Raw genomic sequence first — 70,583 nt, 5'->3', positions numbered from 1 at the left:
GCAAGTTAGTAAATAATATACCACGCTGCTAGGTCCACGTTTGTGAGGATGACTAATGAAAAAGAGCAAATGGTATGTCAACAGATACCATTGTAATCCTATAAATCGTGGATTCGGGAATCTGTTGTCTGATGGGCGACAGCTTTTTCTTCAGCGCTCCATTCGGCTCCATCTATTTTCATTCGCCATTTCATTTGACGTCTGAAATAGAGACCCGTCTTCTCTCCTCAATGGCGTGGAGCCTCCGGAGGGTCACATGGGTCAAAGGGTTTGACCCCATCACTTCGGCTGCACCGTCCCCATGGAGAACATTTTTCCCGGGATAAGTCACAGAGCCTGGGGTCAGCACTGACCCCATCGCCAATGTCCCCAGTGCTGCAGGGATTGCGATCTGGTGCGACGGGCTGAGAGCTAATTGAACTTTCGGGGTCCTCGGTGTCTCGCGGTGCCCTCCGAGGGAAGGCAGGGGAATGTGCTCATTTAGCTGAGAGCAGATAGCGAGGCCTGAGATGTGAATTCCTTTACCCCCCCCCATCAGTTTTATGATGTAAAATGTCACTGACGTTGTCACAGCCAATGAGCTCTGGGCTCGAAACTCCCCCAGCAGCAGCTGGGCAGGTGTCTCTCCGCGCCCCTGAATGTACACTCCTTTCTTGTGTGTTTGCTGAAGGAAATGTCAACCTCACCTTCATGAAAACGAATGAATTATTAATAGGGGCAGATTTAAAGGAAGGCGTGTGTCAGCGGGCACACGGAAATAGACAGGAGTGAGAACAGCACGGGATCAGATGGTCAGTGCAGTCCCTTCTGCAGGTCATACGCTGTAACACCACAAATTTAATTGTATAAATTACAACCAGGGGGCTGCGAGCCCCAGTACATTTCCCCCGAGCTCTCTGCCACTCCTGTCAAAAATAAAATGTCGCTGCGCTGTTAAAACACAAAGGAAATTCTGCCCATTTGTTTAAGTGCCTTTCTGAGGATGTTACGGACAGCCTTATTAGAGAGCGACTTCTCTGCCATGAAGTCAGTTCATATTAAGCTTGATGTCATTTCCTTCTCTCTTTCCTGCTAATGTGTGTGTGTGTGTGTGTGTGTGTGTGTGTGTGTGTGTGTGTTTTGTGACAGACAGCCTAAATTTTTTGGTAATCACTCCATCTGCCTGTCGTGATTTTTTGGACCATGTAACGTTGCCTCTCAGCCAAAGCCTCTGCCAAAGGCAGTTTGGATCGACTTACGTGGACGGCTTGGCTGGACACACGCTCCGAAGCAAGTGGGCAGAGACCAGAGGGCGGAGCTTAATCGCACTGTCCACGAGCTCTGGGCCCTGTGGTGTGAACAGGTGACCTTTGGGGCTCCGTGTGGCTCAAGGTGATGCCACATCTGTCGGCGTGTGCAGTTCCAGCACCATGGCGGCTGCTCGCGGGGTCCGGAAGGCACTGACCCCGACACCGGCTGTGCCGGAACCGGCTGACAGGTGGTAGCTGTGGGGGCGCGGGACTCTGGGGCCCAGTGCTGTCCAAGCAGACTGAGACCTGGCAGAACCTCAGCTTTCCCGTCCAATGGGAGAGAGTCCTGGCAGAACCTCGGCTTCCCCATCCAATGGGAAAGAGACCTGGCAGAACCTCAGCTTCCCTGTCCAATGGGAGAGAGACCTGGCAGAGCCTCAGCAACTCTGCCCAGTAGGAAAGAGACCTGGCTGAGCCTCAGCGTCTGCGTCCAATGGAAAGAGACCTGGCTGAGCCTCAGAGTATGCGTCCAATGGAAAGAGACCTGGCTGAGCCTCAGAGTATGCGTCCAATGGAAAGAGACCTGGCAGAGCCTTGACATCTCTGTCCAATGGGAGGGAGACCTGGCAGGGCCTTAGCGTCCCCATCCAATGGTAAATAGACCAAGCGGCACCTATAGTTTCTGCTGCTGGTTTCAATAATCCTGAGTTAGACCCAGTCGTAACGTTCTATGCCTGCAAAATCGTCTATAAAAGGGTTAATCAAAGATCCTCGTGGCCAGCTAGGTGGGAGACAGGGCAGCACGGAGATGAGCGGTAGGGGGTTGGTGGTGTGGGGGGAGAGGCTGTCATTTTTAGCAAGACAGTGCAGTTCTCATGAAGACAGTGACCGCAAGCGCGACAGAGCCGCAGATCAGCCTGTAAGCGAACTATAAAGGCATCTGCATCCTGAGTACGTTCGTGGGGTGGTAATCTGCTAGCGAGACAAACCCCGAGGGGGGAGGGTGGGCTGGCGGGGGGGTGTCTCCATACAGGGTGTCTCCACGCTGTGGTTCCCGCTCAGTCCTTCTTTCGCTCTTTCCCTCCAAGACGGCCAGGCGAGCCTGACGCAACTGTGCGAGAGCCACACTCCCGTCCCGCAGCAAGACCTCGCTGCTGATGTCATCGCAGCAGGCTGCCTTCGCCCCGGCATGGCACAGCCGGCCGGAATCTCGGGCCCAATTAACCCCGTCTGTGAAAGCGTGACAAAGGAGGTCGATACCAGCCATACTGACGCCGTCCGTGTGCCTCCCCTGGTTCCGGATTGCAAATCTGACACAGATTTCAGCATTCCTACAGAAACGGTCGTGGTCATGACCGGATGCCGGAATAAACATTGTCACAGGTGTGAGGAGTAAATGTTGATAAATTACCACCATTAATGCTGGCCGGAGACGAATGTGATGAGTGCTGCCTCTGAGAGTGAGTGAGTGAGTGAGTGAGTGAGTGAGTGAGTGAGTGAGTGACTAACTGAATGAATGAGTGAGTAACTGACTGAGTGAGTGAGTGCGCATGTGTCTCTGCAGCCTGCCTCTCACCCCCCACGTGTCAGTTGTCTGGGAGCTTCTATTTTAAAGCAGTCAGTGCAGACACAGGATGTGTTGCGCGTTTTTTTGCCCCTGAGCTATAAACAGTGGCAGGTGTTAACAGGAAAGCGGTGACCAGAGCAAGGCAGGGCTGCTGCTTTTTACTCGTACAGCCACACGGCAAGTAAGCACACAGGGAGAAATAAAACCGGCTCTGTGAAACCTTACTTTCTAGATTAAGGTCACAGGAAGACGCAGGCCTCGATGCATGCGTCGCATTTTTTCTCGGGTGGCTTGGCATGTCTTAAGATGATCTGGGCGCCCAGGGTCCAAGGCACTTGCTTAACCCCCCCCTTCACATTTGTGGTGACGCCCTCTGGCTGCACAGAGCCACACAGGATCAAGGGGGGGCCTCATTCAGATGACGCCCGCAGAGCGAGCGTGTGTGTGGCGGTGAGTTGCTGCTTCCCGGAGATGCGAGCAGGCGCTGGTGAAGCATGGGTGGTGGTGGGGAGGGCCGGGGGGGGGGGGCGGGGATGGTGCAGTAGGCGGGTCTGCAAAACCGCACGGCTGCCAGGCAGTCGGAAAGAGAGCAGATCGAGCACGTGTGGCTGGGAGAGGGGCGGCTGGAGCGGCCCACAGCCACCACCGCTGCCACCACCGCCAGTGCGCCACGTTGTCGGGTCTGCACTGCCTGCTGCCTTCCTGTGACCCGCCGGGCCGTGAGAGAAGCGCTGGCTCCTGTTCCCACGCACGGCATCCGTCGGACCAACGCCGCATCAAGCCTCGAGTCCGAAGGTGGATTTGGGTAGGCTCTTCAGAGTCCAAAAAAGACACCTGCTGCGATTTGCGATTGGACAGGTCCTACAGTGGGGGCCGGGGATGGGCATCCTGGCCCGGCCTACTCTGGTCCTGCTCATCCTATCAAACGCCAAGAGCCATCACACAGCCTGCTCTAACCCCAACATCAGCCAGAGGGCGCTCCCGTACCTGCCGTTTAGTTCCAGTGTAAAATCAAGACCTGTGGGCCTCATAAGTAAAGCTCTTCAAAAAGCGTGCAGAAACATGTGACCTGCTTCCTCTTGCATTATATACCACAACACAAAAACTACGATTATATTATTTTACTCCAGACCCTAATTTGAGTAAGTACGGAAGGACATGAATTAAATATCTGCAGGCGCTGAGCAGAGAGTCTGTAGGGCCATAGGCGCCCTGGTCTGGATCAAAGGTCTCTCTCATACACAGAGTAGGATATTTACATAAAGCCCATACGCTGTTTTAACGCCCAGAAATCAGGAATGCAGGGCTTTGAATGCAGGGCTCTGCTGGTAGCAAACAGGCAAGAGCAGCAGGTGAACTGTCTATGAAATCCATCCACAAAAATGATGCACCCAGCCCTAACCCTACAAGTGACTGGCTGTCATACACGTGCGATTGCACCATCCCACTGAGTTGCACGCAGATTTGTCCTTATTGCACATTTACCCCAGAAACAACTTGCCAAAAATAGTACATGCCACACACCAAGCATACACTAATATGTAATTATGTTGAAATGATATTGAAATCAGAACATATTTTTCTATACATGCCATTGCAGTAAGTAAAAGTCTGTATTTTTTTATCGGAATAAATAGTGTAATTGACTTAATTTACACAAATTAAATGGTTTTCATTTTAAATTAATTCTTTAGATTGTGTTGATATTCTTTTCTTGCTCAGTAGTATCGGTAATTTGTTACGGCTCGTATTTAAGACTGAATTACAATGTACGTTTAATTTATTTAACACTATACTGACTGAAGATTAACAGGCCGATGCAAAATGATTTTTAATCTCACGATTACACACACTGAGCTCGGGAAACGGCCTAGCTCACCTTCCAGTGGGGTTTATTTTTATTTAAATGAAGAGCACAGAGCACTCTTTGAACATGCTGTCATCCAGAAGAAGGAGCGCGCACACACACACACACACACACACACACAGCTACATTTCCATTTCAGAATGGAAAGATCTCCTGACAGAATAAAACATAAATATTTAACACTTGAAAAAGAAACTGACACGAACAGTTTTTATTTAAGCAAAACCTTACAAAGTTGAACCAAGACAGACATTATGCTCCATAAAAGGTCAGGATGCAATGACATGTACAAACACTGAGATAAATGTAAATATATTACAAATATATATAATCTATAAATATGTACAATACATATTTATAAATAAGATATATAAATAAGATGTGACTTATCATAGACCACAAAGTCTGTGTTGGTTTACTTAAATAGAAACTATTAATGTCATTAAATATTAATTGATAGAAGTCATTCTCAACATTGTAGGATATACAGCATTAAAATGAAATTTAGATTACTGTGTGATACAACTGGCTTTTGGCTCATGTGTTTAAATTGCCCACAACGTCTTGAAACTGGCATGTTTCAATATCGCGGGGTCCTCCACGCCTTCAGAGCAGCTGGGAATGGTGAGAGGCTGGCCCCAATTAAATCCCCCACAGGCCGCCCCCATCCATCTTCAGCAGCCCAACAGGACCACGCGGGAGTCAGAAATGAGGATATAATGGGAGAGAGACTGGCATCGGAGCTGAAGCATGACACTACGGGTAGGACTGTCCCAGAGAAAGAGGGGGAGAAAGAGAGTCAATAGTGAGGGAGGGAGACAGTCAGAGAGAGGGGAATGGGAGAGAGAGGGAGAGGGGGAATAGGAGAGAGAAAGAGGGGGAATAGGAGAAAGGGGGAATAGGAGAGAGAGAGACGTAAAGAGTGAGAGAGAGGTAAAAAGTCAGAGAGAGGGGAGTGGGAGAGTCAGAGAGAGGGGGAAAATGAGAGAGAGAGGGGAATGGGAGAGAGAGGGAGGGGAGAGTAGGAGAGAGAGGGAGAGGGGGAATAGGAGAAAGGGGGAATAGGAGAGAGAGAGACGTAAAGAGTGAGAGAGAGGTAAAAAGTCAGAGAGAGGGGAGTGGGAGAGTCAGAGAGAGGGGGAAAATGAGAGAGAGAGGGGAATGGGAGAGAGAGGGAGGGGAGAGTAGGAGAGAGAGGGAGAGGGGGAATAGGAGAGAGAGACGTAAAGAGTGAGAGAGAGGTAAAAAGTCAGAGAGAGGGGAGTGGGAGAGAGAGGGAGGGGAGAATAGGAGAGAGAGGGAATGGGGGAATAGGAGAAAGGGGGAATAGGAGAGAGAGAGACGTAAAGAGTGAGGTAAAAAGTCAGAGAGAGGGGAGTGGGACAATCAGAGAGAGGGGAGTGGGACAATCAGAGAGAGGGGGAATAGGAGAGAGAGAGGGGAATGGGAGAAAGGGGGAATAGGAGAGAGAGAGACGTAAAGAGTGAGTGAGAGGTAAAAAGTCAGAGAGGGGGGAGTGAGAGAGAGAGGGGGAATAGGAGAGAGAGAGAGAGAGAGAGAGGGGAACAGGAGAAAGGGGGAATAGGAGAGAGAGACGTAAAGAGTGAGAGAGAGGTAAAAAGTCAGAGAGAGGGGAGTGGGACAATCAGAGAGAGGGGGAATAGGAGAGAGAGAGGGGAATAGGAGAAAGGGGGAATAGGAGAGAGAGACGTAAAGAGTGAGGGAGAGGTAAAAAGTCAGAGAGAGGGGAGTGGGAGAGAGAGGGGGGAAAGGAGAGAGAGGGAGACGTAAAGAGTGAGAGAGAGGTAAAAAGTCAGAGAGAGGGGAGTGGGAGAGAGAGTGAGAGAGAGGTAAAGAGTCAGAAGGAAAGGGAAGGAGAGGAAAGATAGAAAGAGAGTCAGGGAGATGGGGAATAGGAGAGAGAGAGGGAGGGAGAGACTCACACATGGGGATATAAAGAGAAAGACATGGGAAGATAGAGAGAGAGAGAAAGAGGGAGGAAGAGGGAGGAAGGAACAGACAGCAGTATGGCCACCCCCACCAGACAAAGCGCTGCCTTCCTGCTCAGCTGCTCTCCATGGGCCTGTTTCATCTGACCTGGCCACTGCGAAATGCATTAAGGGAGGACAAGGAAGGCCTCAGTGAAAAGAATAACACCCATAGCCCACAAAGAGGGTGGGGGGGGCGTCTCTGCTTCACTAAGTCCTACATTCGAATTCCATACCCTCCCTTAGCACCCCGCTAGCGCTACGTGGGGTTAGCTTGTTGCCCCGGCATGTCCTTGGTGTTTTATAGCACTGGAGTATAAAAAGACCACAATGCACTTGGAGGTGCCACCCCGCTCAGCAGACACAAGCGGATGGAGGAAACGCAAGGAGTTAAATCACTCCAGGGTCTCGCATAAAACACCGGGCTGCTCCAGCGGGAGCCTGGGGCTGCAGAGAGATTGATGTTGTTTTGTTTCGGGTGAACCTCGGCGATTAAGGAGCTCCTGTCGGTGTGGAGCGACAGGCGAGGTCCGTGTGCGATGTTAGCGTGCCGCAATGAGCCTCTTAAAGGCATCCAGGCATTTCCTTGGTGCCATTTCTCTGTCCCCAGACGGAGGCCTGTGAGGCCGAGCAGCTTCTCTCACCCTGGGACGTTCGGCATGGAATCTCCCAACCTATTGTTATTGTATCTGGATTTTCCCAAATGCAGAGAGGGATCCAGGGATTGTTGGGGGATGAGGTCAGGAGAGCACGGTGGGGGTGGGGTGAAGGTAGTGGGGGGCCTGCACCTTTTAAGGAGGCTGACGGGGGTGGATGAGGGAACTTGGTTAAGGGGACGGATTCGGGGGTGGGGCTTGGTGTTTAATGATGGTGTTTAATGCGGGTACAACAGGCTGGTTTCCTCCGTCTGTTGCCGACGGAGACGGCGTGACATCATCTACCTCGAGCCGCTTTGTTTCTCTGCCTTCCTGAGCACTGGATGCTCTACGCTTCTGTCACAGTGCTGTGGCCCATATTGATGGGCAGTTAAGTCTCACGCAGAGTCTGAGATGCAGTTTGGCGGCAACGTGGATGGTGCTTTGCCTCAGTTCTCGGCTACTTTTGGTGTTTCCCCCTGTTCTTGAGTTTAGAGCTATAATGGAGCACAGACACACACACACACACAGACACACACACACAGACACACACACACACACACACACAGACACACACACACAGACACACACACACACACACAGACACACACACACACACACGCAGACACACGCACACACACACACACAGACACACACACACACACACAGACACACACACACACCGCAGACACACACACGCAGATACACACACACACGCAGACACACACACACACACATGCAGACACACACACACAGACACACACACACATGCAGACGCACACACACACAGACACACACACACGCAGGCACACACACACACACACATGCAGACACACACACACACGCAGACACACACACACACACGCAGACACACACACACATGCAGACATACACACGCAGACACACACACACGCAGACACACACACACACAGACACACACACACACGCAGACACACACACACACAGACACACACACACACACGCAGACACACACACACACACACACACACACAGACACACACACAGACACAGACACACACACAGATTAGATATCTATATCCTTGTGGGGACTCGCCATTCATTTTTGTGGGCAAAACCCTAGTCCCAAATATGACAACCTCAACCCCTACGCAGCCGTAACCATAACCAAACAAAATACAAGAGTTTTGGCATGTTCATTTGGTCCCCCCAATGTAATATATACAGGCCCACAAACACACACACACACGCACCACTGGAGGGCAGCACTCCCATAGGCTTCCCTGTAAGGCTCCTCTATAGGCCAGCCAACATGCATTGCCACCATGGTTCATCCTGGTCACAAACAGAGTGGCTGCCACAAGACACACGTGGGGACGCCCAGCAGTGCCCAGACAGCTCAAACGAAGCCCCTTAGACAACATGGGTGGGCGACAATGGCGAGCAAGAGGACCAGGGAGCCTCAGAGCAGCTAGTGCCCCAATGCTGAGGTTCACAATGAGGCAATGATAGTGCCCAGGGCAGAGCGTGAGTGAGTGCTGTGGGCGGTGGTGATGGGGGGGTGTGGGGGGGGAGCCAGCTGACAGCTATTGAACTTTATGTCCATTGAGCGAAGCGACAAGCACAAGTCAGAGGTGGAAGGATTAGGGGGACAGGAGAGAAAGGGGCAGGGGGGGGGGGGGGGTGAGAGCAGGGCTCCGGGCCCCTTCTGCTGGTAATGAGGGTTTTTTTATTTCTTTCTGCGCCTCACAAAAGCCCTGGAACCGAACTGCTGCTGTGGAGATACAGCAGTGGGGGGAATGTCTGGGGGTGCAGAGCCAGGCTCCCGGACAAAGGCAGGCCGCAGAGCCCCCCCCCCCCCCCCCCCCAGCCGGCAAAGCGTCCGTAAGCCCAGGCTCACGCTGTAAGATTACAAAGAAAAGAACCTGACTCTAACGAGACAACCTCAGCTCGCCACCCCACACTCTAAACGCGCTACAGCCGATCTGGTTCTTTTCTGTAGGACGCATTAATAGAATCGTAATTATTTCAAGCAGCCAAAGTGCCCGCCTTTCCCCAGTAGATCTTGTCATGCACGTCGCAAGCCAGCCGAATTTCATTTAAGGAACCAGATCTGCTACAGTCACCGGTTTCAAATGAAACTTTTGATTTTGTTTGCGAAATGAAACGCTATGAAATCCCAGAAATGTAAATGAGGAAATCATCTTGCTTTTAAACAAAGGAACCCAGAAGTAATACGGTCAAATCCAACTTTGAGAGGGAAAAATATGCTGGTAATACGAAAGACAAGATAAGAAGCACATTAGGGTGATTATTTCCCTGTATAGCAACAATCCTGATGGATGGCCTACATTATGTTTACCTCAGGATGCAGGTTCTACCTGGTCTAGTCCAAAAAGAGATGCCTCAGCATGAGAACAGTGAAACGATTAGTTTAAAGCGAGAGAGATGTCGATGCTCAGACGAGTCAGCGCTGCTCACGGCGTAGTCACGGTAACGGAGGAAATACTATCCTCAGACGTCGCAAGACGAAAGCTGCAGTCGGCAGGATTGAACACGCACCTTAGTAAATGTGACCTTAATCAAGGATCCCTGTAGAACCCGAGTCCTGCCAGTGTTTGCGTGTTTGCGCCTTCAGAGACAATGCGGACGACTTTCACAGGAAGTCCCGACGTGAGTCAAGTCCTTTTTAATCAGTGGGAAAAATTTATTTGACTTTTTTTTACTCAATATTCTGGACCTGCCTCGCACCAGAAGAGCCTAAGTACTCTATAAATATTTCAGGACGTTCATTGAAGGCTTCCCGTGGCCGGATGAAATGCATTTTTTTGATTCCACTTTCCGTAGGCGATTGACAGAGGCATCAAAAGCAGCGTTTACAGAAAGTTGGAGTAAATTTATCATGAATTTGATGTCAGGGGGTTATCCTTCATTCCGGACTGACACCCCACCCCCACACGCACACACACACACACTCACCCACACACACATGCACACACACACACACACACTCACCCACACGCACACACACATACACACACGCATGCACGCACACACACACGCACACACCCCCCACACACACTCCCACACGCACACACACACACGCACACTCCTACATGCACACACGCACACACCCCCCACACACACTCCCACACGCACACACACACACACGCACACTCCTACATGCACACACGCACACACCCCCCACACACACTCCCCACACGCACACGCACACTCCCACATGCACACACGCACACACCCCACACACACACTCCCAACCGCACACCCCACACATACACACATACATGCACAGCCCCACACGCACACACACACAATGATTCTTGCCAGCCTTCCCACTCGCCGTCTGTGGTTAGACCCCTTCATGTCAATCTCTTGTCCTTATTAGCAGGGGGTGGAGAATGGCTCAGGACTGTGATTGGAAGGTTGCAGGTTCAAATCCCAGGAAAGGCAGAGTGATTTTAAGACTGAGCAAGGCCCTTAACACCAGGGATTGCTGAGCCTGCTCTCTCAAAAATATACATTGCTTTGGATAAAAGCGTCAAAGGTGAAAATTACACCTGGTTGAGGGTTGGAACCTTCATCTCTGCTGGATGACAGAAAGCATCGCAACCTACAGCACCTGAGTCTCCCTGCTGCCTACAGCCGTGCATCTATTGCAGAACGCCCCGTCAAACTGCAACGCACCGCATGGGGTCACGTGGTTCACGGCGTGTTATCGGTTGAATGGAAATGCCCTGGGGCTGCAAGTGGGGGGGGTTGCGGCAGCATCAGCGCTTACAAAGGACGTAGGCACTGATCGAAGGTAACACTTTACACTTTAATGTTTTTATCGATCAGTGTTCCGTTATTCCCCTAACATGGCAAAGCACAGCACTGATAAACACGTAAATACATGCAGGACCACCAGCTGATCTTTCAGATGCAGTTCTTGCAGTTCACATGAAAGCCGGGTAGCCACTAGCCACAGAGGACATTCTCCACTCGTCTCGGAAGAAAATGTACGATTAATCCTTGACCCCTTGGCCTCCAAAGTAGGTCCATCCCGACTAAATTTAAAGTATTTGAACTACTTGGTTACAATGGCTGTCTTTTCTTATGAAAAGGGGAACTGAAATATCTTGCTCGCAATTTGTTTAAAATCTAATTATAGCAAAGTCATTCAAAGGCTATTTAAAAAAAACTTTTTAAACACAATAGTGTACTTCTGGAGAATGCTTAGAGGCTGCCAGCTCAAGAAGGCCTTAAGTGATTGATTGCACCGTTCTTCCTCAAGTCTTATTTCTCCCAAGTCCTCTGTCTCATGTGATTATCATGCCCCCTGCTGGCAGCATAGTGAACCTGCAGAAAAATATGCTTGCCCCCCACATTTCTGGCACATGCTTACAAACACGTAGCAGCAACGGTTCAGTGGTTGTTTGTTTCTCCGTTTTCCTTTAACGTAAAATCTCTGTGTTTATCTGATGCCTGTCATTTACCAAAACAGTACACAAGTGAACTTTCGTTGTTTTGTGTTGATCTTAAAACTGTCACAGGCCCGCAGTGCAGTATATCTCTAGAACACCATGTACAATGAAAAAGCTATAATTTCAGCTAAGCTGACTGGGTGACACTCCCCACGTGGCACAGCATCTCTCACTGCAGATACTTGCAGATACCTGCACAGCCTGTAGGGGGTGCTGGTACTGCAGTCAACTGATGCTTTTTGACTAAGCTAATGCAAACCTCACTCCTTGAAATGAAACTCAACCACCAACTCTGAATTATCCTCTTCAGAGTCATAGGATCATATTTTTAGGCTTAGCTGTGTGATGTCGTCCCCGTTAATTCTTGGCACAAGACACAGTTAACACAGTATCCTCCTGCAAAGACCATCTTGTCGTTATACAAACAATATATCTACACAGTTAAGCCTCAGCTGCTGAAATGAGCAAGACTCCATTAGCAGGCTGGTGGCTACTTGCTTCTGAATGTTAAATGTTCTCATGAACCTACTCGTCTGAAGCAGGAGAAGATGATGTTCACCGGACTCAAGCCACATAAAGCAGGATGAAAAGTAGACTCCCTCGCGTGGAAAAGATGTGTCTTAATCAAAATGAAGCTTTGGTGACTATGGCACTGGGATGGAGTTCTGGTCCCACTGTGGGAGAACTCTGTGACCCCCCCCCATCCGATGGGAGTAGCCGGCTCAGGCCTGGCCCCCTGGGAAAGCCAAGTTGATGGATACGCTCCTCCAAGCACGAGGCCCCTGTAATCCTCCCAACCCCCCAGCAATTAGTGCTGATTAGAGACTATTTGCAGGTGAGCTGGAGGCACCGGTCAGACCCCCCCCTGCCCAGTCCCCTGGGGGGCGGGGGAGGGGTGTAATGCCTCCAAAATGTTCTTTATCTCCGCAGGTTCGTCCATTTGGCCATTGCAATGTAGGATAAATGGGGTGGATGGGGAAAGTCGCACATGTCAAATCCATGGCAATGGGCCACGACCCAAAGCTTCTCCATCGAGAACTAAATCTGGCCTTCAAAACATGTCAGCTTCTCACGGAAACCTGAGGTCCTGGACAACAAGGGGGAATTTGGAGATCTGGAGTGACCTCAACATGGAGTGGCTACTACTTCAGATGGGGAGGAGTCGGTTGGTTTGGATGCCAGCTGGACAGATGCCCTGAGGCAGACCTAGGACGTGCTGCTCCGGAATCATCTGGGGATCATCCAGGGCTAGCTGGAGCTTGAGGCCATCGACAGCAAGGGAAGCATCACCCACTTGTCATGCTGCTCACCGGGATAATCGTCATGGAGATGATGATGATGATGAAGATGATGATGAAGGTGATGGTGAAGATGATGGTGAAGACGATGATGAGTATTACTACAAACTGAACATCTTTTCTCTAGGTACTCTCAAAGTCCAAAGACAGTGGAATTGATTACTCTAAATTATGTATGAGTGTGTGTCCTGGCAGCCCGTACAGGGTGTCCCCTGCCTTTGCGCTAAGCTGTCTGAGATAGGCTCCGCCCCCCCACCCCCGTAGATGTTGTGCCGGATAAGCAGTGAGCAAAATATTATGAAGCCTGTTTTCCAATATAGATACTATATACAGACTTAATAGGATCCAATTCTGCCTCCAGAACCATGATCGATGAGTCGTGCATTCAGAGATGATACCACTGTTGTACTGGGCTGTTTTTTATTCCACACCATTTCCCGTAAACTAGGCACTGAAGATCTCAAAGAGGGGGGCTGCTTCTGAGATGTTGGAACCACAACGTCTGGGGGTGGGGGGGGTGGGGGGCTGTTTCTGAGATACTGGCACCAACAATCAAGCTTGTTTGTTTGATTTCGATAAACTCAGATCTAACCTCCCGTCTCTTTCTTTCTTTCTAACGTGGCGAAACCCGCTCACCGTAAGATACCTGCTATTGCTTCGCGCCGCACGAATACGGCCGATGATGTAACATTAAATGTACAGTCGAAAAATATAGCCCTCAGCGAGAAATCGACACCATTTGCTTTGCCAGACATCAAATATAATTCTGCCTTTTTTAAATCGATGTATTGACTTGCATTCAATTATCAGTAGGATTTTTTTGTGAACCCCCGACCCTGTCTGTGTGCTGCGTCTATTTAGTCGCATGACTGCCTCTCGGCTGGAGTTGCCTTCTGCTTTAGCAACAAAGTGGCCACTGGGTGTTTTTTCAGCATTAAAGGGAAGCTTTGCTGTCGTATATTTATATCGGGATCAAGGTTTTTTCCTGTCACAGGCACTAGAGATGAAAGGAAGCATCTCCCTCACTGCAGTGTGTGTGTGTGTGTGTGTGTGGGGGGGGGGGGGGCAAAGGCTAAACTAAACAGAAATGCGGTCACATGACCAGGAAATCCATGCCCCGTGTGAGCTGTGGCCCAGGAATCCCCCGGAACAGCCTAGCCTGGCGCGCCCCCTCCCCTAGGCGGTGTTCAGGGGGAGGGGGAGGCTAAGAACCAGCCCCACACCATTGTCTGAGTTCCCGTCACGAGCTCGGACACAATGGAGGCAGATGGAGTGCTGACTGCTGATGTCCCCGTTCAGAGACCCACGGAGGGTCTGGGAAGGGCCCCCTAAAGGGCCCCCCAATCTCAGCAGTGAATTAGGGGCCACTGTCGCTGTATTATTTTGTTTTGTTGCACATTATTTTTGTGCACCATTGGTGGCTTCCCTTGCAAAACTGAAGGTTAACGTTATAAATAATATAAGATCAGTCTCTGGTCTTTTTACTTGTATGTATGCTACACTGTTTCTTCATCTGAGTTAGCATGCTGGTAACACATACTTAGTATGCCCTTGTCTTGTCTTTCTATTGGTTTTTGTGTTACCATGCAACCAATAGGTGACTCTCTGGGCCAATCAAAATGAAGAAGACCAGCAATACATGAATGTGTTAGCAACCACAAAAACAAGCCCATTCACAGATGTTTTATTGTCTCTCTCTTCTTTAACTTAAATGGCTAGAAAACTAACGAGCAGGAAGAAGAGCACTGCCATTGTCATACTGCAGTATCTTTAATTGAACTTTACATTTTGTTTTTCTAGCATGTTACCATAAGGTAATAAAAAAAACACTGCATGCGAGTCTATGAAGCCAAGCAGATGTGATTCAAGGGATTCCATGGGCCCTCCACCCCCCCCCCCCCCCCCCAACAGTAACATTTATTACCTTTTTTTACTGTGAAGTGTATATTTATAATACCAACAAAGATCACTTAATAAACACAAGATCTTTATTTTCACTAAAAATAGAATACACAAATAGGGCAGGTTTGTCTTTGCAATGAACTGTGCAATGGGGCTCCCTAGGGGGCCCCCTCCCAGCTCGGAGCCCCAGGCCATTGCCTGCCCCCCCTGTCCTGTCACTGCACCTCTGAGGCCAGGCACCCCAGCGTGCAGGGTTGGGGATTAGATTCTGACTACCAGTGCCTTTGAATAACCACAGCGCATCCCAAAGCATGTCCTGATAATACCCAAGGTGAGATTTCAGGGCTAAATGGAGGGGCTGGTTTAAAACACAAAGGAACCAAGAACGAAGCTGCGACGTGTCTCTCGAGACGATTCCCAGCAGGGCTGTTAGGCACTACGGGTGCCTGGCTCTTATCTGCCTACGCTGTCAGGACACTATCGGCAGTGGCTGAAGGCTTCCAGTGATCACCTTTATAGGAATGTGCTGTGATACACTGTGCTCCAGATGGACGAAAGTGGGAGGAGCCAGCAACCGATGGGACCAATGGCGTCGTGTCAATTAATTTAGGTAGGCATGTGCCTACCAAATCCATCCATCCATCCGTTATTGTAACCGCTTAGTCCCCACTGGGGGTCGCGGGGAGCATCGTCCTGGGAGCATCGGACGCAGGCAGGAACCACGCACCAACACACCACAGAGTGCACACACTCACACTCACGTTCACACCACTACAGGGCCAATCAGCCTACCCTGCACGCTTTTGGAGTGTGGGGGGAAACCAGAGCTGCCTACTCAAAATTTTATAAAAGAGTATCATATAAATTAATTATTCGGTCAACCAATAACTTGCCTAAACTGACTGTGAATAACAGGTTGTTAAACTTGCAGTCAGCGGGGTCTGGCCAATGAGCGAGCTGGCATCTCTTAATCCCCTCCCCCGAGCGTCGTCATTCCCGTCGTCTTCCGACATAACGCTACACGTCGTTAATGAGTTGCTACGTCGTGACAGTCACCATTCACATCTCTGCAGCAAACAAGGTTAGCAGTACGTTTGAATGTATAATACTTACATAAAGTTTCTAAAACAATATCTGTGTATGTCTTGTGTGAGGTTTTGAAATGGCACCTACTCACAAATTTGGTTCGAACAAAGCCCCTGGAAGGGACAAATGTTCTGACGGACCCAATTAGGAGCCATGTGCTGGTGTGCTGTGTATAACCATGCAAGCGCCACAAAAACACAGTAACGTGGACGCTGCCTCTTTAAAAACCAACCGATTATTGCTGATACTTAAACCTGTATACACGATATAGGAGTGCTGTCCCAAGCCACCTTGGCCCCTGGGCCTGAGAGAAGTAGACATCAGCTTGGAAGTGGAGTGTTGTATATTTTTCCAGTTCCCAGAAGAACATAAAAATAATTTACAAAAAAGAGGAGGCCATTCGGCCCATCAAGCTTGTTTGGGGAGAACTTAACTAATAGCTCAGGATGAGTTGAACATTTAACAAGTTAGCCTGTGATGGGAGAGTAAATAATCCAGTTGCCACTACTTTCTATGTCTATCTATGTTGTATATCTCAGGGCGTTTTCAAAAACGTTAATTTTCATCCAGTGTTTCATCAAGCGGGAGCACAATCTTTCAACTTTAGTGAGCCGTAAACTATACTTCAGGCGGCAGGTGCAGCCTGCAGTAACACCGACAGCCCACTTGGCGGCGATGTAACGTAACAAACCTTGAAAGTTCATATCAAATACAAGGTACATTTTATTAAATACAAAAATATATTTTAGCGTGGCCGAGATAACGTTTTGGCCGCTGTTGTCATTAACGTTAGTTAAGGATGGTCGAAAAGCACTAATCGTCAAAAACGGTCTTTCTTTCAGGCGGGTTACTTTCTTGTAAGGAAAACAGTATCTCATTTCGGAGTGTGATATTATCACTCTAAACCGGGGTGACATAGCAATCAGTTACATACAACCCCACGTCTCCCTTTCCAGACGCTCCACTATTCAACACTGTGATATAGACCATCTTAAAAGCTGTGAGTGTCTGCTATTTTAACTGATCGACTGGGAAATGCAATTAAAACACAGTTCGCACGCTGTACACCGCGCCGATCTCGCATAAGGCACATGCTGACATGAGGAGCTTTTTAGGGGGCTCGGAGCCCCACTTTGAGTACCGCACCGAAGCGCCCCGTCGGGATCGCGTCCTCTGGCGCAGCGGAGGACCCACTACTCTGCACCCCACCGTCCCATCCAGTCCCGTCCCGTCCCGTCCCATCCCAGGCTGAATCGGGGCAGCCCTCTCCCGGCGGATCGGTGATGTCATTGCAAACTTCACCACCCGCTCCCCCATCCACAGGCGGCGGGTTCAGCTCGTTTTTTCGTGCCGTTCTGCCGAAGATTACAACCCTGGACTGGAGTCGGACGGATCTAGGAATACCGAGAGTGCTGCTTAGATCAACTTTTCTCTTTTTGCGGATAGATTGGCGACTCCCCTTATTTTTGGTGTCGGAGAGGGCGACGGGCGACCAGAGACAGTGAAAAGGGAGTGAAAATGAATCGGAGTTTTATTAAATCGCAGTCCTTGCGGTACTTGGACTGTAATGCGGTGGAAGTTAAAAGCAAGGTAAGTTTATCATGAGTAGCGGCTTATATTGAGTGATCCGGCATTCAGATGTTTTGTACTGCTATTTCAACTTTGTCATCTGCTATTTTAGTTTGTTGGTGGGGCGACCGTGTAGAGGTTTTCAGATGTCGCTCATAGCATGCTAGCAGAGGCAGCTTTAAAAAGCGGACTAATGAGATCAAAACGCAGCATAAGTGAAAAGTACGGATAGGAACCACGTTTACCGCAGTGAAAACTAACGAACGTGCTCATACGATTGCGGGAATTCTGGATATTTTTAAGGGAGTAAACTTTATGAGAATCCCATTGCATGCGTAGTGTAAAAGTGTGAGGAACGATTAAACTTGTGATTTTTTTTTTTTTTGGAAAGTGGAGATGCGTTGACGCAGAGCAAAAGCCCCGTGTGCATTTTCTGCGGAATGCATGAATTTGGGGTGAGTCGCGCGCCAGCTTGGGAAAACTCAAGATCCATCTCTGCCGCTAATGTTTTTCCTGAACTCCCACGATTTTCCTGAAAAACTGGAAATGCACCAGACGTGCAGGGCTCCGGCTGAAACATGCGGTGTATGCTAGCCATCCTCGCAATACATTATTCGTCACAGAAAAAACAGTTACGCGACAATTGTTTTACTCTGGTTTATTCAGTTCAGGGGATGTAAAATTACCCTCCCAGTGGGGAAATCTGCCCTCTCCCAATCTGTCGCCCATGAACAACAAAGCGATATAGCCAACGACGACGGACATATCTTATCCTGTCCTCTAAAAGACTTCATTTACAAAGCAAAAGCGTTACGTTTGGACCCATCAGATGCATGCGTTGGACGTGCAATAGGCGACATTTTAGTAGCTTCCCCATGTAACAGCACCGTCGCTTCATTGCAGTCTTGCTTGCTGGTTTTGCTGTAAAACGGTGTATTTGGGGTAGAGCTGAGTATCGGATGAACAGCCCGGTGTTTGGCGGGGTGACATGCCTGGGTCGCAGTTCCCTCTGGGTGAATATATGCAGCCATAATTTAACTGACAGCCCGGTCTCCGTTGTCGGGCTTTTGAGGGACCTTTCAGAAGTTACTTTGTAACTATTATAAAGGAGCTCATGGAAGAACAAGCAGATGTAAACTTTTTCTGATTTAGTGTTCTAAAGTGAGCCTATTTGGCTCTTAGTTCAGATTTTTTTTACAGATATCTATAAAGCTGTACTTTCTGTATTTCTCCAAGAAGCCTGTCTCTACTGGATCCACATTACTCTCTCTCTCTACACTATTCAAATTCAGGGTTTGAAGCCATAACTGAAGACTGCGAAAAAGTTTCAAATAAGATAACGTTGAATCAAGGTGCCACCTGAAGTGCTACTGTTTTGTCTGTTGTGATTTGGTTTAGTGACCGGCCACATGGATGTGCCTGCCTTGGTGTTTGTCCCTAAGCTGTTCTGCAGGTGTGATGTCAGCAAGCATGCAGCGATTGTGAGCTTAGAGTCCGTCCCTGGGGGCACCTGTTGGGGGGGGGGGGGGGGGAGACAACATCTGTTTTGATGGAGTGTTTAAGGGCATTTTGCGATGTGTTGTGATGCCTCTCGGTCTATCTGGTGCTGCGTAGGAATAGCTCACCCAGTCTTCTTACACAATGCAGTTTGGCACCAATTAGTCTGTCGAATGCTTTACTGCCCCCCCATCTCCATGACAACACAGATCCATGTTTTTTTTCCCACCCACCCCCTTATATTTCCACTTGAATGTAGAGTGTTTGTAGATTTAAGGATAGTTTGCAAGGCGGCTGTCAAGGTGAAAGCCGAAAAGTTCAAATTTGAAAGAATGGAGATGTGGAGCGCAGGCTCTCTGTTGCTGCGTGCCTGCCTGAACCTGCAGGCGTTACTGCAACGTGCCGCATGCTGTCATTGCAGGGCCTGTATCTGAGGAGAGAGAGACTTGTTGTAACCATGTTGAAACTTGACTTCTGGTATTCAGTGGCACCTGAATAGCTTGGGCTGGAAATTGGAACAGAACTGATCTGAATCCTGGTATGCAATGGCGCCTGAGGGAGGGGAATAGAAATTGGAAAGGAATAGAATTGACATGAACAGTGACGCCTAATAGCCCTGAATTTGATTTGTGTTCACTGGTATTGGTTATGGCTCCAATGTTATTTTGGCTGCAGTGGCCAATGCAGTAGTAGTTCAAGGACGACCTGAAATGTAAACCTGTTCATAAAATAAACTCAGACTGAACTATTTTTTTTCCTATTATTATTTACTGAAATAGTTTGGAATGACACAGTATTCACTGTTAAGTTTTGCAGATGGGGTAATTCGTAAGTCATTCTGTTTAAAAAGGAAAAGTTTTGTTTGATTATGAACAAGGACTTGTTGCACGAATAATTCCTGGTGTTTTTCACGTCATCGAGAGGAGGGAGCCGGTCTGGGACTCTCAGGACCTTGCCTTTGTTTTTCCGCTTTCTGTGTTACTCTGAGCTGAAACCTGAGGCTGGCTCCGTGTGGAAGAGCGCCAGAGGTTGAAGACCGCACAGACACGAGTCCGGCCCGGGTGTCGGTTCAGACCCTCCCCCCGAAACTGCAGCATGCTGTCGCGACTCGATGCCAGTAGCAGCCATCTCTCACCTGCCCCACCGTGTTTATTTAACGGTTTTTCCTGATATCGGCCACTGCTCATGTGCGATAACGTGGTCGGAGTCATGTTGCCACGAGAACAGTGATGCATTATTCCCCGATGCGATTCTAGCGGAGAGTGCTGATGCTCCGGCGTGTTCTGAGGACTGAGGCATCTTTGCGTTTGTTTCTTCGGCTTTCGGGAGGCTGCCTGAGGCGTCTGTGCAGAGTAGCGAGTGCGGTGTGTGTTTGCATGCATGCGTGCACCCGCCCCCCCCCACCCCCCCATCCCTGGCACGTTGCTGACATTTCTTCTCATAAAGGCTCGCTGTTTTCCACTGGGGCGGGCCTGTCGTTTTCGGGGGACGGTGGGGGGTAATTACCCTGAGCCGCCCTATGCACAAATTACCAACGTATTAATGTGCTGTTTCTATTGTGAGAACAAAGTCGACCCTGTCCTCTGCCCCCCCCCCCCCCCATCTTGTTCTCCCGCATGGCTCCAGGTCGGTTGTATCTGTTTATAGTACGTCTCTTGCAGGAGCTGCGACACTCGCATTATTCTGCATGCCGACTTTGGCGGTCAGGTTCCCATGGTGAGAGAAGGCGACAGCTAGTGCATAGCTGGGCATGGTTGTGTGCTCTGCCCCCCCCCTGCCTGCCCCCCCTCATGTCGCAGGACAGGACTCGGGCTCCCTCATCAGCGTCATTCCCCTTGCCTCAGACATGAGCTTCTTCTCAGCGTCCGCGGGTGCATTTTGCCCTTTCGTGCTTTCACTCTGCCAGGTTCGTCTCTTGTGGTGTGGTCGACTGTTTACAGGAAACGGTTGTCTGTAAATAAATGATGCAGAAATTGACTGAGGGCACTGAGGTTTGCTGTGGACAGCTGGCAGCATGTGTGATGAGCGGATGCCTCCAGCTGCGGTTAGCCGACCCGTATCCTTCGGGTTTGGAGGCCAGGAGGCAGTTTTTTTCCCCTAAATCCCTTGTTTAGACAATATCGTCTCCTTCAGTTTCACCCTGACCCTCTGCAGTCTGTCGGACTTGGCTTAGCAGTCTGGATTTCCAAGAGCCACCTGTAACATGTGACACCTTCTCTTCTCCGCAGTATGGGGCGGAATTCCGGAGGTTTTCCGTGGACCGCCAGAAGCCGGGGAAGTTTGACGAGTTTTACAAGCTCATCCTGCACATCCATCGGATCGCCAACATGGAGGTGATGATCGGGTATGCCGACGTGCACGGAGACCTCCTGCCCATCAACAACGACGACAACTTCTGCAAAGCCGTGACGTCTGCTCACCCCCTGCTCCGGATCTTCATCCAGAGACAAGGTGAGGTCTCCCCAAAAAACGCTTCATTCCGGACCTGGCCTATCCTCTCTGTTTGGTCGGTAGGACCAGTATGCCCCCTGGTAGTCTCTCATACTGGCTAAAGCAAAGGCCTCAGCAAGGTCATGCAGTGGATTACCTGCCCCACGTACGGCAGGTCATCCCCCTCTGCACCCCCCCCGCAGTAGTGGCTCCGTCCTGTTTGTGTTTCATTCATCTCCCACCTGCCCCAAAGCGGCATGGACTTGTCCGGCCGTAGATAATGGGCCTCGAGGGAAGGAGGGGTGTGGTGCTTCCAGCTGGAAGTCCAGTAGCTTTAATCTCCAGGCGCGTGAATGAGAGCTTCTGACAGGAAGTCGCCTGCCCCGCGCTCCTGGCTGGCCTTCGCGAGGGGAAGTGGATCTAATCGAGGTCAGCGACAGATTCGTTTGTGGCTGAGCTGTTTCATCCCCCGGCCTGGCGGAAGCCAGTCGCCCCCTTTGAGGCATTTCTTTACATTTCCTACATCTTCCTGTTTATCTCCGGGATAAGCGCCTCCCTGAGCCGGTGGCAAGGACCCCAGGCAGCTAACGGGAACCAAAGCCGCGCGAAAAGTGAGCAGGCGCCGTCATTCCGGGGTCAGATTCGACCCCGCAGCATGCGGTCTGGCGGGCCGGCGAACTATTGGCAGTTAGTGTGCCTGGGTCCCGGACGCAGAGGACGGCTCCGTATGTATGCATGCGTGTGTGTGTTTTGTGTTTTTTTTTTTTTTCTTTTTTCCCCTTAGTGTTGAGTAACAGAAACATGAGCTTCTTGGGAGGAAGAGCGCGAGCCGTCGAGTAGCGGCAATCACGCTGTCCTGAAAAGGAATGCCGTTTATTTTACTGTTACATTTGCACTATAAAGTTTTTTTTTTGAGCTCATATTCAGTTCAGACAGTTAAAAACAAAACCGGCAGCCATCAGAGGGCTGATTTTAAAAGTTGTTCTAAAAGGCCGGGTCAGTGGCGGACCGGCTAACCACATCTTTTCAGGAATGTTCTTAAGGGATCCAGTAACATTAGCAGAAGGGAGTTCGGCGGGACGCCGGCACGCGGGGAATGAGGACACGCTGCTCCCCCCGAAGGAAGACACTGGAATGTAACCTTACCTCAGAGACACTGCTCATGTGCATTTGACATCTTTCCCAGAATTCTGTGTAATTTGTGGAATGAGGCTCATGGCTCTCTTTGCTTTGGGACTGTGGATGTGCTTCGAAGCGGAGGCAGTCAGTGCCCCGGTGCATCGTGGGAAGTCCTCTTGATCCTTGTCTGTCACCGTCATGTAGGGGTACTGGGTGTTTAAAGGGCTTCCTAGATGTTTGGCCTCATCTGTCTCCCATGGTGCTGGGCAGGTCCCAGCTTGGGGGGAGGGGGGAATGCCCTGGGATACTCTAAACCAGCCAGCCAACAGTGCCCCCCACAGTACAGGAGGCCTAATCGCACTCCGTTACACCCCTGAGGTCTGGCTTAAACGTTCATACTCTCCGCTAGTCTCTGCAGGCTGAGTAACACTCACACTTTCCTTGTCCTTAAGAATCCCAGCACCGCCCAGCTGTACCTGAGTCGCGTCCCGCCCAGATCAGAGGCCGTCCTTGGCGGGTATCAGGCCCGTCGGCAGCTGCCTTGGCCTCGTCGCATTATGTCATCTTCCTTTCCCTGGCACTTAAGGGGTTAAAAGGCGAGTCGTCGAGTAGAGAGGCCATACGTTTCTCAAGCCCCCTGTCCCTGATGGGAAATGCGTCACACTTAACTGTCCTTGGGTAGCTCTCTGACATCATTCCCTCCAGTATTTACACTCCTTTATAAGTGTAAACACCTTTTTAGGGGTATTTTTTAGCGTTTTACTTTGTTAGCTGTGTTTTTTTTTTCTTCTCTCGAAGCTCTTGTATTGTTGTTGTTGAAGGACTTTTTCTGTTCTCCCGTCAAATAAAACAAAACAAAGAAAGAAGCAGAAGTCGTAATTGTAGCGATGCCTCTCCATGTCGTGGATGAGCAAGGACAGTCTGGCTGCAGGCACTGGGTTCCTGTCCCCCCCCCCCGCCCCCCCGAAGGGGTCTCTGTGTGATGATGTAGTCTTCAGCGCTTAGCTTTTAGCTGTTAGCCTTTAGCGCTCACAGCTTTGCTGATGAGATGGTCTTGCAGGAGGGGAAGTGGAACCCTGACTGCTCCAGATCGTCTTGCCCGTGTGTCTCGTTCTGCCACTTCCGCTCCAAGCCCTGGCTTAAAGTCTCACAGCAGCGTTGTGGTTTGTCACCACAACATACTAGCAAGCAGGAGGGTAGCTGTGTGGTGATTCTGTGGGGTCTGATACAGCCAGACATTGATAGATGTACATCATGAGCCAATTACCACTCTTGGTAGCCAGTAACTCAAACCATCCTTTCTGTAACTTATACGAGTTGTTTGTTTGAGTAAAACCTTTAATAACTAATGATGAATAAACAAGCTGACAAAAAGGAGGACATCAGATAAGCTTGGAAGATTGTAGGAAGGCACCGGATCACCGGGAGTAAAGATTAACGAGGGTAGCTTACCGCTGATAGATGTGGATAAATGTGCAAATCTCCAGCTATCAGGTGTTGAAGGCTTAGCCTGTTAGTCTCAGGGTATGTCTGCACTAGTACGTTTTCGTTTAGCAACGTAGTTTTTATTATTTTATTTGCAATTTAGCCTTGCGGTAGCATTACCGAAAGTCCTTTTTTTTCCCAGAAGCAGAGAAATTTTTCAGTGCCAACTAATCGTTCTGTAAATACTTTAGTGCGGACGCCCATAAATGTAAAAAACTTTTGTTACGCCCACGTCAGTCAGCTCCGATTGGTTTGTACTTTAGCTCGTGACCCATTCTCGATTAGCTCTCTTCATTTCGTTGTCACTTTTCCTAATTGGTTATTCTTCATAGGAATTAAGTTGTATTTTTCAACACTGGTCATAACATTAGTGCGAATGCAGATCTTTTCTTTTGGAATTGCAATGCATTAGTACAGACATGAACTAAACATAGCTGTGAGGTTGGTACTGTGAGACTTCCTCGTGAGGAATAGTCCCTTAGTGTGAATGTAACAGGCTGTTCCTCACGAGGAGGTCTCACGGTGAAGGTGTGATGTTGGTACTGTGAGAACTCCTCGTGAGGTTTAGCCATAAGATTTCAGATGTAGACGTTAGTGCAGGCGGTGGGGGGTAGGGTGGGGTAATGCGTGCACTGGGGGCTGCCCTTCTGCCCCAGCTCAGGTTTCTCAGGCCTCGCACTGGTGGGGGGGGGGGGTTGCTGCCAGATGTTCTCCTCCTGCGTTTTCAGCCATGCTATTCTGCTTAGGTTTCCAGGAGCCTAGTTTGGCCGATGTGCATGTAGGGGCATGGATGGGGGTGGGGCGGGGGGGGGGGGGGGGGAGGGTGTCATGTCTTTGCTACACCCACAGCCATTAGGCATTGTCCACCAGAGTAGATTGTTCTCTAAATTGAAGTGGAGACACGTTTAGCAGGAGGAACTGCTGGAGGTCTCATTCACCTGCACTGATCTTATGTGGCCCTTAATCTGCGTCGTGGTAGATCTATAAAACACAAATAATTGACGGGGATCTTTTGTGGTGTTGCCTGGATTTTGGTCAGGCATTACAATGGGCACCTAGAGTAGTTTTGAGGACCCTCCGACAAACGTAAATGGAGAATGACTGAATCTCGGCTAGGCACCGCCTCTGGGGCGGCCCGGTGACTGTTTTCCTGCATCAACCTGATGCGTCTTTGCGCTGGGGATTTGTGCGTCGGGATTTACGTTTTTCCACAGCCATTGAGAAAGGGATCCTACCCGGATCTTCAATGACATTCCTCCTGCATAACTATAACCCTTCCCACATGTTATCCTTGGAAGAGAACTTGCCCTCATATATTTGCCTCTCCCTTCACATTCATTTTCTTAAATCCTAAATAGCCGCGTCCCTCAGGGGGGCGTTTGACTTTATGACGCCAATTTGCTGACTTTGTTTCATGAAAACCAAAGGCCAATTAACAAAACAGTTAATCCCCCTGCCTCTCCCCCCCCTCTCCCCATCCCACATACCAGGCTTTGGACAAGTAGCTTTTGCTTAGTGCCACACAACTATATTCTCATTTGGTCTTCCTGGCCGCCGACCCAGCGGCCGGTAGCCAGGAGGGAGCTGCAGGGCTGCACATCTGGCCAGCTGTTTGCCACAGCCAGCGGCCTTTGGGGGAATCTGCTGTAACGAGACCGAGCTGCGCCGTCTGCCAGGCTGCTGCGTGACGGCCCAGAACGGGGCGCCGGCTTCCAGACATCCAGTTAGCCGCGTTTGCAGCCATGGGGCCGGATACTCTGCCAATGACGGGATAAGGGCGGCCATCTTTGGGGCGAGAAGGTCTCTGCGGGGCCAAAACAGGGCTGCGTCTGTCTGTACGGGGCCCGTCTGCGTGTACACTTGGGGAGGGCGGGGGGAATTCCCCTCTCGTCACAGTGCGAAATTGCATCCTGCAGTTTACACGAGGTCATTAGCAGGCTGTAAATCCAGCAGACCGGTACTTATGGGCTGGACAGAATGTCAATAGTGTTTGACCTCAACTTTATTTTTAGGCTTCTAGGTGGCTCGTGGGTGTCCACTTTGCTGCCTGTCTTTTCGCCTCTCTGTCTTTTGTGACCCCGCAGTATATCAGTCTCTGTTTTGTTTTTTTTAGCGTTTTACTTTGTTAGCATTTTTAAAAATGATTTCCTGACTTTCCCAGCACACATGACACATTTTCAGTTTTCCTCCAGGTAGAGGGAATTTTAAACTATCTTTCCAATATTTCATTCAGTCGCCAGCGCTCACTTGTCACCCCAACTTGCCTGGGGAGTCCGTGAGAGTGACTGGGCGGGTCCTGCAGGTGCCTTCCAGATGCCTCTGCCCGCCGGTCGTGAGGGGGCGGCGCCTGTGATTGGCTCGCCGGAGGGAAACCGGCCAACCGGGCGGCTGATGTTAGGTCCTCTCCAACCTCTGCTCTTCCTTGGCCCCGCCCCCTTTTTCCTCCTAGAAGGGGTTCACTGTGTATAACGGTGTACGGGGGGGGGGTGATGGGATCGAAACCCAAGGAAGGGCCTGTGCACCGCCCCATCCAGCTGACAGCGCTGGCGGCTCGCTGTTAATTTGCTGTTTCTTAGGTGATAAAACGGCTTTCATTCGCGTCGGAGGCCACAGGCTCAGTGGGCGGGGCTTAAACTGGGTGAAGTGTTCAGCTCAAACAAGCATCTCTGCTGTTCTCCGGAGCACGAGGGACATGGTCGTGGGGGGTCTCGCTGTCCTGTCCTCCCCCCATGCACCAGGGGTTGTGTTTTGATTTCATTAAACTTGTTTGTTGTGCTTGGAGAGTGCCGAGCTGCTGGATGGGCCCCCCCCCCACTCCCTTTTGCGGACATGCCTCTCCTCTCAGCCCTGTGTCCCTCTTTCCTTCTCTCCAGTAGCGAAAGCACCAATGGCTTCCCCAGACCTGCTGAGGTGTGCAGCTCACAGCTTCTCTTGTGCTGAAATCCTGCCCCACGCTTATGTGTTTTTTGAATTCTTCGTTGCTTTGTTCTTGGCTTCCTCAGCCCAGTATGGGGGGGGCTGAGCTTCCCACATGTGTGTCCCCTGGCCAGGCGGTTCCGGGTTTTCTGGGAAGCGGGTGACCCTGCCCGCCCTGATCTGTGGCCTGGCTGCCCCATGAGGATGGCCTCTGCTTGTTTTTTTGTGCTGTAGTTCCAGTGTTTTCTGGGTCACTTGAATACAGCGGACTGGAGTAAGGAAAGTGGGGGGGGGGTGATATGCCCTCTGCAGCTATAAATACCCTGTATGCCTCCTCCCCACTCCCCTGACCAGGCGGCGCCCCCTATCTGCCGCTGTGGTTACCTATCTGGTGAGTAAAGGCGTCCAGCCTGGTGGGCCAGACGACATGAGTCGGCACCAGTGGGTTAGAGTGCTGTACACAGGCGGGCGCCCCCCCCCGGCCCCGCTCCCCCGGTGCTTCCGCTGGTGCTGCATGTTCTGGAGTTAATGCGATCGCTCCTGCGGCCTGGGCATGACCGGGCGTGTCCCGCTGCTGACACGTTCTTCCTGCGTGAGCACAAACCGGCACCCACACGCCTCTGCCAGCCGTGTAAACGGCAGTGCATGGGGGGGCTGGGGGGGAGGGGGGGGGCACACAGAGGTTGGAAAGCAGGGGCCCGGCTCTGACCGTGCCTGTGTGCTGTGTGCAGCTCGAGGTTACATGGGGCACTAAGGGTCTCTCCTTATCTTTAAAAGTTTGTTTCTGTCATCTGACCGCGTCATCATTCATCTGTCAGTGAAGTTTGGGCTTTGATATAGATTGTGGTGTATGTACACGTGCACTCTCTCTCTTTCTTACACACACACACACACACACACACACTCCTATATAGCACTGAAAGCCACTACCTGGCTAGACCCTCTGCCTGTGACCTGAACTGTTCCCAGCGCCCCCACACCACACCGGTGACCCTCCCAGAAGACATCAAGGATGCGACTGGCATTTACTTGCATTTAAAAGGGATATTGTTTCCTGTATTGTCTTTAATTACATTGATGTAAAGGGACCAGATAGCGCAGTAAAACACTACAGTAATATTTATGCTTATTTAATGTGTTGCTTTGCAAATAGTATACCTTCATTTTGACTGGTTAAGTGTCTTGATAAATCATTCCTTGTCAAACTAACCTCTCTAAGCACTCGTATTTTAAAGAGTAATTTCTGTACAGAGAAAGTCAATCTAGCACAGGGTGTGGTAAGGCACAGGTATAAAGATCCTGCATATATATTTTAAAAGCAGATATGATTGGCATTAATGGGCTTCCCTGCTGCCATTAGGCACGCTGCTCGCAAACAGCCAGTTAACTACCAGTCAAAATGCCTAAGATTAGCAATAACCTTAAATAACTGAATTCTGCTGGCTGCGGTACAGTCTACTTTTGATGAAACAGCTTTGTTTTGCTTGTTTTATTACCCGTTTGCTGTAAAAACAATAAAAGCGTGGTTCGCTGGCTCCTGCTCCCAAGTTACTGAGTGCTGAGGATGATTAGCTAAGAGTTTGCTCACCGTTTGCTGAATTTGGGGTCAGGTTGCGGTCATCGGCCCCATCGGGGCCCCCCTGACCCCACCCTGGCTGGACCCCGCCCCGGCCAGACCCCGCCCCGGCCACACTGCCTGCTTCTGACCCTGCCGTGGGAGCAGGGAGCATGCTGCTCTGTAAACACGCTGCCAGTTATTTTGAGCGTTGGTAATTACAGTGGAGCAGTGCAGGTTTGGCGCAGGCTTCAGCCGCGGCCGGGGGCTCTGGGTGGGCCGCGGCTCCACGGGGCCACACATCTGAGTGCCACTTGGAGGTGTGAGGCATGTGGGGGGGGGGGTGACATATGGAGATTCTCATAAAGTGCAATCAAAGAAAGTAAGAATATTATTTAAATGTACAAAGAGCTAAAGGCAAAGGCAATGTAAGCTGTTAACAAACTAGGCCCTTATCCAGTGTCAACCCCCCCCCCCATGTTCAGACCGCCTCCTAAGTCCTACTTTCTCTTTCGTCATACTAAAGCGGGTGGGGGTGGGGCCTTGTTCCCCTCCCTGGTTTCCGCACTTTTTGCTTGTAGCGTAACAGAAAAACAGTTACTCAGGACTGTTTTGTTTGTTTGTTTGAGCATTACTGGCATTTTCCAGGAAGATATGTGGCAACGAACGTCCAGGACAGCCTGTCGGAAAATTGAGTGACGTCACATATTCTGTAGTTTGACCAGTTTCGGAAGAATCAATAGATTTGCCTGGGGCGGAGAATTTGGAAACCAGTGTCCCCATTTTCTAGCCCGGTGGCCTGTTACCTGGAGATGTGGATGGTGTCACAAGACTGACTGAGCGAGACCTTTTGATTAGTTGAGCTTCGAGCGAGTCACAGCTCTTCAAAGTGCCTTCCCCTTGGCCTTGCCGTGAGCTGGTCGAATGAGGCCACTTCTGACAGACCTGATCAACCACATTTCTCCATTGAGGTTTCTCTGGTCATTAGCACGCTAAATGTTTCAATAAATGTGTAAGATGTCACGTAGCGGTATCTCAGCGCCCTCCTGATTCCCCCCGAGGGTCCTTATCGGGGGTGGTCATCAGAGCGCCTGTTTACTGCGCATCCCCCGTAAATCCGCAGTGTTTCCGGAATCTGAAATAATTTGGCCATCGTTTAGGAGCTGTAATTTACTTCATGCAGTTACCCCGCTGATCTTGGGCTACGCTGACCGCACTGCTGCCCTGTCCCCTCTCTGTGGCAACTGTAAATACCCCTTCCGTCAAAACTGCCACTTAGGTCACCGAGACGCAGATTTTCCTTGAGGTTTGACGGTCGTCCCTTAGAGTTTTTACCCAGACTGGCATATGCCTTGGGGTCTGAAGACTTATTTAACTACTTTGTGTTTTTGGAAAACAATTTTGAGTGCAAAGTGTTTGACAAATGACCCTTAATGAGCAATATCGCCTTCACGCTCTGTGCATGACGCTGTCGGTTTGTTGAGACGGTCTGAAGGTCTTCGCAGCAAGGAGTGGCTTAGCTGCAGTAAACTTGTTGACCTGCTGACTTATTCAAGGGAGCAGAGCTAAAGTAACCGGTATTGTCTCAATAAAAGGGCCGCAGATGTCAGGCTTGGCTGACAACGACACTCACTGATCCTGTTCGCGGTTGGGAAAGACTTACCAGCTGACATAGGTGGACTGGTTAGCTAGACTGGTTAGCCAGACTGGTTAGTTTGCCCCCTGGACATTCATCTGCCATTCATCTGCTACAGCTTTAGAGAACAGTCTTATATCCCTCCGTGACTTCTGCAAACGCCCATCTTTTGCTCGTTTGATCCCAGTGTCTCTGCGTCGTCCTCTTCGTGTCGTCATGGGCGCACGATTCGCGCACCTGCATGGCCCTGTGGCTTAAGGCTCCTTACGTTCGTCGTTTTGCCTTCCCGCCGTTTCCTCTTTTGAATCGTCTCCTGCCTTCAGCATCTTCCTTCCGGGTTCGGCCGCCCAAGCAGGACCACCGGGGGATCTGGGTGATGTCATCCCGTCTCCTGAGTTTCGGGTTTTGCCGCCTTGCATAAACGGGTCGAGCCTTTAAGGGAATTGTATACCAGCCCCGTCACGGTCATGGCAGTGCAGGCCCCTGAATGGCATGAATTGCCATTGTTATTTCAGAAAGCGTTAGACGTAAGCGTGTGTCAATGCACACACACCGTCTGAGGAGGTATGGGGTCCAGACAAAACAGACGTTTCCTCTAATCTCACATCTGGAATGGTATGTTCTTTTGAGGGCAACTCGCCTACGTGGCACATGTGTGCCAGCCTCACGCCCCTGGTGCAACGTCACGCCGCCCCCACAACACCCTTATCTCTCCATGATCACCTCGTGCCGATCATGTAGCCCTGAGACGGGGGATGGCGTGTGAATCTCCACAGGTAGACGAGGTGTGTGACATCAGCCTGAATCAGCGCGAGAGCGTGAGCAACATGGAAAGACCGGCTCGGCACCACGTCACGCAGCGCGGCTCCGCCGTCGGCGCACGCCCAGAGCGTGACGGGAAACGTTACCCAGCTGGACGTGTTGGCGCAGAGTCCCGCATATTTGCAGGGCAGCTGCTGTCCTAATTCTATTATTTTGGTAGTTATTACGAGTTTTATTATCATTTTTAACAAGACATGATATTCTTGTAATACAAGATATTAAATGAAAGAAACTGTGATTCAGTCTAGAATGACAGTCTTGGCAAAGGTTCAAAGGGGTTGGTTCCGAGGACCCCCCCCCCCCCCTCCAGTACTGTTGATCAGAGGGATATGTGGGGGAGGGAATGGGGGGGGGGTCGGAGCCTGAACAGCTAGGCTGGGGGGAGAGAACACACTCCAGGGAGGCCAGGCCAGGTCAGGTGATATGGGGAAGGCGGTGCGGGGGGGGAAGCCGCTTATGATCCTGGCAGAGGGCGTGGGCAGGTAGCGCTCAAGGCACCGGTCCAGACCTGTCGGGGCCTGCACCACGGTTGCCCAATTCACGGATCGTTTGGTGTTTACCCACGCCGCCAGCTCTTCTTTCGTTTTCTCCTCAACGTCGACGCTCTTTATGTAACACCGCGCCGTGTGACTCCACCAGACGGTCGCCTCTTGTCACCCGGGTGACGCCGGCTGCTCCGGCCGCTGTGCGCCTCGAGCCTGGGGCACCGTAAATGCCCCCCCCCGGCCCAGTGTAATCGGAGGCCCCTCTCAGCGACCACAGGACACTTTAGATGCCGCAAACCACAGAGTGGGACGGAGTGCCGCCGTTCTGCCGAGGGCTTCATCCCGAAGGCTGTCCCCGTGCGTCTGTAATTACGGTCCCCATGTGGAGCGTGCAGCGCCCCCCGCCTGGTGCACAGCAAGCGCCGGCCCCTTGAGGTGTGGCCTGGCTCTTTACAGAGGCCATGTTTTCCTTGCCAGCCGTTTCCCAGAACAAGCCAGTGGTTGGCATCTGCTTTTAGTGCGAACCTTGTGTTTAGACCCTGTTTGTAAATATGGCCTCTCCTTCTAAACGTATTTACTTGCTGAAATCTCACTGAAAGATTGCACTTACAGTTGTTTTTTGGCGACTTTTTTGCACAACTTGAGTCTCTGATTGGCTGTGTCAGGCCGTTGCTATAGCAATAAAGAGTCAATGAAACTGGCCCGTGCCCCACCCCTACTCGCTGTATGGGGTCTGTGTCAGGGGTCTGTGCTGAAGAGAAGGTGCCCTGGCTGGGGGTCTGAACTGTGACCCCAGAGGCTGGTCTTGTAGGTGGCTGAATGAGTGTTTTAAGGTAACCATATCCCCATTTAGGAGGGTGCATTGCGTATGGTTTGTGTGGTCCAGAATGTTCTGGAACTGCATTACCTGCTGTTCTGTTTGCAGCCGTAAACCCATGGAAAGGCGTATCCTGCCCTCCAGTCCTAGTGTGGCCCACGTTTGATTACAAACAGATCTTCTGAATGGGGCTACATTAAAAATCGTCTTTTTCAGACCCCCCCAGTCCCTAAGGGCCATCGCCTACTCCCATCTACAGCGGCTCACTCGCATTCGTTCTTGTGTTTCCCAAACGATGTGGTTCCCACTGTCACCACCTGACCTGCATGTTGGATCGGTCCTGTGTGCAGGTTCCATCATTGTTAAAACTAACCAGATAAAATCTGCACGTGACCATCTGTAGCTCCTGAGCACTGCGGTCCAGCCAGACACAGTTGTTTTGGCCCGAAACCTTGTGTGTGAATCAAAAATAATCACAGACAAGCAAGCAGACTGGGCCACCTTCTCTGGAAGGGCTGCGTTTGACCCCAGCAGTGTGAGTGTGTGTGTTTATGCGCCTGTGTCCATTTGTGGCTGCCCCGGGTGTTTTTGTGCCTCCGGACTGTCATGCAGTACAAACAAGCTTCTTCCTAAGTGCTCTGTCTGACGTCCATTTGTTTCTCGGGACTTTTTGAGGCCAGTTGAAGAGCGATTTTAGCGGCGAGCAGCATGAATATTCATGTCTGGCGAGCGTTTGGCGTCGCTCCCGTTTCCTGTGCCAGAGACGGAATTCCTGGCGGCACTGGCCCGCGTGGCGTCCGCGTATGGAGCCCGGAACGTTGCGTCTCCTCGACCCACGGATCCGGAGCACGGTGAGACACCGACCTGCGGGATGGAAGATTCCGGTGAGGTCCAGAAGGCGGCGCGGCGGGACTGTGAGGTGTGGTGGAGGGTGGAGACGGGGCCTGTCTCAGGCGCAGGGCTTCCTCCCAGCAGCACGGACGCCATGAACGCTTCCAGATGTGATCCGTGCCGCTAATGTGGGGGGGGGGTGGTTAGGTGGAAATGCAGAGCAAGCACATCCTGGGCCGGCCGGCCGGCGGGAGGCCAGGAGCGCTCCTTCCGTGCTCCGAGGCCTGCCAAGCCCCCTACCGCAGCATCTGCCTGCATCTGCCTGCATCTGCCTGCATCTGCCTGCATCTGCCTGCATCTGCCTGCATCTGCCTGCATCTGCCTGCATCTGCCTGCATCTGCCTGCATCTGCCTGCATCTGCCTGCATCACTGGACACGCCAGCCCCTCTGTACATACAGGAATACAGGAAACGTGACCGGAGGGCTTCTTTTAACACGTACGGGGCAGGAAATGAAAGGCGGTCCCATGTCACGGCTGCATCTTCTGGATAATGCCGAAAGCCTCCAGACTGAACCAAAGCAGGCAGCGACCTGGTACACGATTGTGATCAGAAGGGCTGTTTGGGGCCACGCCTCAGAGTTATGGCTTTGCTGGTGAGAGCCACTCGTCAGCTCCTGCCCTCGGGGGTGTCGTCACCAGCGTACACCCCCCCCCCCCCCCCCCGGTCCCTGGCAGTTTGGGTCTGACACGTGTGATCCGTCCCTGGAAAACAACAGGGAGGGTAGTGAGAGAGGACAGAGAGCCGCTGTCCCCTTTTCAGACAGCGGGTATTTATCTGTGGCTCTGCTATTGTGTGAGACACTCGCAGATGAATAATTAACGTCCCCCTCACTCGCACGCGGCCCGCACCCCTGTGTTTTGTCTTACAAAGAGCCCATGGAACTGTACTCGCGGCTCTGAATACGTTTCCTTTTTCTTTTCTTGCCTGAAACAACACAATGGATGCTCCATAGCAAGCTAACGCTAATCTGTGTGTGATGTCAGGGTAGGTGACACCATGTCCCCCCCACCAGAAACCAGCTCTACTGGGTCTTCAGGGTCAACTAGTACCTTCCTGACCCAGAACGGGCTCTCAGTCTCCTGAGCCCCTCCTCTGGACACCTGCCTGAGGGTATAGAGTGGGGGGGGGTGTTGTGTGTTTAAGTGGTAGAGGTGATTTCACTGTCGTTTATGCTACCTTTAGTGCCCCACAGAGCTGAGGTGCGCTAATGGGCCACAGCGCGGAGGATTAGCCTCTTAGGCCACTTTTGTACCAGTGCTGCTTGGCCCTAAAACGTTTTATTGCTCAGTTTCTTTTTTCCATGATTCTCTCTCATAGGGTTTCACCAGCTATTTAACACCAAATGGCCATAACTGATGCCAGACCAGCCCCTTTATTCAGCTTCCAGACAGATGCAGCCCTAATCAGCGGTGTGCTAAGCTAACACTTTCCCTACACGTACATGCTTATACTTCTCGGCCGGTCGTCAGCGTCGGGATCCTTGCCGACGTCCCTCTCAGTCGATCCTTCGGGACGCTGGCTGGCCGAAGAGGTTCTGTGTGCACCGGCTTGCTCTCCGGAGTTACGGGCTCGTGTTGCTCATGGTGGACCGACCGATGGGCGCAGGCCCAGTTGGTTTTGTGGTGCTCTGACCCATGCTGCCTAATCTGACCCCGGGGGGGGGGCACGGGCTTGACCTCGCATTCCAGCTCTGTGCACGCTCACGCACGTCTGGAGTGTTGGGTCTGTTTGCTAGTCTCTGTGCCCCGGTCTCCAGTCGGGGGGGGGGGGGGGGTAGCACTGGTAGCACTGCGAGTCAGTGTGAGGGAGGTGGGAGGCTTTACCTTGAGCCCTGATTTAAACCCCCCGCACTGCTGCTGCGCCAGCGTGTTCATCACAATCTCTTGCTTGGTTTATAGTACATGTTGGTATGACCCCTTTATCAGGGAACCGTTAAATTTAGCTTTGATCCGCAGACTGGCGGAGCAGGATCACAGTGAATCTGAGGCACTAGAAACAGGTTAACTGTAAAAGTAAACAGCCCCCCCCCCCCCCCCCCCCAGCCAACGGGCCTGTTCCCAGGGTCTCAGAGGCTTAGAACCATTCCACTGGAGCGCTAAAATGGCCAGCCAGCCTTTGATCAGTCAGCTGGCATTTGCTTTCCCATCATGCCTTGCTGAGGTGGGGGGATTAGTGTGTCAGGACCCATCTGAATCAGGCTGTAGCCTGGGCAGCTCCGGTGCTGCTTCTTCACGTAACCACCAGGGGGCGAGCGCTCTCTGGACAGGGTCCCTGCCATCCATTGTATGCAAGAACTCGAGCGGAAACCCAATGGGGTCGGCGGAGCAGCGGCTTGGGGACGTGACCCATTTCGATGCTGGGTCTCTGTACCGGAAGCAAAACGTCTACCCTGTTAGGCATATTGGGTTTCGAACAGGGGGACCTGGGCAGGGTACTGGTGGGAGGGTGCTGTTTGGCCCCAGAGAGCCGGAAATGTGTTTCCCATCAGGGACTCGCACTTACAGCACAGATTCTAGCACGCAATGAGAAGCAGGTCTGGATCTAATCACAGCGATGGCGGTAAAGGCTGAGAGTGAAGGTGGCCGGGCCTTTGATGTCGCTCCTGGAAGGGCGTCTCTCTCGGTGTGGTCCCGGTTTGGTGTCGAGGGGAATATCTGGCCCGGGACGCCTCCTGCCTTTCGTGTCCGTTAGCCACAGTTCACTCAAAAAATACATCCCCTAATCCGACGGAACTTCTTCCGGGGAGGCAGACGGGCAGCCGACGCCGGCAAATGCTCAGACTGTGAACCTTGTACGTGTCCATCCAAGGATGAGCAGTGGCCCTCTGGGCGAGGGAGGTCATATGACCCCGGGTCGACGGCACTGACTAATCCCCATCTCCATGGAGACGGCGGAGGATCCCTGGGGCCCGTATTCCCGCGCCGTCTCTCGCATTGTTGTGCCTGGGTCTCCTCTGTGGCGGGATGAGGGTTGGATGAAAAGGTGGCGTGCTTGATGAGGGGCTGCGGGATTCAAAACAAAGTTTCCCGGCAACATAACATCTTGGGTTTCATCTGTGTGTCATGAGCCGAAGAAGGGAAGGTCACTGATGACCAAGCTGCTTGTTCTGCCCACGTACGGTTTACGGTACTTTCCTGAAGACGGGGTGTTTTCATAAGAAACACGCGTGTACTGGGGCATGTCTGTAGGGCCTCTGTGAGCTCACCATTGATGGCAGGTCTACTTGAGTCACTGCAGACGGCAGGTTGGCCTGAGTCAGCTCGCATGGCTTCCTATGATTCACCTTCAGGGCAAGTCCGAGCGTATCTACAAAGCCAACCTTGGCTGGTTGTTTGCTCTTATTTCCTGCTACTGGGAAATCTGGAGGAACAGGGGGAGAATAATAATCGTAATAGTTTTTATTTAGGTTTCTACAGGATGATCCAAATGTCATCTCATTGTACAGTGACAATAAAGAGAGACAAAGTATGCAGAATGAATAATAAAAGGGACAGTATGCAGAATGTTTTAGATTAAAGGGATTCGAGTTTGGGCCATTGTGCTGAGACTGTGCTGTTGCATACTCAGCCTGTAGGGGGCGACTGTTCTTAAAAAGATTATCTGCTGGCTTACACGCAAGGATGCCGCGGTTTGGGCCCCGCACAGGAACAGACGAGGGAGGTTCCCTGAGATCGAATAGCGCAGCGGGGCAGGAATGCGCTGCTGGTGCAGAAACTCGGCTGAAGAGCGCCGGTGTCCGTTCTTCCTGCAGTCAGGCACATTTACGCCCCAGCACTTCCACACACTGGCTGTAACGTGCTGACCATGTAAATGCGTTTGAGCGCAGAGCTGTAGTGCTGGGCCAGCGCCCTCTGGAGCTTTGTGCTTTGCACCAGGGTTCGAGAGTCCTCCTGCTCTTGTGACCAATTAACCCTGCCCCCCTGCTGCTCATGAGTGACAGCCCAACTCCCCATCATAATGCCTACCTGTCCCTCTTTGAACCGGGTCCCGCATTGTGGGCCTCCGCTGAGCCTCCCTAGGGAGTTCTGTCGACTCCAGATTCCAGGTACAGAAGGTCCACTTTCCCTGCCAGTGCATTTTTCCTTCAAAAAGGAATTTTCGCTGATTTTTTGTTTCCTGTGAATTTTGAATCAGCATTAAATTTTCCCTCTCCCCCAGGCCAGTATGAAATGATGTACGTTTATTTTTAAATCAATGACATGTGTATAAATGACGGAAGTAACCAAACAATCATTTAGGGATTAATATGAATTTCGGTGGGATTCCCGTGATCATGGGAGCAGCGGCTCAGCGCTCTGCTTTTTGTCTTGCAGAGGAGGTCGACTATAGCAACTTCGGCACCAACACGATGACGCGGCGGAAGAAGGCCGTGGTGACACTACGAAACGACGTCAACCGCAAGCGGCCGCAGATACGCATTGGGATGCCGCAGGACTTCCGGCCCGTGTCTTCCATCATCGATGTGGACATCCTGCCTGAGTCCCACCGCCGGGTGCGCTTGTACCGCCACGGCTCTGATAGGCCGCTGGGCTTCTACATCCGCGATGGCACCAGCGTTCGCGTCACACCGCACGGCCTGGAGAAGGTTCCGGGCATTTTCATCTCCCGCATGGTACCCGGGGGCCTGGCTGAAAGCACGGGCCTGCTGGCCGTCAACGACGAGGTGTTGGAAGTCAATGGCATAGAGGTGACGGGCAAGACGCTGGACCAGGTGACGGACATGATGATCGCCAACAGCCACAATCTGATCGTCACGGTGAAGCCGGTGAACCAGCGCAACAACGTGGTGCGCAGCAGTCGCAGCTCGGGCCAGTCCACGGACAGTAGCGGCTCAGCCGGCTACCCGGCGCCACCTCCTGGCTCCTTGGGGGCCCACGGGCTGGCCGGCGACGAGTTGGAGAGCGATGAGGAGTCTGACATCGTCATCGAGAGCAGCATCAAGCGCCCGTCACGGCGCTCCAACGCCTCGGCCACTTCCCGCTCGCAGGCCTTGCAGCCGGCCCCCGCCACCGCCTCGCCCAGCACCCCCAAACGCCCCCCCTCGCTCATCTCCACGGCCTCCTTCCACTCTCAGCCCAGCCTCAATGGTGTGCCACACGCTAGCCCCTCCTTCAGGCTGCACAGGGACCATGGCAGTAGCCCCGCCTTCCGCGAGAGCAATGGGAGCCTGCACAAAATCCTGAACGCCATGCGCATAGACCCCCGGCACAGCCTGGCACTGCCCCCTGGTGGCGTTGAGGAGGACGGCACGGTTATCACTCTATAATGCAGGGCCCAACCCAACCGGTCCAGGCCCGGGTGCACAGACTGACCTGCAAGGCCCAGAGTGGAACTGCGCACACCCCTTCCAGCCCCTCTGATAGCCTAACCTCCTATCCCCCCCCCACTACATGATGCTGGAACTGTGTAGATTTCTGCTTTACTTCAGTTTGTTTTGCATTGTTTTTTTTTGTGTTTTGGTAGAAACCTTTGCTGTTAAATGAGGAGCCTTTTAATTTCTTAAATTTATCTTGCTCCTTTTTTAGCACCAAATGATAGCCGTGTCAGTTTCCTCTCGCTTATGGTTTTTGGGACCAACAATAAGGTTTTGTAAAGCTTTAATTTTTTTTTTTTTTTTTTTTAAACCATTTTAATGATCCAAAAGCCTATCCTGACTCTAGCAAGCCTCCCTTTCTGGAATATTCCAGGGATCCTTATTTTCAGCATAATAGTTGTTCTAATGCAGGATCACGGCCTATTATGTTGTCATAAATCTGTCTCTCCGTTGGTTGCAATGAATCAGCCAGGCCGCCGTCGGCAGGCTACACTAATGAATTCAGCCAACTTTTCACATAGATAGAAGGCTGTCCTCCTTTTTCAGAAGCGTCTGTCACATTATTGTGCATTGGCCCTTTAAGAGTGCAGCCATCGTTTACTGCTTTCAGTAGCTGTCTGCACTGAGGGACAAATAGGTGCCATTGAGTCCATTACCTGCCTTATCTTATATCCGGGAAGTAAACACATTTCCACTGTGGGTTAGCACAATGGGCTTGTTTGTGTTGCATTTTTCAGCATTCTCACAGCGCAGTCTGGTGCCTTATCTACCACCATAAAAATGCATTTAGGAGGTGTAAGGTACATTTTAAACAGCTTCTTAAGCAACTGATGGAAAGGGATGCATTTTTAGGAAGCATAAATGTTATTTCAACATGGACACAGGAGTTGGCCATGCGGACAGCAGGAATGCAGAGTGACTGATGCAGCACATTAACTCCAGCGTAGAGAAATGCGGGGCTCCCCGATCCCTTAACTGTTTAATTACGTTTATCTCACACCTGCACTTGAGATCCCAGAGTTGACTTCCTACTAAGATTCCCGCTTTGATAATTCCCAGTCTAGAAGTGTAATCCGAAACACTAGAGGGCCTCTGTGTGTCCTCACTAATCCGGTTGGGGGTGGTTTTTTTTTTCCTTTCCTAGGTGAAGTTTGGAACTCGCTTTTCAAAAACAGTGTAGTTTTATTTGGTAGGCCAATGTAGACAATTACGTCACACGTGTTGACCGGTTACACTGTTGTGTGAGGGTCCACAGTCTGTTGTCCACATGTAAAACTTAAGTTCATATAGATCTGTTAGTGAATACTGTGGTTTAGCTGATTTTATTAAAGTCAAATGAAGAAGGTACATTTTTAACAACTATTGCTGTAATGTACTGTTTTTATAACTCGTTCATTTTATTAGTATTCCCCAATTGTGTGAATTTTCCTTTTTTGTTCAACGAAATATAGATTGTTTTTATTTGCTTTTACTTTGTTTATTATAATTCTCAGACAAGGCTGATAAATTTCCTGTTTTTGCAGTTGTATGTGAACTGAGCAGTCACCCCCCCCCCACCCCGTGGATATCATTTTCTTTTAGACAACACCACCTGCTGGTACGATGCGGTAATTATATTCGAATTCACCCTCCGCTCGTGAGGAATTTTACGCTACTTTTAATTTATTTTGAAAATGTCTGAATTTCCGCGAATACTATTGTCCTTGTCTATTACTGCATGCATGCAATTACGAGCGATCAACACAGGGAGTAACCTACATGAACAGTTGAATTTAGTACGATCATGTTCGGAAAGGTTTTGTTTGGTAGACTTACCGATCAGAAAAAAATATCATGAACACTAGCTGCAATATTTCTTTTAAAAACATATGTAATAAGAGATAATGGGCCGCATGCTGTAGCAGGCGGTTCAAATTTGTTTCAATCTGGCTAACCAGAATGGGAACCCAAACCAGCGTGGGTGTAGATTTCCTTCCCACATACACCGCGCTTATCAAATGACATTTTCAGGTACCGTAATAGTCTAATTGAAATTCAATTCTAAATGTTCCGTCTGACAGACTTACTAGCTGAAATAGAGAGAGGGTGGTTTGATTAACTTTGTTAGTCACATTGCAGGAGCACAACATAGCTGATCAAACTGCATAACTGGTTTTTAAAAACTTTAGCATGTGTCTCACATTTGACTGTATGTATAAAGAGATTTTTTGCACAAGTGTAAAATTCTTTATGTCCAACTCTCTTGAGTGTTTATTCCACTTGAGTTTACCAGTGTGTCAAAGTGTTTCCCCCAGTATCCTTGTTGCATTGATAAATCCACGGTAAACGTCACTTGAAACTCATTCCTCAGATTATACAGTAAATTTTAATTTTGTATGTGAATATTATTACTGTTGTTTTTCTTACTATGTATTAAACTTTTTGTATTTTTAAAAGATGACTTAAAATAAAGAAATTAAAAGATGTTCTGTTGCGCGACTTTTTCAATTTGGTAAACAAGGAATAATTCCACTTTTTAAATGCTGACTTTTAAATAAAACAGCTTTCAACAATATGGTTGGAACAGTGTAACTGCCCCGTTACCCTGTACTGATGATTAAAAACAGAAATAAATATATAAACATTTGCTTCATTAATTCCAGAGGAAACGTATGAACCACACAATATAATGTTCTATACGCAAGTTCAAAAATATATATTCCGCTGTCAGGCTAGTAATTTACAGCTCTGCACATTTTCCCATTACCTAACAAAGCTACTGTTCCTTTTGTATTAATGCCGTTGTATTAAAGCAAACGGTATATAGTTCTCTTACGTTCAGGGCATGCAGATGTAGCGGATCTTACGTGGCCTAGGTTCTGAAAAATCGGAAAACGCGTTGCAGCGCTTGGTTCAGTTTGGGCCATCCGGGTACCTATCCAGAGTGACGAATAACTCACGTGATTGATCAGCTGCCCGACGAAAGAGAAACAGGAGTGATGGACCGTCACGTCGACGGAGCGGGGCGTTTGTCGCCCGTGGAAGAATCGGCGGCGGAGGTGAGCACGGATAGCGGCAATGTGTCCCAGAGTACAAGCAGCTTCTCCATGCTGAGTGAGGGCCTGAGCAGCGGCTCGGTGTCACAAAGCCACAGCTTCAACGCTCCGCCGCCCCACAGCGGACAAAACGACGATCTGCTGCTGCAGCGCACAGCGCGGTGCTTCTCGGCTTACATCAGGGCGAACGCCGACGACGAGGTAGGCGTATGTTTGGATCGATCAAGCGATTATAGACAAGATCTTCGAGATGTTTTTCCGCCTGTCCTTTATGCATTACTTTAGGTTGTTATAGAACATGAACGTTATGCAAGAAGGAGCTTGGGGGTAATCTGGGGCTTATTTAAAGCGTGTGTGGGACTCACTAGAACAGGCGGTTTGAGGACTGAGGGATGACATGAAGCGCACGAAATTATTTCCCCGACAGGTCTACGGCTTTGAAAAGAGCTTGGAGGAGATGCTTACTCGGGTGGATGAGTTCGTCGGAATGCTTGACATGGTATGCCTTTATCCTGCCATCCGTTCGCATTCTTTGGATTATTCAAGCCGTTTAGTACATTTTAAGCAGGTTGTTTTTAAGGATCGCAGCACAGAATTATTGGCTGTATTATTGAAGAAATTGATTAATTGATTGATTGATTATAAAGTTTTCCGCTCCAAAACCGAATGCCACAGTGACACTGTGGGGAAACTATGACTTGTGTTACAGATGCATGGGATGTTTCAAGTTATACATTTCTCCTGTAGAGAGCTGAGTTTTGTCAGCTTTGTTTTAGTATATTTAAAGCTGAGTAACGGTTTTTTTCTGCCCTACCGTATCTATTGTCTGGAAAGCATTTTAGCAGGCAGTAAAGTGGGTTCTTGAAGTTCTCATTTTCTTCTGTTTAAGATGATCATTTGTCAAAAAATAAAGCCAGTATAATGATACTGAATGAATGGTACTGGTATGAGTAATATAAAATGTTCTTTAGATCCGAAGTGACACGTCTCAGATTGTCAACGAGAATCTACCTCAGATTCTCAGAAGATCTGAAGAAATGAGAGACATCTACAGAAAAGTTGATAAGCTAGAGGTATGTTCGCTGCTAAGGGTGAAGATCATTTTATAAAAGCTCATCAGTGCACGGAGAGCACGGTTAACTTTATTTCACAAGTGATGGTGCTTGTATTAATATGTGAAAATATGTCAAGTTGCCCATCTAGTACATCTGATTGTAGAAGATAGAGGGTCCTGATGAAAGGTCTTGCATGGCTGACAGGCTTTCGTCAGAATAGTTGGAGCCAACGTCAGTGCGATGGAGGAGCAGGTGAATCAGGCTGAGGGAGAACAGGGAAGTCTCCCTGGGGCCTTCAAGAAGATCTTCCGCACAATGAATGTCTCTGCCTTTCTAAACGTAAGCATTTCTCAAGCACAACATTGCTCAAGAAAGTGCAGTCATGTAGGTGTTAGAGGTGTCAAACTGTGGCCAGGTGGGATATCATACTAACTACTTCACTGTTTAGTTTGTTAAAACCTGATTTGTGTTTTTAATTTGACAGTACATGACTTTGCACATTAGGACTCCAATGCCTGTGATCAGAAGGTCATTGGTTCAAATCCCACAGAAGACTGAATGTCAGTGATGGGTCCTTAAGCAAGGCCTTTAAACCCAGTTACTCCTGGGACACTGACACGACTCTTGCTTTTTGACTTGTATGTTGTTTTGAACAAAAGCCTCCGCTAAGTAAACAAATATTCAAACCTGGACATCAGGTCCACTCATTCATTAGCATTTCTTGGAGGCTTTGAGGGTCAACTGAGGATGAACTGCAAGTGCTGAAGGTCGACAATAAAGATATTATTTAATGACTTGACCTATGGTGTTCCTTGCAGAAACCAGCTGGCTCTAGAAGGCCACAGAACCAACATCAGGAGGTACCGTCCGTCTTCAGAACCGATGATTATTTCCAGCCACACGTGGAGCACTGATTGAGAAGCCAGATCAATCCTCTCGCTCTGGTGAGGGGGCATCACCTCATTACGCTTCAGCCAAAGGGCAATAATACATATCCTTTGGAAGAGGGAGTGACTGTTAGTCAGGGATCTGACAAGCAATACTGTCCTGACACTCGGGCCATGGGAGTGCTGAGTCATGGAGCTTGGCGAAGGAGGGTCTCAGCTTCTCGCCTGGAATAACTGACTTCGTAGCCAAACACTATTCCGGGTCCTCTAACTCAGAGTTTGCCATGCTTGTGCGAGAAGTGCCTCCTAGTGTTTTACACCTCTAGGTTTGTAAAATCTGAATTGATGTGGTAGTGATTCATCGTTTGACCCAGATGGGCCGGAAATGAAGCGAGTGGTGTGTGGAGGAAAGGATGTCCTGACAGTATAGAAAATGGTGTTTAATTTTTTTTTTTTTTTTTTTGCCATAAGAAGAGCTATTTGAAATGGATGCCATCTAACATGTGACAGTTTTTAACATTCCTTTTTTACAATACTTTTTTTTTCTCCATAATTATTGCCATATTTTGGGATACTTTTTTTATTTGTAGTTTATATTTCTGCGGATCATCTAAACAGCGAAAGGGTGACATTAACAATTCTCCTGCTTTGATAACAGCTGTCATAATTGTGCAGCGCAAGTGTTGAGCCAGGCCTTCCAGCAGCCCCCCCCTGGCACTGTTTATCTAACCGTATCGTTAGTGTTTGACTGCTGTTTCAACCATAAACCTCCAAAGCTCAGGGCAGCTACCACAAATGTGTTTATAATCCTAGTGCAGACTTTGGACATCTGATTGAATTTCACTGAAAAACTACATGCACAAATATTTGCTAAGAACCTGACTGTGGTCAATGAGGGTATTAATTGTCAAAATTGTGGTACTTTGGCTTTGCCAGAAGTTTGTGTTTTGGCAGTAGACTTCATAATCTATGGCTCTGCTGCTTCATATAGGTGCATTCAATATGTATTAACATATGCTAAGCACCAATCAGAGCATGCCAACGTTTATAAATGTAGGATTTGACCAGCCAGGGTGATTATAATGACTGGCCTTTTTGTTTTTTTCTTTTACTGCAATATCATGTTCAGTTTATAAACAGTTTGCCCGTTTCTTAATGTATTAGTTTCTGCTCTTCTGTTCTTAACATGCCCACTACCATTATTCCTGTCTGATATAACAGTTTCCCTGAATTTCATTTTTTTTCTTCTTGCTACTTACTACTATGTTGGTAATAAAAGAATATTTTTGAGTTTTTCAGTTTCCTTCTGTTTAATGACTGCTGTTTTATACTGCACTGATAGTGCTTCAACAGTTGAAACCAGAAGTTTACATGCACTGTATAAAAAGACACACAACTGTCTGACATATAATCAGGCAAAACCTTTTCTGTTTTAGGTCAGTCACGTTTACTAAAAATCATTTCTATTTGCTGAATGTCAGAATAATGAGAGAGATTTTTTATTTTAGTTTTTTTATTACATTCTTCAAACTCAAGAGTTTGCATACACTAAGGTTACTGTGCCTTTAAACAATTTGGGAAAGCCCAGGTGATGATGTAATGGCTTTGGAAGTGTCTGATAGGTTAATTGACACCACTTGAGGTAACTGGAGGTACACCTCAAATACACTGCTTCCATCAGGGGAAAATCAAAAGAAATAAGCCAAGATATCAGGAAGAGAAGAGTGGGGCTCCACAAGACTGGTTCATCCTTGGGTACAATTTCCAGATGTCTGAAGGTGTCACACTCATCTGTGCAAACAATTATATGCAAGTATAAGCACCATGGGAATGTCCAGCTATCATTCCACTCTGGAAGGAGATGGGTTCTGTGTCCCAGAGATGAACGTGTTTTAGTGCGAAATGTGTGTATCAATCCCAGAACGAAAGTAAAAGGGCTTGTGAAGATGCTGGCTGAAGCTAGTAAGAGAGTGTCATTATCCACAGAAAAACAACCCGACATGTGCTGAAAGGAGAAGAAAAAGCCAGCACTCCAAAAGCAACGTACAAAAAAAGCCAGTTTATGGTTCGCAAATGCACACAGGGACAAAGACCTGAATCTTTGGAGACGTCCTGTGGTCTGATGAAACAAAAAATGGATCTGTTTGGCCATAATGAGTATCGTTATATTTGGAGGAAAAGGGGGGAAGCGTGCAAGCCTGAGAACACCATCCCAATTGTGAAATATGAGGGTGGCAGCATCAGGAGGAAAGAACATCTCAAGAAATCAGCCAGGAAGGTAAAGTGTCGGTGCAAATGGGTCTTCCAAATGGACAATGACTCTAAGTATACTGCAAAATTAGTTACAAAGTGGCTTAGGGAGATCTGTCTTTGGTTTCAACTGTATGTAAGGAACTCTTGTTTCTGGTTGTGTTAGGTGTGTGTAAGGGTGTTAATGCTATTAATAATTATAAACTGTGTGTAGCGTTGGAGTATGCAGAAGATTTTAGAGAAAGTATAAACCTTTTAGAAACTTCGGAGTAGCGTAAAACTTCAGGCAATTTAGCGTGACTGCTAGTAGAAACCAGTAATTTGTTGTTTGCAGATCTATAAAGATCGAAACCCAGGCAGCTGCTTGGAAGGCGGCTATGCTAACTACTACACCACACCATCAGTCAACAACAAATAATGCAAATTACTTTAAAAGTTACACTTGAGTAAGTTTAGTGTTTTGCAGTTATTTGAGTTGAAATGGAAACTTCTAGGAAGTCAAGAGGATTATCGTGGCCATGATGTGCGGGTCTCGCCCTCCATATCCGTCATAGGGCGGCCTGAGCCAATCGCTTGCTGGGAGTCCTGTCTCCTGTACCGCTATTGGCGGATACTTTTTGTTCCTGGGCAGCGCGCGGTCGACGAGTAGAAGACACTTTCATCTATAAGCTGGTTCTTCGTCTTATTCAGGATAAAATTCTCATAGTCTGATTATTCCTGCTTCTTTTTATGTGTTAGGTTAGACTCTTCTGAAGATATGGCGGAGAAACCAGTGTGGGAACAAATAGGGACGAGTTTTGTGCAGCATTACTACCTACAATTCGACACGAATCGCGCCAACCTTGCTGATATATATGTAAGAACCCATATTTTATTTATCGATCGCTATAAAGCCAAAGAGGAGTATAGTTTCTTTACCGTGAATTAATTTCAGTTGCTTTTTAGCTTCATATGTGATCCACGTGTTACCCATCACAGTGTGACCTTAATACTGATTTCTAAAACGCTTTGGGATCTGTAAACGAGCCGTTGTATTTTGTTTTCTACAGACTGATTCTTCGTGTCTGACGTGGGAAGCACAGGGATTTCAAGGCAAGGCTGCGATAATGACAAAACTCAGTGTAAGTAATCATGGATGGATTCAAATAGTTCTCTGGCGAACGTTGTATTTCTTGCGCATGCGCGAATGCGTTGAAAATACATTTCAGACATTAGTCGATGAAGATCCGCTTTTCCCTCACTTACATTAGTGTCAGTTCCAGTCAGGCTTCAGTTTGTGCCTCCCACAGTTCACTGAGTTTAGTGGTGAAACTTTTAAAATTGAAATTGCTTTATTAACAACCGATATTGAGTTAATACTAGCAGCGGATCAGACAGGGAACCCGGCAATTTAAACGACATTCTCAGTTGTATGCCAATGAAACACATACATTCCACCAGAAACAGTACACAGATGTGACATTTACTATTAGCAGAAATACGCATATTAATTTACAATATTTAAAGTGCGATGCAAAGCATGCCGGTACCTGTATAATCAGTCCTGCTGACCAACCCCGTGGCGTCTCATGTCAGCCAATCATGGACAGCGGGTGGGATCATAACAAATGAGAACTCGCCTCGTGATCCTGCGCAGGTAGCGCACTGAAATGGTGATTACTGCTGTGATTACATGTCATGCGAAGTCGTATTGCTAGAACAATGTCGATTCCATCGGAAGTACACGGCCAGCTTAAAGGCTGATTGTGTGGGAGTGTTTACCAGAGTAGGAGGGAAATGCCAAACTTATGGGAGATTCTAACCATTTTCAGAGTCTCCCATTCAAGACCATTGAACACAGCATCACAGCGCAAGACCACCAGCCTACCCCTGACAGCTGTGTCCTCAGCATGGTTGTAGGGCAGCTGAAGGTATTTTATCTACAATCTACATTTTGCTTCCTGGGTTTTCTTCATAAAGAGGGTTTCCTGAAGTATCCAATCAAACAAGTAATCAGAGTTTAGCACCCTGCATTTAACGTTTAATATTTTGATGAATGTCTTGTTGTAAAACTTGAAATATGCATGTCTTGTTTCTGTATGTAATATATGTTAATATACCATTTAGTCAGATATAGCTGCATTGCATCACATATGAATTATGTTACATTTTAGATATATAGCGACATTCAGTGTGGATACCTTTGATTAAAAATGCCAAATATCGATTTTATGATTAATCACGATCCTCGCTTTGATGCTTCAATATCGATTCACAAAATCTCAAGATCAATCTAGTTAATTTTTGCTTTCCCCCCTCCGAGATTTAAAAAATATTTTCACTGAATTTCACTTTAATCCTCTTACCATATAGGTGGCGCTACTTTCTTTTTCACCTAAAGGCAAAGGTATTGCAGTCACGGTTATGGAGGGCTGTAGTACGTGAATGCAAGCAAGTCAGGTCGGGTCAAAGTAGGGCTCTCTTCTCTCATCAGTCATACTCAGTACACTGCTAACGGAAACGCAAAATAACATTTTGTATATAAGCAGAATAAGTAAAATGAAATGAAAGCAAATGAGAAAACTGATATTATTTATGTGACCTGCTGTCAGCTATGAGTATTGTTTATCTGTTTTTTTTTTCTTCAACATGAATAACACAGGAGAAGATTTATGCAACTAATAGTCTGGAGATATATAAAGATTTTGGTATACAAGTCTTTGGCCTATCTTTAGTGGTTTTCACAATTTTGTTTCCTGTGACTGCATTTGTGAATTTGTCTTCCGTTAAGAGCTTTTTTAATGTCTGTCCAATTATGTACAGTTATTATATAGAATTTCATATCTCATTCTTATTGAATCAAATCTGATTCACAAGCTAACAATTTGATTCAATCTCAGCTGAATCAAACGCATCTGTGCCAATACCCAGCCCAGCTCGTATGAGCAGTAAGCAGGGGTGAAACTTCTGAAACTAAACTTACTAGCTGCTAACTGGGCAAGTTCTCATAATAAACATACTAGAACTGTCAGTTAATATTTTCCTTCTCAGTTACTTGACAGTATGGGCCAAATATCTGTTAGTATTACAAAGCAGGACTTGAATATCACCACAGCACAACTGCAATACAAATACGTCTTAAAAGGAGATATTCAGGTTTGATGGACTCCAGTAATGCGAGATTAGCCAATGATATGTGCCGTTTAGCATCCTGGAGTAGCCTAGCCGGTCTATCATCACTTTGACTATGATTTAGTTTTTCAATTTACATTGTATAATTTATGCATGTCAAAATTATTCCTACAAAAACAAAGGTTGGCCCTGGTTCTTAGCCACATAATCTTACATAACACGGCACATTCATATGATAATTTTTTTGTCAATGTATTGTTTTGAGTAGGACTGCATTTCACGACTGCTGTATTTTCATGACCAGTTCTTGTTCGCTTTCCTCTCCTTCCCTCGTTTGTTTTTCTCACGAACGCGCTGCACCATCTATGAGTGAGTCCAGCAATAAGAACGAGAATGATTGTGATTGTCTTGGAGAGGGCATGCAGAAACTTGAGTCTTTTTTTTATGTTGAAATGAAACCATTCATTCAGCTAGCAGGCTATCATAGTTCATGGAATGTGATGCTTGCATGTATATATTAACATTGCACAAAGTGTGCAAGCTGTTATTGCACACCGCCTGTGTGTGTGTGTGTGTGTGTGTGTGTGTGTGTGTGTGTGTGTGTGTGTGTGTGTGTGTGTGTGTGTGTGGGGAGTCTGCTTGTTCATCCTGTGCAGCCATGGCTTTTCTGCAGATCCTCTGGTTTCCTTCCACTGTCTAAAAACTTGCAACTTCACTGAGCTGGAATGCCTAAATTGACTGTATGCGTGACTGAGTGCGCAGCCTGCAATGATTGGTTGGTTTCTGCCTGTGTATGTATTGCATTGTATATTAGGTGAGTGGACATGCTTAATTTCCAACCCTGGTCTTAGGTCATTATTTCCCTGTGGATTAAATTGCATGGAACTATAATTACTGTTAAGCTTTTGTCTGCTTCATATCTTCAGGCAGATGAGGACCCTGTGATGGGCTTTCACCAGATGTTTCTGCTGAAGAATATCGACAACAAATGGGTCTGCACCAATGATGTGTTCCGGTTAGCTCTTCATAACTTTGGACAGTAGTGTCAGTTAAGCATTTTCTCCTTTATACAGTTAATTGTTCTGGCTGTTTAAAATCTCTTCTCATCTCATCGCCATTAGGCATTTCATGTCAGACCTTGGTTTTGTATCTGTTTATTATTCAGCACTTATGATTAAAACCATTATCGAGACTCTAGAAATGGGATTTTATGTGCTTGTATGTGTTGTTTGTTTCTAGAGTTTGTTGTCTTAAGTCTGCTGTTTTGAAAGCCAACTGGCTGTCTAATGGTGACTTAATGACACCATTTGCATTTTTATCAGGATGTATCCATCAGTCTTCCATGTCACTTGTTTTTAACTTTCCAAGTAGATATAATGATATTTTGCTGTCCATTTGGAGCTGAAGGCATTATAGGCTATAGCCAGCTTTTGCCTCATTAGTAGAATCATCAACAATATAGGATCCTGCAGTCAAATGTGGTGCTAACTGGCAACCGTCAGGGCTTTAATGAAGGACCTGGGGGGGGCGGGACAACAGAAAACTAAGGACAAAATAAAAAAAAAAAGATCAGTTGTTCAGAATGTGGAGTTTTCTGTGACTCCGTGAATATAAAAGTGGGATGATGAAGAAACAGGACAGAAAGAGTGTTCAATTTTGAAATGTTGTGTTGGCAAAGACATGCGTCACAAGCAAAACAAGTACATTTTGAAGTAAAAAAATACATGGATCACAGAGATGCTTCCATAAATGTACTCTTGACCAGTGCCGATGGCGTAATGTTAAGACGTACTGCACACAGTATTATGAGAGCCTCATAATATTATTTGTTAGTAAACTTAAGTGAACTGGCATGAAAAATGCTGCAAATGCTTCTCTGTCAGTTGAGTATAGGTCAATGCTTAGACCAACAGGAGATGTTGCTAGAAGGGATAACCACCATCTGAAATTCATGGTCCTGAACAATTGAAAAAAGCCAGATAAAGTGTGAGAAGAATTCAAAACCTCAAACAAAAGACACTTTCTAGAAGGATAATCACAAAAATATTGTCTCTTGCTGGATTTGTGTTTGCATGTTGAGCCACTACTGTCTGAGGGGGAAAAATTATCAAGGGCAGATGCAGTTTTTGGTAGAGTATGGATAGTTTGGTGCAGAGTGGTTTTAGGAGTTTTGTGGAGTGATAAATCTTGGTTTCAGTTAAATACATCTCAACTATAGTTAAGCTTAGAGGAAAAGCTATCATGATGTGGGGAGCTTTTTCAGCTGTGTGTACAGCAAAGTATGTATTTTCCATAATTGGAGTTATTTTTCCAAGACAATATTCCTGCCCATGCTGCAGAGACCACCCAGAAGTGGCTTTACACCAAGTCCATCAGTCTAATGTTTTGGCCTGGTCAGAGTGCAGATTCCCTCTCTCACTTTAAAACAGAAGTAGAAAGTTAAGGTTTAGAAAGTACAAATCCAGATCAAAATTTTGTTTCAAGCAAACAGTTGAGTACAGTGTCAATGTCACTCCATATATTCAGCTGGTTGGTTGAAACAAAATCTTGGTCTAGATTTGTACTCCCTGAACCTGAACTTTCCACCTCTGCATTAAATATAAACTAGCTGTGAAAGGAACGATATTAACTGCCTGCACTTTCTGTAAAAAAAAAAGTTGCCTGCAAGTTTCAAAGTCAACTTTGTCATTGTGTAATAATGTACACTAATGACAATGTAATGTATAATAATATTTGTATTGTAGTGAGAATCAAAATGACTTTGTGTTCGAAGACTGGAATTAATGTATTATTGGGTATTATCATTAATAACAAGTATATTTGATTATCTCAGGCATTTTGGATGTCACAATATCGAGAATATAATAAGAATGCTTTTCCTTCGGAAAAGTGTCAATTTTTCTTGGAAAACTGTAAAGCAGCTCTCAAACTGTGTAATGGGGTATTGGATCGTTCTTCACAAAGGGAAGCCTACACTTCTTTGAGAGCTCAATGAGATGGAGATACTTCACACTCTGCGCTTCCTAAGAAGGTTCAAGGATGTTTATGTCGGATGAGTGGGAATGGCCTGGAAAGTGCTTGCCTTCGTACTGGTGTTAATGAAACCATTCTTGAATTTGTTTAGCAGTGTGTATGGGAACATCACGATGGAACAGCGTCTGTCCCGTAGGGTAGACATGTTCCAGTAAAATGGCCTCATATTCTCTGGCCTTTGTAGAACCATGCAGGGTAACCATCCCACAAAATGGCTGCACGTGCCCTTACGGATCACCCACCCTTATGACCAGTGATAATTTTTGTTGACAAGAACCGTGATAAAAATTTGCATCAAGGATTTTTCACTTAAGAAAACAGGACAATAATAAAAAATGTATCTATGACGCCATTGACACTTTCGTCAATGAATGAAACAAGATGAAAATGTCAGGAAGAGACGAATTTGCAATAGGGTATGATTGGATAATGTTGATTTAACTGGTTTCCAGTGCGTAAACCATGTATCCATCTCACAAGTAGAAACCATACAAAATTCTTAGGGCAACCAAAACTCTTGATAAATTTTATCGTGGGACCCCTGTCCCCCACTCGGCATATATTTCCAATTTGCTTACAAGGCAAAGCGATCCACAGAGGATGGAAAAACTATATCAAGCCCTTCATGCTGGCCTGACCCATGTGGAGCAGTAGGGGAGCTATGCCAGACTGCTTTTTGTGGATTTCAGCTCGGGGTGTAACACCAACACCAACGATAGGCGTCCAAACTGGCAGACTTTATGACTTCCGTCACTCACCTGCAGTTGGATACAGGACTTTCTGTCAGGTCGCTCCCAGAGGGTCAGACTGGGTTTCCACACCACTACTGCTCTCAGTCTGAACACTGGGTCGCCGCAGGGCTGTGTGCTCAGCCCACTCCTCTACGCCCTCTACACACATGAGTGTCCTCACACACCTCAACAACAAGATCATTAGGTTTGCAGATGATACGACGGTGATCGGACTCATCTTGGGCAAGGAGAGTGAGCTGGCATACAGGGACGAGGTGGAGCGGCTGTCAGAGTGGTGCAGAGTCAACAAATTGCCCATCAACACCACAAAAACAAAGGAGCTTATTGATTTATTGGTTATTGATTTCAGGAAAAATTAAACTGACATTCAGCCACTCGCCATCGCCGGGGCATTTGTGGAGAGGGTCCTGGTGTTCAGGTTCCTGGGTATTGAGTTGGAGGATGACCTGACCTGGAGTGCTAACATTAAGGAGCTGCTGAAAAAGGTGCAGCACAGACTGTATTTTCTGAGAATTCTCAGAATAAACAGTCACCCCAAAAATCTGCTCTTTGCCTTTTACCACCGTTACATCGAGAGCGTACTTACGTACGGACTCTGCGTGTGGTACGGCAGCTGCACTTCCTCAGATGTGAAAGCTCTCCACGGGGTCATCAGTGCAGCGGAGAAAACAACTGGCTGCCCTCTCCCCACCCTGGAACATATCTACACCTCCCAATGCCAGAAAAAAAGGCTATGGACATTTCACAGGATTCATCACATTCTGGTCACTGTCTCTTTCAGGTTTTGCAGTCAGGCAAGAGATCCAGAACAATGAAAATCAGGACAAGCCACCTAAGAACAGTTCATGGCCTTAAACTCAAAAGAGAACTGCTAATTTTTGCATTTCATAATATGCTTTTATCACTCTTGTGCCTCACATTGAGTTACCTACATTTTCTCAATTTCATTGCCAAGTGACAGTAACAATAAAGATTCTTATCTATCTTATCTTTATCTGTAAGATTAAAAAATACCAGAATAGCATTTCCTTTCAACGTACCATGGAAAAATACAGTGGTATAATATCAGAGCGGTATTATGTTATGAAAAATTAGATATTGCCCAAGCATTATTAGCTTTAAGTAGAAAAAATGTACCGACAAATAGATTAATTTCACATTTGATGTGAAAGAAAATAAGACTCGAACTGTGTGAAGCAGCAATAAATGGTAAAGAGACTTAAAGCGAATAGAAATTAATCATTAATTTTTTATTTAAATGGCAGTGAACTGAACTAAGTGCAGAAATATCCAACCCATTTGACTCCAGCAGATAGACGGCCATTTCCGGATGGTGGGACTGGACCGTGTTTCGGCCTGGCGGGTCGCCAACTGGGTCTCCGTGAACACAAGTCTGAGGCATATACACCTCCAGCCTTTGCAGACTGGGAGAATTAAATAGTTGTTGGAGCCTGGAGAAGTCAAAGGAAGGGGGCTTTACAGCCAATGGAGCACAGTGTTGTGTACCACGGGTGAAGGCGGGCAGGTTGGCAGGCAGGAGGTAGGGAAGGACGAAGCAGGCAGGCAAAGGACGGGGAAAACTGGGGATTTATTGGGGAGACCTGGGAAACAGCGACAAGGAAACTTAACATAAAGTTACACAACGTCAATGACAGACCAAAACCAGGGCAAGACGTGGACTGAAATAGACGAGACTGGCCGAAAATAATGGGACACACCTGGGCAAGATCGGTGAAGCACGCGTGGATAATCAGGGGGTGTGGCACACACGAGGATCAGACGAGCCGGGCAAGACATACAGAAGAGAGCACAACCCACCAGTCACTGCAAAATCACAGCATAGCCACCGGCTTGTTTATTTTGTCTCACCTCAGGTTGCATTCCTTGACAGGAGGAACACGTTTAGTATTGTAGGGATGTTACTTATTTTCCTAAATTTATGTAAATGTGAATTGATATAAAAATTCCTGTGACGTGTGCATATACCTTTTCACGGTCTAATTGCATTGGCTTTTAAGGACCATGCTTTAAAAACTGCAATACATTATTATTATTATTATTATTATCATGGTTGCGGTTCTGTCATTGATTCAGCTTCTTTGGCACAATGTCTTGTAGAGTGTCAAGATACGATATATATAAGGTGCATATACAATTGTTCCAATTGTATATTCAGACAAACTATTTTTATTTCAAACATTTACTTAAAAGGTAAATGTTACAAAGTGTGCAAAATAACAACTTGCACATTGTAATTATTCCAAACAAGGTCACAACACTTTTTTCACAATAATATAAATACAGACTTGTTCACACAGTGCAAAAAAAATATATCAATTCAACTACAATGGAAAAATAATATGCATTCAAACCTCGGATTGCGAGTAACTTGGTTTGCAAGTGTTTTACAAGACGAGCAAAAAAATTTCATAAATTTTACCTTGAACAAGTGAGGTCTTGCAATACGAGTATTACATATACACTTTGTCTACTGAGCGTCGCATTCTCCTCTCTCTCGTCTCCCTCACACCATCCACGATTCTTTTCAAATGTAAAGTGCGGGTTAATTAGTTTTATATACTTTTTAATTTATATTTTTATATGAATATTTTTGGGTTGTGGAACGAATAATCTGAGTTTCTATTATTTCTAATGGGAAAATTCGCTTTGATATACGAGTGTTTTGGAAACTACTTTCATATTTAATTTGTCGGACACTTCTTGCCGGCCGTCTTTTCCGGTTGGGCCGCTTTTGATGTGTTTCCCTTAGTACATATTAAATCTTTGAATTCATCATACCCCTCTAATAAAAGGTCCTGCTCGGATTGCGTGAAAATGCGCCTTGTTTTTTTTATCATTGTGTGGAAACCAATGAGAGACTTGCCGATCAAGTTTTCTAGATTCAAAATATTAAGGCTTTTCAAGCAGCGCGGGCGCGCGCAATCATCTAGGATGATTGGATCTAGCTAGACTAATCAACTCATTTGGTGCGTTTGAAAAACTGACATAACGACGAGTTTCACCGCCATTAACTTATCCGAGATGGGGCTTCTGATCTTGGATGATTAAGCGACGTGCGGAAAATACTCCCCAGTACTACAACTACAACAACAACTAAGATTATGTAAATACAAATAAAGGGATTAGTAAAGCAGCGGGTAGCGCCATGGCTTTACGCTTTAAAGGTCATGGATTCGAGGATGGATGGCGTGTTCGCAGTATAATAAAATAATATTATATTAGAAAACTATTTTCAACATCAATTGCATTAAAATGATGTTTAAGTAATTAAGTTATAGGGCCGATAGTCACAGATTCTTAGTTAAAATGTAAAACGTGGAAATAATGTATAAAATTGGCTAAAGTTCTGGGAACGTTCCCTGAAAATGCACAAATACATACAGTGGAACCCGCTTAGTGATCGCAGTTATATACTGATCAACTGATTATATTAATCAAAAAACTCGGGGCAGAGTAATTCCTATACAAATACTGTTTAAATAATTCACTTATAGTAATTTAGTAGGTCGCTTACAGTGTTCATTTGGGTCTTTTTATACATGACAACATACGGAAAAATTAAAACTACGCTAATTTTTTTCACTTCACTTTGATAAGCATACTTTGTCTTGCGGTAGCCTGTCTGCTTTCGCCTAACTACCTGAGGCTAATGTTTGCACAGAAAACAAGACGGGAAAAAGTCATTTTCTTTGAAAGACAAATATAAACTCATCGAAGCTTTTGATAAACTGCCAAAAACAAGCCTCTAAGATGTAACGGCGAAACTACAATAAGCTATATTTTATGTACAATATTGTACAGCATCGAAGCTGATCAGACCAAGGAATCGCAGCAGCGAATGAAAACGACGAGGCGGACAGTCGTTCTTAACGCTTCCCCTTATTAAAGGGAGCACAAGAACCAACAATAACACGAAAGCCATGAATGACAGGGAAACACGGGGTCAGTTACACTAAAGACGGTAAGGCGGGTAATTACACAATGGCCCAGACACGAGGATCGGGCAAGAACCGAGTACAACCACAGTTAAACGCACACGTGACAACCGGCCACACAGCACAGGTACCTACACTAAAAAATACAAACAGGAGATATATGTCACGCCTTGCATCCCTGCCCCTCTCGTTCTCTCCCTAGTTACTAATTTGTCTAACCTTTGGTTTCAACATTCATGTGACTCGCTCCAGCTGCCCCTCCTCTGCTCCCTCATTAGTGGTGTATGATTGCCTCTAGTCCTGTGCTCTCCGGTTATTGATTTCACTATCTGTTGTGCTCCTCGGAGTGTGCAATACCTAGTGTTTCTGCCTAATCCTCCCTACCCCGTTTTGACCCATCGTGGTCTGTTTCCTTTGCACTGCCTGTATGGTTGTTAACTTTATGTATGGTTGTTCCCTCTGTCATTGCCCGTGACGTGACACCATATACAGGAACTCACGAGGCATGCGGGACAGGCAGATGCTGCAGTTGTTCTAACAAGTTGAGCTACCTATCAAGACTTACTATCGAGCCTTTTTGCGCATGTGCAGTTCCACCGTTTAGGGGTTATGTTTTAGGGTTTTTTGGGGCGTTAGGGTTAGTGTAAGGGTTAGGGCTATCGATTTGCACTACGGTAGCCTAACCCGACTAAGTAGCTCTATTCGACAGAACACCGGTGCTACAGTATTACAGCGCATTTGAAAAACGTTTGAAACAGCTGTATTGTATTTTGAATCAGTCAATTAAATTTTGTAAATAGCGACGTTGTCCGTTCAATTACCTTATATCCATCCATCCATCCATTTTCCAAACCGCTTATCCTATTGGGTCGCGGGGGGTCCGGAGCCTATCCCGGAATCAATGGGCACGAGGCAGGGAACAACCCAGGATGGGGGGCCAGCCCATCGCAGGGCACACTCACACACCATTCACTCACACATGCACACCTACGGGCAATTCAGCAACTCCAATTAGCCTCAGCATGTTTTTGGACTGTGGGGGGAAACCGGAGTACCCGGAGGAAACCCCACAACGACATGGGGAGAACATGCAAACTCCACACACATGTGACCCAGGCGGGGACTCGAACCCGGGTCCCAGAGGTGTGAGGCGACAGTGCTAACCACTGCACCACCATGCCGCCCCCTACCTTATATCCATGTAGGCTAATAAAGATAGAAATATTAGTTGCATGGTAATCTGCCTGAGACATGAAGTAAAAGGGGGGGGGGGGGTCGATTATAACGATAATCAATTTCACCAAGACAAGCGTGATTGCTGTAAGCAGATTCTACTGTATATCAGTTTATGGAGTCACTGCATGATCTGAGTCAACTGTAGAATTGAGTCACATGTGCAGCAACAGTGAGGGCCAAATACAAAAGCAAATGAGGGGATTTCCCAGTGTCAATACAGACAAAGGTAATCAGCCATTTTATGAAAATGTACGGAAATACATGAGATGAGTTAAATTTTCTATAATCGTTTAGGGTGCAGGTTTGGCAGATGGTCTAAAGCCATTTATTACTTGAATAGTTTGATGCTTCAATATTTTGCGGTTCACTGAGATCGGCAGCGCATGCGTGACGCAATCACACGGTTAGCTCGGATCCTGTAGTGACATGCACTATTTAAAGATACGCGCGGTGCAGCATAAAGCATGCTGACTATACGCGTAATCAGTACCTGCTGACCAACCCCGTACTGTCACACTTATGTCAGCCAATCGTGGACAGTGTGTGAGATGAGAACAAACGAATGAGTTCGCCTTGGGGACCTGGCACAGGTGGTGCAGATAAACGGCGATCATTACAGCGATGGTGGCTCATAATACATCGTCTTGCTAAAATGGTATTGATTCTGTCAATTTCATCTGTAGTAAACGCCCCCCTTTAGAACACCTACATTTTCCCAATTTTTATTAAAATGTACACAGTTTAACGTCTTAATAAAATGAATCACGGAGTCGTTTTTTTAACAGAATTTTATCTAAATTTTTGACTCATCAAAGCTGACACCTTTCGCAAATATAAAGAGCCAAACGCAATTGTGGCACATTATTTATACAATAAATATCAAATATCCAGCCATCCCACCTAAGGCACATTGATTTCAGGTGGATGACAGACACCCAGGAGGGGGAGAGGGAGGTATACTTTATCGGGAAATACCGGAATGGGGGGGAGGGGGTTTGGGGTGCTGGAGGTAATTTTTTCCCAACTGGGTGGGCAGGGTTGTGGCTAATTTTACCCCTGCTGAATAGCATAATGTCAGACTTCACCATTCTGTCCGGTTCATCTCAATCCAACTTGATGGGGTTCCATCCATATGTGTCCCATTATTTGATGCCCAGTGCCACCTTCTTTTCTTCTAAGCTGGTTCTGACATAGTCTGGAGATATTTTTGGGTCACCATATTGCTGTAGGATGAACCAACTATATTTAGACCTGAGGGTATTTGATTGCCATTGTAAAACGGTGTGGTAGCCCTTTTTAATCAGGGTGACAGTCTTTCTGTGCAAGTCCTCCTGTCAGAGTTTCCTCCAGTTTTCTCCAAGTACCTTTCGATGGTGTAGGACAATGCTTCCCAACCCAGTCCTCTGGGACCCATTGGATAGTTCACATATTTGCTGTATAGGAGTCCCTGAGGACAGGGCTGGGAATCACTTGCGTAGGAAACTGTGCTCACTGACACATTATATGATAATTTAATTGAACTTAATTTAATGTTATTAACGTAAATTAAAGCCGTTAAGTTTTATTAGGATGTTAAGGTATACTTACATGCTGCTTATGAATGTTCTCCGAATGCCTTATGAAGATGCACTGAATGTTCTATGAATTGTATAGATTATGAAAGCAGTTAATGTAAAGTATGACTGAATGTCTTATATTGCACTTCTGGTCTGTAAATAGGTTCTTGCTTTGTTAGAAGCTCCTCTTGCTCCAGGGCCTTTATTGGAGTGATGCAGAAAAGTTCTAAGTTGGTGACATATTACTTGTTTCCTGTAAGGGCCTTTCCAGTCTGAAATGTACATTATTTTTCAGTTTTGGGTGACCTAAACCTTTTGTTAAATCTCTGGCAGTTTACGGCTTATCTTTGTACCATTTCAGGTCGTTCACTGGACTTGAACAGCTAAAATGTCAATAAGACTGGAAAAATGGAGGTGTTCTGAATCTTGTAACCAATAGTTTCAGTAAATCTGTGAAAGATGACTCATTGGACAGCGTCACATTTTCCTTTCCTCAGCGGGGTTTATGTATTTCTGCGCTGGCCTTCAGCAGCAGCCCTGCTGTGTAACCTATGAAATTCAAGACAAATTTTGACAGACTGGGCTATGGAGGTGCTGATTTGGTGCTGATTTCAAAGGCCATACCTTTGGCAGCCCTTTTGTTAAGTGCCTCTCTATCCCTGCCATTGAACTTTAACTTAAGACCACTGTTGCTTTTTTGCCAGTGTAATTTGTTCATGTTTGGTATATGCTGTAATCACTTTTGAAGCTATTTCCGTTGACACATTAAATCATATATGATCCATATATAATATATATTTATATTATATATAAATAAAAATGCTTGCCTTTCACACTAAACCCTCTAAACATTTGTACCAAAGACGGATTGCTTGTTGTTAAACAGTGAAATGGTGTAAACAGATAAAGCTTGAATAAGCATGAATATATACACACACATACATATATATATATATATATATGGGGGGTGTGGCTTATCAGGTTAGGACTCTGTGTCTGTGATCGGAAAGTCACCGGAAAGTCACATGTCAGTTGGGCCCTTGAGCACTGTGCTCCAACCCCAAGCCTCACTCACAACTGTATATATGCGTATGTGTCAAAGCAGAGCTAGACAGGAAATGTAAAAAGAAGCACTCCAACGTACCGACACTTGAGCACATGGCAAATAAATTTAGATTTTTGGACATCCTGTTTTATGCCAGAGGAGCCTTTTGAAGAGAAATCCTCTAGTGTCATGATTTTGTTCACAGAACAGCGGTATACGTTGAAATGTTCTAAATTTGTGTCCCGTAAATCATATTGAAAGCACCAAGGTCAAATTGAACTTTATATGTTATACTGCAGTTTGTGTAAGAATGCATGTATGACATTATACCTTGGGTGTAGCGTAAATATCTAATATGTGCATTTAGCTACTTATAACTAATATAAAATGCTATATGTAATCGTAATTATAATTTGAACATAATATATTCATGGTGATCAAATAATGAAGTAGCCCCAATACCCTTAAACATAGATCTTAATATTTTATCCAAAGAATTCGAAAAACTAGCTAGCTCAGTAGCTCCCCCTATATTGCTTTATCATTGGCTAATAAGAAATGGCAAGATATGATGTCATCACAAAATGCTTCCTGACCCTCCCACCTGCCCCAGTTACCAAAAATGCTTGGCTTGACATAGACCACGTGACACCTTCAGATCTAGGTTTCCCTTTAGACACGCCCACCCAACATTACTTCATCCAACCACAGGAGATTGGCTCAATTGACAGTAATTAACAAGTCAATCAAGGTGGCAAGCGGGTCACTGGAAGTAAACGGAATTGTATTAATAAGCCCTTTGATGAGATTAAATGAAATTCCCAACTTTATTCAGTAACCGAGTAGCCCTTATATTATTGGTCAGCTTCTCAATATGCAAATTAGTGGCCAGACGTCATTTCCTGGTTATCGCGAGCGCCATTTTTCCTTTCAAGGGAAGGGTGATGCAGCATAATAAAAAAAAAAAAATAGGAGCAACTGAAGCTTGATAATTGTGCAGTTTTTACTATCATCGGCGACGGCGCGTCGTTTTGGGGGAGCACGAGGGCTCGGTGCGTACAACGGTTTGAGCCCGTCCTACGCTGACACCGGCGAAGAGGCGCTCGTGGATTGGTGAGAATAGACCGTGAGCGAGCGCGAGCGCTGCCCGCGCGCGCGAGGTAACGCCGCCCGTTCGGCTGGCCAACTAGCTGCAGGAATGGGGCGCTAAGGCAGACCTCTGGCACACCGAGGCCGGCCCCTCGGCGCAGGTAGCCGGCAGGCTACTCACATACAGCAGCTATCTGGCGTTCACAGTTGTTACTGCAAATCCGTGGCTGTGTGTTAGCATCCAGGCTCGCCAGTTTATATACAATGTTCCATGCCTTTTTTCCCTCCCTTCTTCAGTATGAAATAGTACACTGAGTTTGTAGATCCCTTTTATATTTTGACTTTCTTGTGGTACAAAGTAGTAAGCTGTTAAACTTTACTTGCACTCACCAAATTTGTGCGCACTGGGCGAACGCAGAGTTTGTGGATGAAACATACTTGCGATGCATATTTTAAATAGAGACTTTTTTTCTCGAAACTCCCAACCAGAGCCAAGAAAGACTGAGTTTCAAAATCACAGCATCTTAACTGTAATTAGTCTCCTGCGGCAAGAGTTAACATGTCTGCCTAAGTGCAATATTTTATGTTTGCGCTTTAGCTATATGATCAGGATGACAAGCACTCAGCAGTGCATTTATACAGCTTTTGACGTTATTTGACACTTACCAAATTATTTTCGAGATGCCTGTAGCCAACACAAAACTCTGACTTTGCACTTGTAAGTGCAAATGTGTGCAGTATAACGTAGGAAAACAAACAATTATATAGCCACTTTGGCACAATGCACGAAGTTTTGGAAACCGTAGGCTTAAATGTCGAGCATTTTTAGGAAGCGACTTTGCCTCCAAGCCCTTGGAAGTAACGGTCGAGGTATGAGTGAGGGATACAAGTTAATATCTGTTTCCATTGGACACATTTACATTTTTGGGGGGTGATGAGAGATCTGTCCAGAGTGCTGGAATGTTAACACTCAAGATTTGATCATGTGAGGTCTGAGTATGCTATATAGGTAGACAGTATTTTGCCAGTCTCATCATAGACTTCATGTGCATTTTTATTTTTGTGATCAGAATCATTGTTCACTGGTTTGTGGTATGCCTGATAAATTATGTTGTTACACTGTACAATCTGAACTGTATTTGTTTGGAAAATGAAGGTGTTCATATATTTAATATACAAAGATTATAGGTTCAAATCCCAGCAAGTCCACATAAATTGTAACCCTGTTCTCTGCTGTGAATTGCTTTGGAAATCCTCTGAAATGAAATGCGTAGTGCAAAATCATCCAACATGATGAATTCTAGGTGTGTTTTTTTATAATTTAATTTTTTTACACGTTTTGATCCCCCCCTTGTTGATTTTAAGTAAATTCAACAATGTCATGCAGTATGTTTTGTACAACATTTAATTTTAGGTCAATTGCTTGTACCAGTTTTGACGCATATTTTTACAGTGAAGCATAATGTTGTGGGTAAAGCACTTAAAAAGGAAAGTTATCTTATAAAAAAGGCATCCAAACAGCAGACTTTGAGGTGTGGGTGTAATAAGGCCTTGCTGCATTCTCCCCATCTGTCAGAGCATGAAGCTGCCTTTGATTGGTATGAACGCTGTCCAATCAGTTGATGCCATCTGGCTGTAGTGCCTTCTGATTGGTTTGGGCTGCTGGGAGGAGTAATTGTTTCATTTCCTATGTTGATAGTAAATCACAGAAGCCATTAGAGTTTATCTGGCTTTAAATTGGCTAGCCTATAATTAATAATGAAGTTCAGGTGTTTAGACGATTCAGAAAGTACTGTGATGAATAAAATCTTGTACTTTTTACTCTGAGCACTGATGTTCCAGTTTGTGAGAAGCGTTAATTGCTATAGAGGAACAAACTCAGTTGACTTCTTTGAACATTGCTGTAAGTTACATCAATGTGTATTTTAATTGTTAATCCACCAATTAAAATATCTCAGGATCTGAAATTCAATTCTGTTTGCACAAGCCAATAAAGCAGGTTAATGCAGAGTTTGCAGTCATATATAAAATGACTGAATGAATTCAGAAAAATTCCATGGTTATCTTTTGACTGTTGACAGATTTTTGAGATTGACTGAATTTTAGCCCCGAAACTGGTGTCATGGTTTCTAGGTTCATTAATTATTGTGGGCTCTGGGAATGCAAATAGGAATTACAGTACTGACGACTAATGCAGTATATACAGCTTTCTGCTTAGTGTGTCAAAGTTTTTTTTTTTAATTTTATTTAAAAAAAAGGTTAATTGTTGTCTGTTTTTGTTATAGGCAATAAAAGATGTATCAGCTCCCTGTGGAAAATTTGGAAAGAATAAGAAAGCCAAGGAAATCAGTAAAAAATATTCTGTATAATATTGGACTTGACAGCTGTAAAGTCTTACTGGAGGTAAGTGCTTTCCCTCCTGCATTCATTTACATTTATATTGAAGTCACATGCATTGAGGTAATATGCCAGTTAAAGTGTTGTCTGTTAAGATGTTTTGCATCTCTCCCTAGTGAAATTCATATGGGATTTTGACTTATCAGAGATTGAGTTGCTGCACTTCCTTGTTCAGTATTTTAACAATTTTTGCCTTGTCCAAACTAACCATCTGAGAGCTGTCTGGCACATTATCTATACTTACATCTTGACCATTCAGTCAAGGTTTTAGGTAGATTCTCTCTGGAATGGGAGCAGTTGTGTGGCTTAATTACACTTAATGTGCTTCAGAGGCAGTGACCTGAACATCAGCCAATCATGCCGTATGTTGCTGAAGCACAGCGACGTGCCAATCATACCGTCTGTTACTGAGGCACAGCTGTGTGCCACACTGGGTTTTAACGGGGGAGTTTTCTTAATGGGATTTGTTTTATGGAGACTGAATGGAAAATATTGTGCATCTCGCATTGTTTTCATTGGGAAATAATCACTCACATTTCACTTGATTGCATTTTCTTTGTTGTCAGATGAGTTGTTGCGAAAGCTCAGTGTCTCTCCTCTCTCCCCTCTTGTGGCAGGAGCTTCAGAACTCTGACACTAATGATAAATCTTTCCACGACACTGAGTGGGTGGATTTCACAGACGGCTTTAACGGAAAGCGCCGGAAAAAGGTATGTTTGCGCATAGCGTACTCGGCAAAAAGGACGCAGGAAACGATCTCTGCATAGATTATGCTTAAGGAGAAATATGTCGCGTGGTCTGTTTACCTCACAGTTTCCCTGTCATCCATCATTCACTCAGGCGTGCGATCACTTCCAATAACATATCATACCTCTTGAATATTGTAGCCTCGTGTTCTGGATCTGCGGGTCGGTGCAGTTTGCACGTTCTCCCTATGTTGTGGGTATTTTCTGGGTACGAGTATTTTATCCCGCGGTCCAGAAAGATACAGTAAAGATGCAAATTGACTTTTCTAAATTGCAAATAGTGTGAGGGTCACTGATGAACTGGTGTCAGTGGATGTTCCCTAGATGTTTGCGCTATGCTTCCCGGGACTCTGTACTGGATGGATGGGATACTTAAAACTGACAAACCATTGTTGTGTGTATTAGTTGCTGAATTACATTATTATTTTGTATAGTATGTTATAGTATTTTGTGAGAGTTTTGGTTGTTGCAAAAGTCTTAGGCAGTACTGTGTATACTTCTTTAATCTATACACGCGTTCAGGCAGTCTAATTTGTGGTGTGTTTTAGCATTATCGTGAAATGTAAAATTGGTTTGACTGTGTTATTTTTGGTCACGTTGCTCTTTACCTACAGATCATGCATAAGGCTGGAAGTGAAATAGTTGTTGTTTCTCCTCCCCTCCTTTCAGTGGCGCTATCGCAGTCAGGCCCTGTGCTGCAACCTCTGCCGCTTCTCTGCGCGGACCTGGAACGGCTACCGGAACCATATCCAGCGATGGCATGCAAGAGCGCTGAACCTAGGCCAACTTGCCAACTGCCCTGTATGCGCCTTCGTCGGGCATCCGAAGGTCCTCGCCAGGCACTTGAGAATCTTCCATGGCACTTCAGCGAAGTCCGTCATGCATGGCCCAGCATCCACGTCGACACCTATGGTCACAGGTGCCGGCAACGTGGACCGGTACACATGTCGAAGATGTGCTTATCAGGATTCCCTGCTGTATTGCATGAAGAAGCACATCTTAGTGAATCATTACGTCTCGCTACTGGACCGTTACTTTGGACAGCGGACGGAGCGCGAGCAAAACGGCAGCAGTCCCAAGGGCTCTAAGTTTTACTGCAAGGTGTGTCTGCTCTGTGCTGAGAGCTCAGAACATCTAATCTACCACATACTGTCCTCTGATAAGCACAAAGAGCTGGATGTGCACATTTCCACCTTGGTGTATGAACACCCTAAGAGCGCGAAGAAACTGCTGCCCAGTTTAGCACCTAAGGCTATGCAGCAGCCTGTCTACAGGACTTCTCTGGTCCATGCGAAAAACGACCATCAGCCTGTGAAGACTTTGGCTCTTCAGCGGTCCGACGCAGGCCCGATCACCAGTGCGACCCTGAGCGGCACGATACTACATGGGACTCATCAAAACACGACTACTCTTGTATGTGCTCCAGGGACGAACCAGGCCTTTCTACCGGCCCAGGCCTCTGCTCTGGTGCAGCTGGCCAGCGCAGAGGCCAAAGGGTTGCTGCGACCTGGTTCGGTGATGGCCGCTCACCAGAACGTTCAGCCAACGAGGGGCATTGTGGCCACGCTACCCACCACAGTGGGTCTGGCCAGCTCTCTGGCTGTAAATTCAGTGGGTGCGTCCCTTTCGACTATATCGCAGAACGCCCCCAAGCCTCTACCTATCGCTGTGGGGGTACCTGCGCAACCGCAATCTAGACAGGTCCTGTTACCCCCAGGTGTCCAAGTCAACGTCCAGGGGAGCATAGGATTGCGAGCACCAGGGCCTCCGCCACTCCTGGTGACCCAGAGGCTCCCCCTGAACCAGCCTCCCCCCAGGGGCACCATGCTTACGTCCCAGTCTCTCCTCAGCCACCTCATCCCTACTGGCAACAAAGTCAACGGCTTGCCCACCTACACCCTGGCACCCCTGCAGGTCACCATGCCAGTCCAGTCTGGTAACATTCAGACAATCGCCAAAGGAGCTGTACCCGCGGTGGCAGGTAATCCCACCGTCCTCCCACCACCAGACAAAATCGCCGAATCCAATCTCATTTCCCCTCCTGCTTCCAAAGAAGCCAAGAAGTGGATCACGTGTCCGATTTGTAACGAGCTTTTCCCTTCCAATGTCTATCAGGTGCACATAGAGGTGGCTCACAAGGCATCATCCAAAAGCAAGTTGCAAGGATTAGCCGCCCGCGCACCCTTCTTAAAGAAGATGCCAGATAAGACGATCAAATGCCTGATGTGCAAAATCCTGCTGTCGGAGAAAGGTCTCTTTGAACACCTGCTCCACGGCTTGAACTGTTTGTACTGCCCCGGCATGTTCTACTCCATAAAGCAGCTAATAGAACATACCAACACTGAGCACACCCCATCACAGAAGGCGAGTTGTGACTTCATGAGGCGGGAGTATCGGCTCTACACTGATGACCACGGCAATCTCCTCTTTCCCTATTTCGACATAAACACGACCGCCCCTAAAGAGCTGCTTGGTGACCACGAGCTGAACTTGGCTCTCGTCACAGGGTCGCTAGATCTGATCTTCCTGAAGATGTTCCCGGCATCTGTGCAGCCAGTGTGCCGGTCGGTCGTGAAAACCACCAGCACTGACTGTCCGTTCTGCTCCGAGAAACTTCGAAGTGAAGATGCTTACCATGAGCATCTGAAATTGAAACACTGCATAATGCCCACCATCCATGCCATCCTGAAGACCCCTGCTTTCAAGTGTATTTACTGCAGTGGGGTATACACAGGGAAGACCACGCCCAAGGCCATCTCCATCCACGTCCAGCGCTGCAGGTGTGCACCCAAGACCGCCAAAGACGTAGAACGGCTGATAAACCCAGACCCCAAAAATCAGACGTCGCTGACTGTAAACAAGACTGACCAGAGACTCCCTCTGGTCACCCGGCCACGGGGCTCTACAGTAACTCCAGCTCAGCAGTCTCCAGAGAAGGAGTCTGACAGGCAGAACAAACTTAGGCTGGAGATGGCCATCAGGGAGGCGATGGAGGCCAACAGGAGAGAGCGGGATGCGAGGGCGGCCAAGAGGCAGCGAGTAGAACCACCGAGGAACGCGGTGCAGCCCGATCTCTCTCTGCCTCTCGCCCTGGACCCTACAGGAGTCGAGAGGCATTCCTTTGATGAGCGGAAAGATTTCCTCACCGAATACTTCAATCGGAAACCTTACCTGAGCCGGCAGGAGGCCGAGACCCTGGCCAGTCGCCTCTGGTTACACAAGGGCGACGTTGCCTGGCACTTCGGCAGCAAGCGTGCCAGGTGCATGAAGGCGATCCGGAAAAGCCGAGTGGCGATTCTGCTGGGCTTCAACATGGCTGAACTGAAGAAGGTGAAGCACGACCTTCTCATTCCGGAAGCCGTTTCAGAGAAAACTGCTGCTTAAATAGGTACTAGCTGACTGTTTGTTTAAAAAATGGAAAAAAAATAAAATAAATGTGTATAGTATATAGATATCACTTTTCTATAAAATATGTGGCAATGTTTCCTATCAGATGTGAAGTATATTAGCAGTTTAGAACTGTGGAAAAAATCACAGGGGGAAATGCAAATGTAACATGCTGTAATCCTTCATTTCTGCATCTGTCTTGTATATTCAAAATTTGATTCTGAGTTGGCTTTTGTTTTTTCAGCAATAATTCTGAAACGACTCATTAGTCGAAATGTACCTTGTTTACGAAATAAGAACCTGAGTTGGCCAGTGTATTCCTATTTTCCCAACTAATGCGAGTTGGTATAACACATTTTTATGTTTTACATGTGAGGTTTTTTTTTTCGTATTTAATCTTATTACCGACAATTAAACCCATATATTTATTTTCTTCCTGCTTCCTTCTGGTGGCTTAACCAAAATTTTTAAAAAGTAAAGCACAAACTTTGCAGATCCGTTAAAGTATTGCTAGATAGTGACAGTGGCAAAAATTATTTACCTGTGACGGAAGACGTCACTAATCTCACACCTTAAAGGTTTCACGCGGTGCACGTTTCCTGTGTGATAGGTGAGCATCTCTTCTCCCCCCCCCACCCTGTATTTGTAGGGTGTCCCATGTGTTTGGCAAATGCAGGTCTCTGTGTCACCAGCTGAACAGCAAAGGCACCAATGTTGCGTTTAATTCTCATATCACTATCAGTGGTGCTCGTTGTAAATTGTACATTTCTGAAGACTCACTTTGTGCTTTGGAAACTTATTTCCTTTTATAAAGTAATATGTATATTTAAATACATGTTAAATGATAGTGGCATTGTGGTGATGGATATCAGCATCTTTCCCCTCCGCTGTTGTCGTTTTCTACAATGACTGGGTAGGGGTTTGTGGAATTTGCACTTTTCCCACTATGAGCTTGATTTACAAGTTAAATTATTCCCCGTCATCCAACAAAGCAAAAAGCTTAATATGGCAGAAGTTTCTTATTTTAAATCCTGAAACATGTGCCTCTCTCTCTCTCTCTCTCTCTCTCTCTCTTCTCGGTATCTTTTGACCAAAAATTGTCAAGCGATTAGGGTGCTGCTCAGCTATACTCCAGCCTCTGTCCGTCTTCTTGTCTTTCTGTCGGATTGTTATCAAAGGGGGAGTCTGGTGCACTGTACATGTCATAATGCTTATTTATATTTGCAAAGAACCATGATGGAGAAATTAGAATTGGGTTCATGAAGATGGTTGGTAAACATTGTCGATATCCTTTTTATAGTTCGTGTTCATACAGATATCTTAAGTTTTATATTTGTACATAAATAATGGATCAGACTGCAGTAGTGCCCCCTAGTGGTTGGAGTACGGGTGCTCTGCCATTTTTGTAACTACGTACTTATGCTTTTTATTGTATAAGGAAATCTGTTGCGGTTTTTGAAACCTGACAGGGTGGCACAAATGTTCAGCTTTGATTTATTTTCAGTTACCATTTAGTCTTTTGAGTTGCTATATTCATGTGCACCTACTCGACAGGACTGATCGGTTAATCTCACAAGTCCAGAGAATATTTTTAAGATGAATGACATGGGACTTCATACAACTGCCTAATTTACATCTTGATTTCTGGAGGAAATTGGATAATCCATCTCACTACAGTTAGCCTGATCTGCTAATGTTTTAAGCATTAGCCCTCGTTTAAAATTGAATTTCTGAAGTGATTCACCGAGTTCAAATAAGATCAGTGGTAAATCTGCATCAGTTTTGAACAAACCCTAACACACATAAGCTGTCACAGGGTTCAACCATAGAACGGACATCTGTAAAGGTGTTTAAACAATCCTGTGTGAGAAGAGATGAGTCTTCGGTTGTAAGTGTCCTATGTAAGACGATCCACTTATAATTGGCGGTCGCATGTCTTTGCATCACTGTCTTTGACTGCTCGTACATATTTGCTTGTTAAATTATTTTAATTGTATTCTCCAAAGCATATTTGAAGGTTGACACATGTCTGATTTTTATTTCCTTTAAGCAGGAAGAAATATTTGATTTCACAAATAAATGCCTTGCCCACAAGCTGCTTGATCGTAACATTGTCTTGTTGGTAACACAGCCGTTCATGTCGCATTTCCACTTCCCCCTTTTCTGTCAGTTTTATACAGTTCACTTTTGTCAGTATACAGACTGGTAAAATGTGGAATAAAGGCTTGTTAAATTTGTGGAATGATTAAAGGACTTCTGATTAGAATGAATCACGTTCAAAGATTTATTTGTGTTATCTGAACATCTGGAGCTGTGAGCGGCAGGACTCAATCTTATTGGACTTTTAGTTTGGTTGTATTTAAAGGAAACTGGGGAAACCCGTGTTGCAAGAAGTATAAACTATGCTGTCTGCAAACTGTCATGGTATTGCCAAGTTACGTTTACAATTTTATAGCATTCAAATGTATTCACAT

General features: G+C 46.9%; 4 protein-coding genes across 6 annotated transcripts; all 4 read left to right on the top strand.

Annotated features, from left to right (window-relative positions):
* Nucleotides 1-17,266: 17,266 nt before the first annotated feature.
* Nucleotides 17,267-41,038, top strand: pard6gb (par-6 family cell polarity regulator gamma b). The gene is made up of 3 exons (XM_048993205.1): nt 17,267-17,625; nt 21,330-21,552; nt 37,574-41,038. The coding sequence occupies exons 1-3, from the start codon at nt 17,554-17,556 to the stop codon at nt 38,524-38,526; spliced, it is 1,248 nt and encodes a 415-aa protein (XP_048849162.1). The 5' UTR covers nt 17,267-17,553; the 3' UTR covers nt 38,527-41,038.
* Nucleotides 41,039-41,508: 470 nt separating this feature from the next.
* bloc1s4 (biogenesis of lysosomal organelles complex-1, subunit 4, cappuccino) lies at nt 41,509-44,844 on the top strand. The gene is made up of 5 exons (XM_048993217.1): nt 41,509-41,810; nt 42,037-42,108; nt 42,581-42,682; nt 42,869-43,003; nt 43,483-44,844. The coding sequence occupies exons 1-5, from the start codon at nt 41,553-41,555 to the stop codon at nt 43,576-43,578; spliced, it is 663 nt and encodes a 220-aa protein (XP_048849174.1). The 5' UTR covers nt 41,509-41,552; the 3' UTR covers nt 43,579-44,844.
* Nucleotides 44,845-46,403: 1,559 nt separating this feature from the next.
* nutf2l (nuclear transport factor 2, like) lies at nt 46,404-50,123 on the top strand. The gene is made up of 4 exons (XM_048993220.1): nt 46,404-46,657; nt 46,851-46,922; nt 47,613-47,711; nt 49,839-50,123. The coding sequence occupies exons 1-4, from the start codon at nt 46,559-46,561 to the stop codon at nt 49,953-49,955; spliced, it is 387 nt and encodes a 128-aa protein (XP_048849177.1). The 5' UTR covers nt 46,404-46,558; the 3' UTR covers nt 49,956-50,123.
* Nucleotides 50,124-61,392: 11,269 nt separating this feature from the next.
* adnp2b (ADNP homeobox 2b) lies at nt 61,393-70,379 on the top strand. Of its 3 annotated transcripts, none has more exons than XM_048993198.1 (4): nt 61,393-61,603; nt 63,865-63,982; nt 64,594-64,686; nt 65,392-70,379. In XM_048993198.1, exons 2-4 carry the CDS (start codon nt 63,875-63,877, stop codon nt 68,104-68,106), a joined length of 2,916 nt encoding a protein of 971 aa, XP_048849155.1. In that variant the 5' UTR covers nt 61,393-61,603; nt 63,865-63,874; the 3' UTR covers nt 68,107-70,379. The 3 variants fall into 3 exon arrangements, with proteins under 3 accessions (XP_048849155.1, XP_048849156.1, XP_048849157.1); XM_048993199.1 differs by having other exon boundaries at nt 61,393-61,650; XM_048993200.1 differs by lacking the exon at nt 61,393-61,603 and adding an exon at nt 61,679-63,482.
* Nucleotides 70,380-70,583: the final 204 nt, after the last annotated feature.

This window comes from Brienomyrus brachyistius, chromosome 23 (assembly GCF_023856365.1).
Source record: "Brienomyrus brachyistius isolate T26 chromosome 23, BBRACH_0.4, whole genome shotgun sequence".
In the NCBI taxonomy this organism is placed as follows: domain Eukaryota; kingdom Metazoa; phylum Chordata; class Actinopteri; order Osteoglossiformes; family Mormyridae; genus Brienomyrus; species Brienomyrus brachyistius.
The sequence above is the reverse complement of the archived record's forward strand: the minus strand, read 5'-3'. Positions and strand labels throughout refer to the sequence as shown.

Coding starts and splice junctions, on each gene's coding strand:
- bloc1s4 (XM_048993217.1), top strand. CDS start 41,553: ATGGACCGTCACGTCGACGGAGCGGGGCGTTTGTCGCCCGTGGAAGAA. Junction 42,109..42,580: donor TCGTCGGAATGCTTGACATG/GTATGCCTTTAT, acceptor AATGTTCTTTAG/ATCCGAAGTGACACGTCTCA. Junction 42,683..42,868: donor GAAAAGTTGATAAGCTAGAG/GTATGTTCGCTG, acceptor CATGGCTGACAG/GCTTTCGTCAGAATAGTTGG.
- adnp2b (XM_048993198.1), top strand. CDS start 63,875: ATGTATCAGCTCCCTGTGGAAAATTTGGAAAGAATAAGAAAGCCAAGG. Junction 63,983..64,593: donor GCTGTAAAGTCTTACTGGAG/GTAAGTGCTTTC, acceptor CTCTTGTGGCAG/GAGCTTCAGAACTCTGACAC. Junction 64,687..65,391: donor ACGGAAAGCGCCGGAAAAAG/GTATGTTTGCGC, acceptor CCCTCCTTTCAG/TGGCGCTATCGCAGTCAGGC.
- nutf2l (XM_048993220.1), top strand. CDS start 46,559: ATGGCGGAGAAACCAGTGTGGGAACAAATAGGGACGAGTTTTGTGCAG. Junction 46,923..47,612: donor CGATAATGACAAAACTCAGT/GTAAGTAATCAT, acceptor AACCATTTTCAG/AGTCTCCCATTCAAGACCAT. Junction 47,712..49,838: donor TGGTTGTAGGGCAGCTGAAG/GTATTTTATCTA, acceptor TCATATCTTCAG/GCAGATGAGGACCCTGTGAT.
- pard6gb (XM_048993205.1), top strand. CDS start 17,554: ATGAATCGGAGTTTTATTAAATCGCAGTCCTTGCGGTACTTGGACTGT. Junction 17,626..21,329: donor CGGTGGAAGTTAAAAGCAAG/GTAAGTTTATCA, acceptor TCTTCTCCGCAG/TATGGGGCGGAATTCCGGAG. Junction 21,553..37,573: donor GATCTTCATCCAGAGACAAG/GTGAGGTCTCCC, acceptor TTTGTCTTGCAG/AGGAGGTCGACTATAGCAAC.